This window comes from Miscanthus floridulus, chromosome 16, assembly GCF_019320115.1.
Source record: "Miscanthus floridulus cultivar M001 chromosome 16, ASM1932011v1, whole genome shotgun sequence".
NCBI classification, from domain to species: Eukaryota; Viridiplantae; Streptophyta; class Magnoliopsida; order Poales; family Poaceae; genus Miscanthus; species Miscanthus floridulus.
This window is the reverse complement of record NC_089595.1, coordinates 95,043,743-95,115,631: the sequence shown is the minus strand read 5'-3', so window position 1 is coordinate 95,115,631 and position 71,889 is coordinate 95,043,743. Positions and strand designations below refer to the sequence as shown.

Genomic DNA, 71,889 nt, shown 5'->3' with positions numbered 1-71,889 from the left:
CTTTGCCGAGCGCCAAACTCTCGGCAAAATCTATACACTCGGCATAGGCTGCCCGTGAAACGGCGCCGTGCCACGTCCTTCTTTGCCGAGCGCCTGCGGTTAGGCACTCGGCAAAGATTTTTTTTTAATTTCTTTGCCGAGTGCCCCAGATCTGGCGCTCGGCAAAGATTTTTTTTTATTTTTTTAAAATTCTTTGCCGAGCGTCTCAGATCTGGCGCTCGGCAAAGAAAAAATTTTTATTTTTAAAATACTTTGCCGAGTGCTCCCTGGACGGCACTCGGCAAAGATTTAAAATTTTTTTTTAATTATTTCTTTGCCGAGTGCTCCTGTGTATGCACTCGGCAAAGAGGAAAATTTAAAAAAAAATTAAAACATTCTTTGCCGAGTGCCTGAGGGCTAGCACTCGGCAAAGACACCCTTTGCCGAGTGCCATGCCCCGGCACTCGGCAAAGTTTTTTTGTTTTTTTTGTTTTTAGCCTCCAATTTTTTTGTGCAGACTTTTTAAAGCACCAGGAACTCCTAGTTACAATTTGAAGATTTTTTTGTGGCTTTTTGTTATATTTAGTTACTTTATTTCGTTTACTTGAATTTTTCTGGAAATTAGAAATTTGAACTGCACGTGGTACGAATAATGGAGTTTAATGATTCGAAAATTGATAGTCATGTTAGTGTGTGTTATGAGAGGCCGTATCCAGGAACAGACCCGAAATTTCGGATATCTCGTTCACGAAACATGTCCGCGAAATTGCGTGTGAAGTGTTTATAAATTCTACAAAATGCAAACGAAGTCCAAAAATCATGAAACTTGTTGAGATGTCGTGATATCATATGTGGAGGCTATGATAAAAATTTCAGAAGATTTCGTGCACGTTGTCACGTACGATGCTTACAAACCAGGACATCTCCACATGTGATATCTGGAGATGTCCTGGTTTGTAAGCATCGTACGTGACAACGTGCACGAAATCTTCTGAAATTTTTATCATAGCCTCCACATATGATATCACGACATCTCAACAAGTTTCATGATTTTTGGACTTCGTTTGCATTTTGTAGAATTTATAAACACTTCACACGCAATTTCGCGGACATGTTTCGTGAACGAGATATCCGAAATTTCGGGTCTGTTCCTGGATACGGCCTCTCATAACACACACTAACATGACTATCAATTTTCGAATCATTAAACTCCATTATTCGTACCACGTGCAGTTCAAATTTCTAATTTCCAGAAAAATTCAAGTAAACGAAATAAAGTAACTAAATATAACAAAAAGCCACAAAAAAATCTTCAAATTGTTACTAGGAGTTCCTGGTGCTTTAAAAAGGCTGCACAAAAAAGTTGGAGGCCAAAAACAAAAAAAACAAAAAAACTTTGCCGAGTGCCGGGGCATGGCACTCGGCAAAGGGTGTCTTTGCCGAGTGCCAGCCCTCAGGCACTCGGCAAAGAATGTTTTAATTTTTTTTTAAATTTTCCTCTTTGCCGAGTGCGTACACAGGAGCACTCGGCAAATAAATAATTAAAAAAAAATTTTAAATCTTTGCCGAGTGCCGTCCAGGGAGCACTCGGCAAAGTATTTTAAAAATAAAAAATTTTTCTTTGCCGAGCGCCAGATCTGAGACGCTCGGCAAAGAATTTAAAAAAAATAAAAAAAAATCTTTGCCGAGTGCCAGATCTGGGGCACTCGGCAAAGAAATTAAAAACAAAAAAAAAATCTTTGCCGAGTGCCTCCCTGATCCGGCACTCGGCAAAGCCGCGGACACCCGGTTTTTGACCGGCCGGGCAGTCACTGCCAGGCAAACCGCGCCAACGCCAGCCCGCCCCGCTCGCCCGCGCCGCCACCGGCCGCCCGCGCGGCCCCGCGCCGCCCGTACGCCTTGCTGCCGCCCCCGCCCGCGCGCCTCCTCGCGCGTCCCGAGCACGGCTCCTCTTCCCCGCGGCCTCCCCCCTCCCCCCCCCGCCGCTCCCCGCGCGCCCGCCCCTCCTCTCCCCCCCGCCCGGCTTTTTCCCCTGTTCCTCTTTCCGCCCGCGTTCGCCGTCCCTCTGTCTCCCGCACGCCCGAGCCCGGCCGCAAGGCGCCTTGCCCTCGCTGCCACGCTCCCTTCCCGCGACTCGCGCCGTGCCCTCGGCCTTCCTCCCTGCCCTCTTCCAGCGCCCCCCGCTGCCTTCGCGCCCTGCCGCCGGCCGCGCCGTTGCCCCGGCCGGCCCTTCCCCAGCCGCGCCGCCCTGACCCCGGCCGGCCCTGCGCCCCGGCCGCGCCTTTTTTCCGGCCTTGCCCTGCCCCCGGCCGCGCCCCGTGGACCACCCGCCCCGACGCCATCCGTGCTCGACCCCATCCCTGACTCCGCCCGATCCCGACGCCGCCCGCCCCTACCCCGTCGCCCGTCAGGTATGCCTTCTCACTTATTATTGTGGAGGTAGTGGTAGTTGTAGTAGTATTAGTTGTACTAGTGGCAGTATTAGTACAACTAGTGGTAGTATTAGTAGTAGAATTAGTGGTAGTAGTAGTAGTAGAAGTAGTGGTAGTAGTAGTACAAGTAGAGGTACTACTTGGATATATTCTTCTACATGGATTGATATCCAAACTACATGGCTTCTGTTGAGCCATATGTGCTTGTCGGCCATCGTGCCGTTGTTTTTTGCAGGTTTTGGAAACCTCACCGTGCAGGGGAGGTTCTGCCGATTTTTTTTGTAAATAACAGTATTTTGTTCCATTTTTGTAGAGAAGAGCCCGTCAGAGTTGAGTCGGAGTTCTCGCCACCGTGTCGGTCTGCCTGCACCGCGTCGTCTCGCCACTGCACCGACCCGCCACGGCCCCGCTAGCCTGACTCCATCGCCACCCTAGGTATAACCCCTCTTTTTATATCATTATCGTAGATCGCGTAACCCAGTTAGGCGTCTCCCGTTCGAAAGAGATACGGTTGGAGGTATGCAGATCTTTGCATATCTATGACCGTATCTATTTCGGATTGTCCACGCTTTTTGGACAGCCCGCGGATGCGTAGATGGGTTAGTTTCCATGTTCTGCTCTAGTCCGAGACAGACTTTCGGCATCACCTCCCTGTTGTTCTCCGGATACACACTCTTCTTTGGTAGGACGTGTATCTGGAGAACAGCGGGGAGGTGCTGCCGAAATTCTGTCTCGGATAGGAGTAGAGCATGGAAACTAACCTCATCTACACATCTGCGGGTGGGATTAGGACCTATCCTCACCTATTAGACAGTAGGAACACCATGTACATGCAATTAATGGTTACATTACTCGCCGATACATATGTTAGAGGATGGATGACCGTCAGTGGATGTACACGGGCTGGAGAAGTCAGAGTGATTACACCACGGAATGGATGAACAAGACCGATGCTTTCTTGAACAGTGCATTTGGCAACGCTGCTAAAGGACATTGCCTAGTTTTGTGTCCCTGCAGCAAATGTGGAAACAGGAGAAGGGTAAACAAGGTGGAAATGGGTAAACATCTTGTGAAGAATGGATTTACGCCGGACTACACCCGGTGGGTCCACCATGGTGAAGCCCATCGTATGAGAGAGGAGGTGGTGAGACCACGGGTGGAGGCTTTTGATGCTGATGCCGGGGTAGCAGACATGTTAGATGACTTTCACCAAGGACAGTTCGATGAGGGACGTGAGAAGGAGGAGATGGAAGCAGCCACACAGGCATTCTACGATATGATGGACTCGGCACAGAAACCCCTTCACGATCGGTCAACGGTGTCTCAACTGGATGCCATTGGACGCTTAATGGGGTTGAAGTCCGAGTTAAACTTAAGTCGACCTGGCTTCGATAAGATGTTGGCCGTGATTGGCACCTTGCTTCCGGAGGGCCACATTCTGCCGAAGAGCATGTACGAGTCACAGAAACTCCTTCGAGCACTTAAGATGCCGTATGAGCAGATACATGCTTGTCCGAAAGGGTGTCTCCTATTTAGGAAAGAACACGAGCATGCAAAGTTCTGTCCAAAGTGTAAATCCTCCAGGTACCTGGAGGTAGACTCTGATGATGGCCAGAAGAGGCAACTTACGATCCCCATGAAAATCCTACGGTACCTTCCGTTCCTACCGAGGATTCAACGGCTATACATGACCGAGGAATCCACGAAACAGATGACATGGCACAAAAATGGCAAACGGTACAATCCTGACAAGATGGTACATCCATCCGATGGTGAAGCTTGGATCCGCTTTAATGACAAACATCGTGACAAAGCAGATGAGGCTCGTAATGTACGTGTCGCGTTGGCAACAGATGGGTTCAATCCTTATGGAATGATGGCTGCCCCATACACATGTTGGCCCGTCTTTGTTATCCCCCTTAATCTTCCCCCCGGTGTCTCCTTTCAACGACATAACGTATTCTTGTCGTTGATAATTCCTGGACACCCAGGGAGTAATATGGGTGTGTTCATGGAGCCCGTATTTGATGAATTGGTCCGTGCTTGGGACGAAGGGGTATGGACATACGATCGAGCTACAAAGACAACCTTCAAAATGCACGTTTGGTACCACTACTCCCTGCATGACTTCCTGGCGTATGGGATATTCTGCGCCTGGTGTGTTCACGGGAAGTTCCCATGCCCAATATGCAAGGAAGGTGTGAGGTTTATTTGGTTGCAGAAGGGTGGCAAGTATTCGTCGTTTGATAGACATCGTCAATTCCTACCTCTTGACCATCCATTCAGACAAGACATCAAGAACTTTACGAAAGGCGTCAAAGTGACAAACCCTGCACCGCGGATGATGAATGGTGCCGAGGTTCATGCTCAGATAGGTGCTCTCGTGCCCAATGAAGAAGGTGGTTTTGTGGGATATGGTGAGCAGCATATGTGGACTCATATCTCGGGCATGATGAGGCTCCCCTATTTCGATGACCTTCTTCTACCACATAACATTGATGTAATGCACACTGAAAAGAATGTCGCCGAGGCACTTTGGGCAACACTCATGGACACTGAAAAGTCTAAGGACAACCCAAAGGCTAGAGTAGACCTGGCAACGTTGTGCGATAGACCAAATCAAGAGATGCAACCTCCTAGTCGTGGCAAGACTTGGAGAAGGCCTAAGGCTGATTTTGTCTTGAAAAAGGACCAAAGGAGGGAAGTACTTGAATGGATCAAGAAGCTAATGTTCCCTGATGGGTATGCAGCGAATCTAAAGAGGGGAGTTAACTTAGGCACTCTGCGAGTCAACGGGATGAAGAGTCATGACTACCACATATGGATTGAGCGGCTTCTTCCGGCGATGGTTCGAGGCTATGTCCCGGAGCATGTCTGGCAAGTGCTGGCAGAGTTGAGCTACTTATTCCGCCAGCTTTGTGCCAAGGAGCTCTCTCGGACCGTCATTGATGACTTGGAAAAAGCGGCACCCGTGTTGCTCTATAAGTTAGAGAAGATCTTTCCACCCGCCTGCTTCTTGTCGATGCAGCATTTGATTGTGCACCTCCCGTATGAGGCACGGATGGGGGGGCCCGTGCAGAACCGTTGGTGCTATCCAATCGAGAGATGTCTGAAGACTCTTCGTAAAAAATGTAGAAATAAAGCCAGAATTGAGGCTTCCATTGCAGAGGCATACATTCTAGAGGAGGTGTCGAACTTCACAGAGAAATACTACACTGAGAAACTTCCTAACGTTCATAATCCACCCCCTCGTTACAATGCTGGAGAAAATGAATCGAACCTCAGCCTTTTCCAAGGGCAACTTGGAAGCGCAAGTGCATCGACCATTAAGCAATTGAAAAATGAAGAGTGGCGCAGTATCATGCTGTATGTGTTGACCAACCTTGTCGAGGTGCAACCGTTCATTCGGTAAGTTCTAAACGAACTTGTTTCATTTCGCTGTATGTCCTTGTTTCATCGTCCAACCCCCTTGTTTCTCGTTGGTACAGGGAATTTCTTCATCAATCCTGGCATGGATCAAGGCAACCTACACCGCAAGAAAATGATACCCTTCTTTCACGGGGTGCGGGACTAGGGAGCCCCGATTTCATTTGTTGGTTCAAACAGAAAGCCCAAACTGATGCGCCTATAAGTGATGAGTTAAGACAGGTTGCAAATGGCTGTGCCGTTAGGGTCAAGTCATTTACCGGTTATGACGTGAATGGATATCGTTTTCACACAGCAAGCTATGAGCAGAGTCGGCCCAATCGACAAACCACAAACAGCGGAGTTGTTACGCCCGGCACTGATGGACTCGACTATTATGGAAGAATTGAAGAAATCTACGAAATATCATTTTATGGTTCCAAACCTCTTACTCCAGTCATATTCAAATGCCACTGGTTTCATCCTGGTGTAACGAGACGGAGCCCTAAGCTCGGGCTAGTCGAGATTCGACAGGATTCCGTCTATCTAGGAAAAGATGTCTACATTGTGGCTCAACAGGCCGTCCAGGTTTATTATACGTCATACGCGTGCAAAGACGCCGAGCATCTTAAGGGTTGGTCTATTGTGCACAATGTATCGCCACACGGTAAACTACCTGTCCCAAACGATGAAGATTATAACTTCAACCCAAACACATATGATGGAGAGTTCTATCAAGAAGAGGGGCTACAAGGGAGGTTTGACATAGACTTAACCGAAGAGATAGGAATGGAAGTAGATAATGAAAGGGATGATGACGAGGACGCTGGAGACGAGGTGCGAAATCTGAAGGATATACAAATGCTTGAGCGATTACATTTCGGCAATGACAATGAAGACAACATTCCTCCTTCGGATAGTGTTGATGAGTTGGACAATGTTGATAGTGATGACGAGACCTATGATCCATCTAATTTCAATCATGAAGATTATTTCTAATACATGTAATACTATATTTTTTGTAATTATGTTTTGTTCATTTTTGCATATATTTCTAATACATGTAATACTATATTTTTTGTAATTATGTTTTGTTTATTTTTGCACCTATTTCTAATTATGTCTTGTTTTTCTTTTTTATTGCAGGTGATTGAACAAAGATGGCGGGCGACCGTCATAGGTCTGTGAACTCGATTTACCAAAGACAACGCCGGTCGCAGGAGGGGGCGGAGGGGGCAGCAGAGGGATCGAACAGGAGGAGGAGGACCGCTAGCCGCAGGAGGGGGCCGTCTCCTCCCACGCCACGTGAGGAGGACCGCCAGCCGCAGGAGGAGGTGGCGCCCGTGGACGAGTCAGACGAGGAGTTGGTTCGGCAGACGGAGGAGGAGGAGGAGGAGGAGGAGGAGGAGGGGGAGGCGGCAGGCACGGGTTCTGCTTCCTCCAACTCCTCTTCGAGTGTCTACTTGCGAGGTCCCGCGAGTCTCCCACAGGTTCCGCTTCGTCACCAATGCCCACTGATTCGCCCCGAAGGACAAAAGTAAGTAACTGTATATGTTATCACCACTACTTCATATGATATGATGAAAAAAACTAATAATTTTTCTTAATTACTCGTGCAGGAACTGGGTGGTTGTGTCGGGTGGTAGCGCACGGCTAGTCAACGGCATCCTGGGTCTTCTGTGCAGGCAGCACTTCCCCGGCATTGTCACGTACGCATCGAAGACGGAGCCGGCCTACTCGTTTGACCACTACGTCGTCGCCTCCGATGCGGAGTACCCCAACAAGGCGGCGCGGGTGAAGGCAGAGTTTTGGGTAAGTCTCCCTTGCACAACATTGCTCAATACATCGCATTCATTAGACTTTTCTTGAAATAATGAATCGATACATCGCTTTTGTATGCAGACTTATTACAGATGCGAGGAGGGATTTGAGGCCAGGGCGGAGCAGGCGACTACCAAAGCCTGTAAAAAACTCGTCACCGACATGCATCACGAGGCGCGCATCCAGGCCATCGTAACCTACTACGGGTCGAAGCTTGGAGAGAGGAAAACCAAGAAAGACGCAAGAGAGATGCAGCTGACCCGGGAGCAGTACCTTGAGGTAAATGAAGAACATCAACATTGATTCAATTTGAGATTAAGTTGGTTTAATTTGATCTTCTTATATGTCCAATACTTGATGACGTGTAGGTGATTCCCTGGTGGTGCCAAGCGTATCCCGAGTGTTGGGCGATGATGGTGGACAGGTGGTTCACGGAGGAGTACCTCAAGATGCACAGGGATGCCCGGGACCGTCGTTTACTGATGCAAGGTCCAGCACACCATCAAGGCAGCCGCAACCTCGCCGGATACAAACAAGCATGGGTACGCGAATTGATTTATCTATTGTCACGCTCAGTTCTGTCTGATTTCTAATCATCGTGCTGTCTTTCTCGCAGTCGGCGTCACATAGTGGCCAGGCTTGCTCGGACTTCCAGGCATGGTGTATGGCCCACAAGGGTAAGGCGACGTCCGACGTCTCCTTCAACCTGGAGGACCCGCCCGAGGCATACACGAACCCGAGCGTCCACTCTCGCATCAGTGAGTACACTGAGGTGGCGAGGTCGCTCCATGGGGCAGACCACGATCCGAGCACCCAGGACTTCGATGGAGAGGCCGTCATGAGGGCGGGGCAAGGCAAGAAGCATGGACGGTTCTGGCTTGGCGACGGCGTCATCGACACGGCCTCTACTCCCTCTCTCTCCCAGATCCGAGCACGGAGCACGAGCGAGAGCCCGGCCATTCGCACACGGCCGACCGCTGCACAGCACCGGGTCGACGCACTCGAGGTTATTCCTGTTTTACTCGTCATACATTGATCTTTACACACCTTAATTAGCTTTGCATTACTGAAACATTGGAGTGAAATATTGCAGGCCCGGCTAGAACAAGAAATGAAGGAACGTCAGGAGCTGGGGGCCCAGTTGGAGGCCGAGCGGGCCGAGCGGCAGGCCCAGGCGCAGAGGCTGATGGACATTACGGATTTCCTACAAGGGCTTGGGCAACGTATGGGCTTGTCTCTGCCACCTGGGCTGTTGGTTCCACCTCCGCCTCCGCGTCCTGCAGCTGCAGCTACTCCTATGAGTATCAAAGTTTTTTACTTTCACTTGTGCTTTGCTTGTATGGCCTCTATCGTCCTAGATTAGCTATCAAAATAATTTTGTCTCACATGCAATCTTTTCTCCTTTGTGCAGTCTCCATCTGACGGTGGTTCGAATAATCCACCTCATGCACCTACGAATGATGCACCTGGGCCTTCACCACAGTCGCAGTGGCCGAGATGAGTGCATGTTGTATTTTTTACATTTGTTGTTCACTTGGTGATGGACTTGTGATGCACTTGTGGACTTTGATGAACTTGTAAACTTATTTGGATGGACTTGAGCACTTATTATTACATATTGTGATGGATGTGTCATGGGCGGATGGATGTGTGGATGGATGAGATATATATGTGATGGATGAGATATATATGCGATGGATGAGATATATATGTGATGGATAAGATATATATGTGATATATGTTTGTATGAATGTATTTGTCATGATGGAACGCAAAAAAAAAAATTATTTGCCGTTTTGGGTCACTTTGCCGAGTGTTGCACTCGGCAAAGGACCCCTTTGCCGAGCGCAATGGTCAAAACACTCGGCAAAGCTGGCAAAATGGGCGACCAGAAAACAGATTTTCCAGCTTTGCCGAGTGCTATGACTATAACACTCGGCAAAGAAATTTAAAAAAAAAAAATTTTAAACTTTGCCGAGTGCCTGGAGTGGTGGCACTCGGCAAAGAAAATTTCCAAAAAAAATAAAAGCTCTTTGCCGAGTGTCTGCCGGGTTGACGCTCGGCAAATAATTTTTAAAAAAAAAATAAAAAATCTTTGCCGAGTGCCTGGAGGCTTGGCACTCGGCAAAGAAAATTTCCAAAAAAAATAAAAGCTCTTTGCCGAGTGTCTGCCGGGTTGACGCTCGGCAAATAATTTTTTTAAAAAAAAAAATCTTTGCCGAGTGCCTGGAGGCTTGGCACTCGGCAAAGAAAATTTCCAAAAAAAATAAAAGCTCTTTGCCGAGTGTCTGCCGGGTTGACGCTCGGCAAATAATTTAAAAAAAAAATAAAAAATCTTTGCCGAGTGCCTGGAGGCTTGGCACTCGGCAAAGAAAATTTTCAAAAAAAAAAAATAAAAGCTCTTTGCCGAGTGCCTTCCGGGTTGGCGCTCGGCAAAGAATTTTTTAAAAAAAAGGCTTTGCCGAGTGCATGGAGGTTTGGCACTCGGCAAAGAAAATTCTCAAAAAAAAAAAATAGAAGCTCTTTGCCGAGTGCCTCACGTGTTGGCACTCGGTAAAGAAAGTTTTAAAAAAAAATTTAAAAAAATCTTTGCCGAGTGCCGGCAGGGTTGACACTCGGCAAAGTGACCGTCAACGGAACCGGCGCCGTGACGGTCGCTTTTCTTTGCCGAGTGTTTCCGGGGCACTCGGCAAAGCCTTTGCCGAGTGCCCGATAAAATACACTCGGCAAAGAGTGCTTTGCCGATCAATTTTTTGCCGTGTGTGCTTTGCCGAGTGCCACACTCGGCAAAGGCTTTGCCGAGTGCAATATAGCCTTTGCCGAGTGCCTCAGGCACTCGGCAAAGAACCTGAATCCAGTAGTGGTGTCTGTGTGCATCAGTTTGCTACGCAAGCGTACGTATAAAGTACAAAGTGGTGGCGTAAATTGTAATGATATCCGAGTCGTCCCAGGCGGTGTGAAACCATGTGACGCTGCATGCGTATGTGTTCCCTGCAAACTCAGCAGATTAACACATATCGTCCACACGGCTTCGTTCTTCACTTGATCATAACGTCGATCACCTAGTGATGACTAGAATAATAGCCAAAGCATCAACTTCCTCATCAAAAAAAAAAGGGAAAATAACCAACGCATCAAACGCAACTTGCACTCATCAATCAAAATGTAAATAAAATGACCAAAGCATAATCCAAGGCGGAATAGTCTTCCACATATTTCTCCCATTCCAAGACGGACAGATCACCGACCGGCATGAGATTCTAACAATTCCTTTTTAAGAGAAAAACAATGAAGGATTGATTATATTGTATAGTACAGCAGTAGCTACTTACGTCACGGCGCTGACGCTACCCACGATGACGCAGAGTAGTGACGCACATGGGCGCACGCACCACGCAGTGGCTAACAACGTTAACGTGCGTGGTGGTAGCGATCGTCGTCATTAGCATGGATTATGAGTTATCATTATGACTACTCGCTCAACAACTTCTGCATCAGTCCTAGTAATAATGTTTAAATAGACAAAAAAGAAAAAGACTCTTGCATCGATCGCGCTGGAAACCACGTGAAACACCACAGGGAGTTTGAAAAAAAAACACCTGCTTACTTCAACTAGCTAGATCTCCAAAGTGATTTTACCATTCTTGTTGACAGCAAGTCAGCAGCGTTCAGGAATCAGATCTCAGAAATTTTTTAAGAATTTCGAAGGCAACTACAGGGATCTTTCTTCATAGAAGTTGTTATACATTTGGACAGTGAGGAGCAGGTTTATCTTTGACGTTGTGCACCCAACTATTTTTCCTATCAAACAGATTTCCATTTTAGTTAACATCTTAGTTTTTCATAGGGAGCTTTTCATTTCTGGGTTTTGCTCTCCCTTCTTCCAAAGTAGAACTAAAGGGGAGGGGAGAGGACGTGTGAGTCACCTCGGCACAGGCGACGTGGCAGTTCAACTAAAATGGCGCACTGGAAGGAGGACAATAGAAGTCAAGCTAGTATATATTAGCAATGTCACTGTGATGCAAGTTATCGCACCATCACCTTCCAAAAACACAGACGCCAGTGGGGAATGGGTGAGGGCTGGCCATTCATAGTGCCAGCTACCTAGCCGTCAGCCAGAGGGCGCAGGCGACACCAGTGGCCGAGCTCACAAACTCTAGATGAGTAGGTAGTGAGGGCATGCGAACAAGTGGGTGGAACTACTCCTTACTTTTTCACATTTTGGCCATTTTTTTAAAAAAGAATCCCATGTGTACCTTTGAACGACCTTATTCTGAATATAGATATCAGGGTAGGCGCCATGACATTTGGCGTCGAGGTTGAACGTCTCGGTGCCAACGGATTTGGCACCGACCTTTGCGCGCGGTCAGATTACAACATGGTCCCTATGTGGCATAGATCGGCGCCACGAGGCTTAGCGCGAAGGTCAGGAAAGTTATCTAGAAACTAGAAGCTCTAGTTCTAGTTCTTGGCTAATGTGAGCACCGTGTGAAGAAGCCTCACACTAGAGTCTAAGGTATGACCATGGTGGAGATATTATGATACATTTTTTATTAGAGAAAGTTGATCATGTTCATGAGTTGATTAAAAATTTATATGCTTCTAATTATGTTTTCATCTATTATGATTGTTCTAATCCCTAGACTAATCTTAAGTTCATGTTAGATCGTTTTTAGCATGTTCTTGTCATAGGGCGGACCTTCTGGTATGGCTGAGGTGTGACGCTCACTATACCTTAATTTTGTCAAAAAAAATCCCCACAAATCGCTGGCCGTCCGTTTGCCATGTCTAACTTGTTTGGTTTGCCGTCGACGAACCCAGCCGGCTGGCGCACAGCGGGCGAGCTGCGCCGCCATTAGCCGATTAGCGCGCCATGCCGGCGTGGACGCGGAGGCGGGTAGCCATGCCAGTGCATGCGCTGAAGGCTGAGTAGCATCTGCCGGTCCGATGCGTCCAATTCCATTTTCACGAACGTTCATTCGTTCCCGGTCTGGCGAACGATCCTACGTGCGTCAGCCATATGTAGGCTTTCCGGTCTACGGTTTTCCCTTGCCTGGTTCAGTTACGTAGAGTTGGCACGTTTCGAGTCGGACACGCGCTAGCATGTAACTGTAGATGCGTCTATCTTTCTCCTTTTTATTTTTTACTTTTTCTTCTACCTTTTTATTTTTTATATAAGTTATTTCGTACACAGTTTCATATTTCTACTAATACATTATGATGTTAATTTATATATCTAAGTTATTGAATATAACTTATAAGTCCAACTTTACATCTGAGTCGTTAATTAAGTTATATATCTTTATACATCTAAGTTATTGAATATAACTTATATGTCTAACTTTACATCTGAATTATTCATTAAGTTATATATCTAAGTTATATAACTTTTATGCATAACTTATTGTCACAACTTATATATCACAACTTTTACAATATAACATTTTGTAGAGCAGAACTTATTAGCACAACTTTTTATCAGAACTTATTGGGTAGCGTTGACAAGTTGTATAGAATAACTTACCTACATAAATTATAGAATAACTTATGAACATAAGTTGTGTTTTATAGCTTTAGTACATAAGTTATGTTTTCATAGCTTTTGTGTTTTCAAGTTTTTGCATAAGTTATAAGTTAATTCATTTCTTTGTGTTTCCAAGTTTTTAGCACAAGTTATAAGTTAATTCGTTCATTTTGTTTCATAACTTTTATATATAAGTTAGGTTTCATAACTTTTATGTATAAGTTATATATTATAAGTTAATATACATAAATTGCTACTAGAAAAAATTCTTTGAAACATATGTAAGCGGAATCTAGTTTTATTCGTCTCGTCACGTAGAACACACCGCTGCAGATGAAATTAAAAATTGATACACCGTTCAGAAGTTATAGCATTTTCAAATAAATGTTTTATTTTTTTAGGGTTACGTCATATGGCATCAGTAGCCCAAAGAGAAAAAGAGTGTTCTGCTCGAGACCAGCACACATCCGGCCGCGTGCAAACAGACGGAAACCGACCGAATGCTGCATGCCAAAAGGGTAAATAAATGGATCTAATTTTTTTCTTGAAATAAAATCCAGTCGGAGCTGTCCAATCGTTCGCCATACAAAAATCTGGTGAATGTCCGCCGAATAGCGGAGCCGTCTGATGCGCCGCCGCGCCGGCATAAGAGAGGTATGTTTGGCACATTGCTGTTGCCGACGGGAGGCTTCGCTCCCATCCAGCGAACCCCGAGGTTGCAGCCGAGGAAACAGGAAGAAGACGACAGAGGGGTGGGGCTTGGTCGTGTACTGACTACTGACTACTAAGGCCATAGATAACAGGTAAACAAAAATGCAGAAGATTTCTAACTTCACTTTGCTTCCATGTTCCATAGTTAGATTTGTCGACTGCAATGGAATCTATGGTTTTAGTTCTTCTTATAGACAAATTTCAGCTCTGATGTCTAAAGATGTTGACCATTGTATCTCGTTTCCATTAGCCTTTGTTGGAATGTTAGCATGGCTCCAAGCTCCTGTGAAATTAAGAACTCTTATTACCTTTTATGAATTCCTACCTCCTTGGCCTCTTCGTCCGAGCTAGAAGTATATGCATCATCACAATTACAGTGTAAACGCTGCTGAACTTGTACTTAAATTATTTGCTTGCTGAGTCTTGCTTTGCATATATTACTACATCACACAAAGCCTCAGAAGCTTTTCATCGAGCACAAAAGCTTATTTTAACCATACATGAGGTAACCCTTGCCTTCATAAAGGACTAGGTGCTCTATGAGCATATCTAGTGTGACCTTCCTATGATAGCTTGAAGAAATCTTGGCATTGGTGGTATATCAATTTCCAACAAACCATCAAGAATTTGTACTACTTCACCCATGGTTGGCCGATCTGACTCCTCTTCCTGGATACACCAGCAAGCCTCCTTGCAGACTCTCTCAGCCTCATCCAAGTTAGCACGATCAGATAACTGGACATCCAACAAACTCCCAATATCTCCATTCAGGAGTTTACTTGCAACCTCCACTGGGAAACAAGCAACATGGACATCATCACTTTTTATTTTCTTTACATGTGTTTCTCTTTCTCCTTCCTGATATAATGTCAATCAGCAACATCCCATAGCTATAGACATCCACTTTTGATGTAATTGCCACTCCATTGATCCAATCAAGTGCGAGATACCCTACAGTTCCTCTCATAGTAGTTATAACCCTGCTGAATTCCCTTCCTAAAAATTTTGACATCCCAAAGTCTACTATTTTAGGTATGAATGATGCATCAAGAAGTATGTTCTCTGGCTTAATATCACAGTGTATGATGCAATCCCTGCTACTCTCATGCAAATAGGCCGACCCTCTTGCTACTCCAAGAGCAATCTGGTGACGGGTACTCCAATTTAGGACCATTGTATGGCTATCAAAAATATGTGCATCAAGGGAGCAATTTGGCATGTGCTCATACACAAGCAGCCTCCTATACCTTTCACAACAGAAGCCAATTAGCTTGATCAAATTGATGTGTTGGATGATTCCTATGAAACTCACTTCAGCTCTAAATTGCTTCTCTCCTTGTCGGACACCATCAAGCAAGTCTCTTCACTGCAACAGCTGTCGAGTCAGTTAAAAGCCCTTTGAACACAGATCCAAAACCACCACTCCCTATTCTCTTAGAGAAATTTTTAGTTGCATTTTGAAGATTAATGTACCTAAAAGCAATAATTCCATTTCCACCTTGAACATCATTCAATATGCGAAAAGATCATTCCCTCAAAGTCATCCACATGAAAAAAGCAGATAACATGCTCAGAACTACAACACTTGCAGCGATGATAGCCCCAATGATCTTTCTTTTTGATCTCTTACTATTTCTCCAATTATATGCATCTTTGGCAGCAATGCAAAGGTACAGAATTCCCCCATCATCGGTGGTTCCATTGGTATAGCTTCTTATGTTTAACAAATCGTCATACCATAGGGAGCATCTTTCACCACTAGAATTGGCATATGCAGAGCAAGAGTAGTTATCCAGGCATGCTTGTTCGCATTGTTCTATGCTCCCAATAGAACCAATAATGTCACCTTATGTAGTCAGTGTTGCATAAGTCAATGGGTAGAACTTATCTGTCGTTTTAGCTCCACTATGGTTTCTGGTGCTGCAATCCAATGGTGTATTTCTTGTGCAACCACCGGTATGATCCTCTTGCTCCTAGTCCTCAAGTGACCTTACTGAGAATCCCCTCTTGCAATCGCATGGAGAAGGTGCATTGTTGTTGCAAATAGTGAATGGTCCACAAGTAGCATATATATCACATAAATCTTTAGGTTGGGTGTATATTGTTGTCCATTCTTGCTTGTCCTCAAGCCATATGAGCGTCTTGTTCTGACTAGATATGTCCAAAATACTAATAGATATTAAGTCTTTCTCTAGCAATATGGATTGGAAGTACTCCGCTTTGTCGTTGTTGATAAACCTGTAGTCAAACAGAGTGCGCCCTGACATTTCAGGCATTGCGTTGAAGTATTGGCCGTTCCATTCCCCAGTAGACCAATACACTATGGACGTGTTACATAGTTTGAACACAAATTGGGGAGCACCAGTAGGATCTAATTCCTGACAATAGCGGCCGGGAGATGGGTCAATCATGCTCCTCTTGGAAACAACACGCCGGTTCAGACTGGTGGTCTTGTTTATGCCAAACTTTGCACCAGGGGGCATGATATCTGTAGGGTAGTCAAAGCTCTGCCATAAGATGTTGGAGGGGTTGGCTGTGTCCCTTAAGACAAGGTTTCCATTGTCCAGGAGCACGGCCGTAGAGTTCTTGACTGTTATACTTGCATGGGTCGACCAAACAACCGATTTGGTGGCTTGGTTGAAGATGGCAAGGTTGTCGTCCTCAAAGATAGCGAGCTTTGTCATTCTGTGATGACCTATAACTGGGCTCTCCCTATTTGCTACCCATATTGGAGTTAACTGGGAGACTTTGTCGAACCATATTCCTAGGTACCAGTGCTTGGGAGCGTGCCGAATAGAGGATTTACTTCCTGGATGGAAGAAGCCAAGCGCATACCTACCATTGCTGGAGACAAGCTTGGCGCCCCCAATGAGCGCTTCACCGGCTAAAATGGAATCTGTTGTTGTAGAACAGGTAGGAGCATGCACAGAGTAGAGGAGGTACACAAGAAGGAAGAAGGCAGAATGCATGACTGACAGAGAAAAAACAAAGGGAGATGGAGGTAGTGAATACTGAGTAGTACTAGAACCATAGTAATATACTAGTAAGTATCCCACGCTTTGCCGTAGGTAGTTGGTTAGGCCCAAGTACCTAAATGATAGGCCAGAAGGGAGATCCAATCTCCAATCGAAAGGCCTGGCTGAGGAAGAACGGCACTCACTTCCGACTCCGGCCCACCTCTCCGATCGGAGCACTCGCTTCGGTCTCCAGCCCACCTCCGGATGAACTCTCTGACCAGAAGGCCTGGCCAAACACCGCTTCTGACTCCGACCCGTGTCTCCCACTGGGGATACGCCGAACCCCTGCTTACAAGCTCCTTTCCAACTGGCGCAGTCAGTGCCGACTGGGGCCAACTGACCGGGGACACCCGCTCGGTAAGGACCAGGAAATGGATGGAGAAAGTAAGGCAGGGTGCACAAGTCAAACCGTAATACCAAGGACCATACCCTGTGCACCTGCTAGGTAGTACCCTACGGCCCACCTGGCACGACAGAACTCAAGCAGTGTTGTAGGCGTCGACATTTTTCCTACAGTGTTGTGGGCACCATTAACTCCCATACCAGACAAATACGGTAAGGCTCCTCCCACATGCCTCTAGGCATCGACAATGTTGTGGGCGCCGGCATTTACCGTACCAGGCGAACATGGTAAAACCCCTTGCATGCCTTCGGGTATCAACAGTGTGGCAGGCGCCGACGTCTGCCATACAAGAAGAAGACAACACAACCTCCCACGTGCATCTGACATTCAACAGTATTGTGGGCGCCTACCATCATCCTGTACCCACCGGCATGGGCAACAAGACTTAGTAGCATACGTACTCTCTCCCTCTCACTTGTAAGGCCATCCCCTTCATCTATAAAAGGGGATGTGCTCTCTCCCAATAGATAAGTTGATTCAGATCGATCAGTTTACTAGTACACAACAACAGAACCACCAGGTTCAAACCTCGAGCACACGATCGAACACTTAGCACATAGCGGAGCTTCCGTCACTCTCGGTCCCTCTGACCAGAGTCCGATCAGACCTTTTATACCCTCCATCTTTCTCCTTCTCGTTTGTAACCCCACTGCAAACTTCGAGCACCTGGGCTCAGGAATAAAGTCAACGACTGACTCAAACTGGACATAGGGCACGTTGCCTGAACTAGTATAAACCTTGTGTCATTGAGTGCTAGGCCACCTCTGATCACAACGTACGGCAAAACTACAAATATTTATGTGTTGGTCACTTTCTGCACTAACAGTTGGCGCCGTCCGTGGGGAAGACGTTATACGTTCAACACTTTTTGTTCATCGGATGGCCCACTTTTCCGCCACCTTCGCCGTGGTGGGCTCAAGCGATACGACTCACTTCGGCTCACTGGAGTTTCTCGCACTCCCACCTGTTGGGATGCGGGTCCCACCCATCTTTGAGCCATCCTAGGGCTTCCTCTTTGGAAGCCTGGACTTCGTCGCCGACCGGCTCGGCATACTACACCTCCCGCAAGGAGGCACTTTTTCCAGCGCCCGTCGGAGGGGCCCCCTTCATCGGCTCCGGGACGCACGACAACTTCAACGACGAGGCACCTACGCTTCATTCTGAGCAAACTCTCTGCTCAAACCCTATTATGAGTAATGTACATACTATTATTTACTCTCTATTTACTATCTCATGTTGATTATCCGGAGGGACCGTATTGTCCGTACCATAAACACCATACGAACAGTTCCCCTGTGGCCTCACGTCCCCCACGGACGCATTCGCTCAGGGGCTCCGAGGGATGCTGGCGCCACCCCTCTCACATCCGAATTCGTGGGAATGGTGAGCTATGCTCCCGCCACCTTCCATGAACTCCTGGATAACAAGGTCGAGAGCGATGGCTCTAGCATTGGCGACGTGGCTCCTAGCCACCATCCATCCTAGAAGTGTGCTATGGCGGATGCTCTAGGATGGCCACTGGTGGTTGTGGAGTCTGCACAAACTCACACCCCTCTGGACCTGTGTGCGGGGGCCCTCACGCTCGCACAAGGGCACGCTGAGGAGCTACGACAACAGTGGTAGAACCAGCCGCCGCCTACGCCGACGCGCTCGGTACAGCACGTTGCGCCCCATGCGCATGACCTGGTGGGCAGCGCCCGGGGTCGCGCCCGCTAGATCCAGCGCGACATCATGAACAAGGGGAACGACCCCCCACAGTTTGCTCGGGCTAGCCAGAACATCGCCGCTGCGGCAATGCTTCTGCATGGCGTCCCCAAGCCTGTCGACACCTAGGAGCGGGTGGTCTATCGGAACCTCCGAGCGCTGGTAGAAGCCACCACCGTTCAATGGGCGGAAAGCTCCGCATCGTGACTCCAACACGTGCCCTCTCTCTCCACTGGGGGAGTGGGGACGCACCAGACGGATCGCTCCATCTGCTCACCGCTATAGCCGTCAAGCGTGGCTCGGGAGGCAGCGGGCGCGCCGCGGTCTGACCTGGCGCCTGCTCTACACCAACCGCTGGTACGCGAATAGCCCAGTCCGCACCAAGACGCTCATAGCGTCATCAGCAACTGGCATCAGGCTCGGCATGATGATGACATCCACCGGGCGGCAATGAGGACAGGCGACATGGATCCCAGCCAAACCATATAGGGGAGCGGTGAAACACGCCCCAAGCATGGTCACCGGCCAGACAATTGGAGACCACGGGCCTTTGGCCGGCATATCCGGAGAGCGTCGTTCCCACAGAGCTTCCGACCGCCCACCAACATCGCCAAGTACACCGGGGAGACGAACCCCGGCATTTGGCTCAAAGATGTTTGGCTCGCCTACCGAGCCAGAGGGGTGGATGATGACCTTTTCATCATTCAATATCTCTCCATCTGCATGGGGGAACATGTTCAGGCGTGGCTCGAATTCCTCCCGCACGATAGCATCCGTGATTGGGCGGACCTCAAGAGGGTATTCGTCAGAAATTTCCAGGGGACGTGAGGTAGACTAGGCCCGATCTTCCAAATGGTATGATAGCATCAATTGGTGGAGACTCGACGTTCATGATCTAGGCTTCAAACCAAGACTAATTTGGACCCCCGCAACCGTTACACCACTGCTCCATTGGTTATCAACCACGCGAATGCGATTGACCTCGCCGAGAAGGCTTTCCTGCAAGCGAATCGAGAACACAAGCAAGAACAGGATGAACGCAATCTAAAATTGCAAATAAATATGAGGCTTATGATAATGAGAAGGATTTCAAGTCTTTATTCGAAAGAACTAATCGCCACAGGTGAACAAGATCAAGAACTGGGGCCCTGGTTCACAGCAAGCGGCCTTGGCGGCGATAGTTACAGCAAAACGACGTCTGTTTCATGAGGAAATCAAGAACTAAACAAAATCCAAACCCTAAGGAGAGCGATGACTACTATTTATATAGTCTTGGGCGTCACTCCCCCTGGACGCGCCCCTTAATGGGCCCAAACACGATATACGGTCCAATGGACCAAAAGACGGTGTCGCAGCACCCTGGCAGATTCTAGACACAATCTTTGCTAATACTATCCTGCAAAAGATTAGTACTAACAAGAAACATATGCTCCCTTTCTTTGGATTCCACTTGTGTTCGAAAAGCAAAACTAGAGGAATATGGCATAACAACAGTGTTGATTTTACTATCCTCTAGTTGATCATTACTTTTCACAACAAAGGGAGAATTCAGATTTGTACAAATATAAACTCGTTGTATCAAATATTGCCCTTGGTTGTTATATTTACCAAAAACATGATATGTATGTCTAGAGAACCATGGTAAATCAGCATATGCATAAAGTTTCTCCTCTAAAAAACTAAGATTACACGGAACATCAAATTCAATGTAACCCAAAGTATTTAAAGAAGACAACAATTTCGGCTCGTCAATTTCACTAGCATTATGAATAACAAGTCTATTTTCAGCACAAGTGCTCGATTTCAGCACACATATAGCATGATCATTCTTCAATGATTGCATGGGTATAACATAAATATCATCATGCAAGTCATCTTCATCACAAAAAACATCAATCAAATCATCTTGTGACAAAGGTAAATCAAGCGAAGGCTCCACTAAAATTTGCTCTATCATAGCATGATTGGTGGAAAAATTCAGCACATCAAGAGAACTCTCACCTTTCGTGAGTTTAGCATCGTGGGCTTTACCTTTGCTCTCATGTTCAACAGGAGTAATAGTTGATGGTTCTGAATTGTCACATGAGACTGTGAGCATCTCATTTTCTGTCACATCATCCTCACTCTTTTGTACATTGTCCTGCAAAAGGTTAGGCATAGCAGGAGGAATAACAAGAGATTGATCTAGTTGATGCACCTCATCATTTAAATTAATTACAAGAGATGGATTAACAAAATTTTCTCTCATAAGATCTTTCATATCATTCTAAGTTTGAGGTTTATCAGAAGGATCTAAAGACTCCCACCAAGATAAAGCAGAATATCGCAAAACACTAGATGCATTTTTTACCTTCCTCCTTGGACACATAAAGCGAGTAGCAAATATGTTATCTATGGCACTTTCCCATTCCATGTACTCATCAGCACCTATACCATCATAAGTCGGTGGATATGAAAAACCTGTCATTGTTAGAATCAAACAAGAAAACACACAAGTATGTATTTTCCTATGAACTACTATAGGATGTGGTCAAGGAGTAAAGTCACACACTCTCAAGCGTCTTACCACGGTCTTACAAGTGTTCTTACTAAAGCAACAGGCGGTGCAATCGGTCGGTGACTGTGATACCGTTGTAGCTTGAGTGTAACAGTTGCAAGGTGAACCTGTACTTGGTTAGAAGAAAGTAGAGCTTGGAAATGCACAATATAGTAGCAAGGAATAGCAAAATTCGCAACTAAATGGAAAAGTTGAATAAGTATCCCAAATACTTAGTTGCTGGCCTACTCACGTTCCAAGTACCAGATGTATTAAGTGATGTGAACAGCAAGAATATGATTAGGAACAAGGTAGAAATCAGCACACGCAAACACAGCTTAGATGGCGCTCTCTATGTGCTCCTCTAGATATTGTTCCTCTTTTGCTTCTCTTTTTTCTATTTTTTGGCTATCGTTGTTTTTTTTGAGAAATTTTGACTTTTTATTTTTATTTTTTTGATATTTTTTTCACTTAGGAGCACAAAAGAAATAACCACAAAAAATATGAGCTTAAACAAGTGAAAGATGTGGCCTGTGAAATTTTCAGAAGACGTGCTCGAAATCGACAAAAACCTTGTGACCACGAAAAGAGGATCTTGTGACCACTTTTTGACCAAAATAAAAATCTCCAACCCTAACAATGCGGGGATGGACGGATCCAAAAAAAATTCTGATCGATTTTGATATATGGAACATCGAAATCCGAGTTCGTAAGCGAAAACTAGACCAGTTTTATGTACGCACTCCGAATTAGAGGACAAAATGGGAACAATACGCGTAAAATTAGTCATGGCAGCAAGGATTTGATGGAAACAGTGAAGACAAGTGTAGGAAATTAGATGGCATGGACTAGGGTTTGATGGATACAAAGGAAACTCAACAAGACTTGGAGATGTTCACAGATTATGATGAAAAACAAAGAGGAAAACACAAACTGGACTAAAAAACGATCTAAAACCAGCAACCAGAACTTGACCTAGGGCACAAACTCAACAACGCGAAATGGAGACGAAATTGCATGACACAATGAGGCTATAGGACAAAAAATATGTGACGGTGTATATTTTTTTGGCTTTTTGTGGACTATAGGTAATGCAAAAATAGTAACAATCTAAAGGGGAAAACAAAGTTATACCTAACGGGCAACAAGTGCTCTGATACCACTTAATATAGACTAGGTCCGATCTTCTGAAAGGTATGATAGCGTCGATTGGTGGAGACTCAACGTTCACGATCTAGGCTTCGAACCAAGACTGATTCAAACCCCCACAACCATTACACTACTGCTCCGTTGGTTATCAACCACGCGAACGCGATTGACCTCGCCGAGAAGGCTTTTCTGCAAGCGAATCGAGAACACAAGCAAGAACGGGATGAACACAATCTGAAATTGCAAATAAATATGAGGCTTATGATAACGACAAGGAGTTCAAGTCTTTATTCGAAAGGACTAATCGCCATAGGCGAACAAGATCAAGAACTGGGGCCCTGGTTCACAGCAAGCGGCCTTGGCGGCGACAGTTGCAGCAAAACGACGTCCATTTCATGAGGAAATCAAGAACTAAACAAAACTCAAACCCTAAAGAGGGTGATGGCTACTATTTATAGTCTTGGGCATCACCCCCCTTACGCGCCCCTTAATGGGCCCAAACACGATACACGGTCCAACGGACCAAAAGACGGTGTCGCAGCACCCTGGCAGATTCTGGACACTGATTGTTTCAACAATTTCCGTTGATTTCGAATGTATTTTAATGTGAAACCACTTGTATTTGATTCCATAGCAAATTAGCTTTCCAACCATATGTGGATCGTCGAAAATGGAGTCCGGATGCGTCCTGGGTGACTAGTTTAAGGCAGACTGGTCCTGGAGCCCGAGCCGGACTCGAACTTGATTTGGGTCTCCACCTTGGGGACTCGAACCGGATGAGCTTCGGGCCTCCTTCTCAGTTAGGACACCCTCGCTGATCTCCTTGGTCTCCATATGGTTCTCCAAGCATGGTCATATATATGGAGGTCATGTCCTCATCTGGACGTATGTCCACCCTGGTAACTCCTGGGACCTCAAGAGCTACCAGTAGGAGCCTAGCGAGTCCCTGCGAGATTACATCTACAGGTTCTCCCAACAATACAACTCCCTCCCTGATGTCGTCAACACTGACGTCACTAGCGCATTCCTCTTCGGGACGACCTGTGAGTCCCTGATCCACAAACTTGGCTACCTGAAGCCCCATACCACCCGTGACCTGCTCGATGTCGCCACTAACCATGCCTCCAGCAAGGAGGCGGTCGGAGCGGTCTTCAATGAAGGCTAGGACAAAGGCAAGGCCAAGCGCGTGGACTAAGATGAGGGCCCCTCCACGCAGAGGGGCAAGAAGAACAAAAAGGATCGGCACCGATTGGACAACACCGTGTTGGTCGCCGTAGCTGATCGCACGGGCAAGCAACCCCAACAAGGCCTACCCGACCACTTCAACAAGCTCATGGATAGCACATGCACCAACCATGCCTATCCTATCAAACACCTCTACAAAGACTATGAGCTCCTCAAATATTTCCTCTGATAGGCTAGCGTGCTGAAAGAGGGAGACGGCTAAGAGGCGGTAGCCAAGAAAGGGGGCACAACGGGCAACGACGGAGATAGCTTCCCCGACCTTGAGGAATGCATCATGATTTTTGGTGGCTCTGACACCATCTAGTCCAAATGCCAGCACAAGGTGCGCTATAGGGAGGCATGCACCGCTGAGACGGCCGTCCTCTCCTTCCTCAGCTGGTCGAAATCTTCGATCACCTTCGATCAAAAAGACCATCCCTCCCACGTCGTGAGACTGGGATGCTACCCGCTCGTCGTCGACCCCATCGTCCACAGGAAGCACCTCACAAAGGTGTTGATTGACAGAGGCAGTGTCCTCAACATCCTCTACATTGACACCGTAGACGCCATGCGCATCCCCTGGTTGGAACTCCGCATAGCGGGCTCTCCCTTCCACGGGCTGATCCTAGGAGCGTAGGCTTACCCACTCGGGCAGATTGACCTGCCCGTCACATTTGGCAATCGAGCCAACTTCTGCTTAGAGGTCCTCACCTTCGAAGTGGTGGACTCCCCAGGGTCCTACCACGCCATCTTGGGGCGGCCAAGCTACGCCAAATTCATGGCAATCCCCAACTACACCTACCTCAAGCTAAAGATGCCAAGACCGAACGGCGTCATCACCATGAGCAGAGCCTTCTCGTATGCCTTCACATGTGACCACGAGCATTTTGAGCTCGCCACCACGGTCATCAACTCATCCAAGCTCATGCGGCTCAGGGAGTTGTCGACCCTAGCAGTCCCAGACTGCAACAAACCAACCTCCTCGATGGCCTTCCGCCCGCTCGAGGAAACCAAGGCTGTGGGAATCGATCCCACCGACCCAACTAAGATGGTGCGGATCGGGACCCAGCTCTCGGCCAAATAGGAATGCGAGCTCATCGACTTCCTACATGCCAATCGTGATGTCTTCGCATGGAAGCCATCTGACATGCTAGGCATACCACGGGACATCGCCGAGCATGCACTATGCCTCATTCCAGGCTCAAAGCCCACTAAGCAGCACCTGCGCGGCTTCGATGATGAGAGGGGCAGGGCCATAGGCAAAGAGATCGCCAAACTCCTAGCAGCTGGATTCATCAGAGAGGTATTCCACTCTGAATGGCTTGCCAATCCCGCTCTTGTTAAAAAGAAGACCGGGAAATGGAGAATGTGCGTTGATTATACTGGCCTAAACAAGGCATGTCCAAAGGATCATTTTCCTTTCCCACACATAGACCAGATAGTCGACTCCACCTTAGGTTGCGAGATCCTCTCCTTTCTGGATGCCTACTCAGGCTATCACCAGATCATGATGAAAGAGTCCGATCAGCTCGTGACCTCGTTCATCACCCCATATGGTTCGTACTGCTACGTAACCATGCCCTTCGGTCTGAAGAACCCTGGCGCCACCTACCAAAGGTGCATGCAGCAATGCTTCACCAACCAAATCGACCCGCTCGATGAGCCTGATCAAGCCGAGTGGCTGAAACCAACAATCGTCGTCTATGTTGATGACATAGTGGTCAAAACAGCTCAAGCCTACGACCTAATCGCAAACTTGGCCTCAACGTTCATGAACCTCCAAAGTTCAACATCAGATTGAATCCCGAGAAATGTGTTTTCGAGGTTCCAAAGGGGAAGCTGCTAGGATACATTATGTCCGAGTGCGGCATCGAGGCCAACCCTAAAAAGATCATGACCATTTCCAACATGGGCCCCATATGCAACGTCAAGGGCGTGCAAAGGCTCACCGGCTGTCTGGCCGCCCTGAGCTGGTTCATCTCTCGGCTCGGCGAATGGGGGATGCCACTCTACAAGCTCCTCAAAAAGACAGATGCCTTTGTCTGGACTGAGGAAGCTCAGCAGGCTCTGGAAAGCCTCAAAGCATCCCTAACGTCGGCCCCAATCCTCATGCTTCCCAAATGGGGAGAACCCCTCCTCCTCTACGTTGCGGCCAGCAACCATGTGGTAAGCGTCACCCTGGTCATCAAAAGGGACAAACCAGGACACCACCTTAAGGTCCAACGGCCCATATACTTCATCGGGGAGGTACTCACCGACCCCAAGGTCCAGTACCCCTAGGTGCAGAAACTCCTATATGCCATACTGATGGTGACCCGGAAGCTCCTGCACTACTTCACCGACCACGAAGTTGCGGTCGTCGCTTCGTACCCACTCGGGGACATCATCCGCAACCGTGACGCTGTGGGATGGATCTCCAAGTGGGCACTCGAACTCATGGGCCACAACATCAGGTATATCCCCCGTACCGCTATTAAATCTTAGGCTCTCGTGGATTTTGTCACCGAATGGATGGAGGTGCAACTACCGACCCCGAACATCACCCATGAGTACTGGACAATGTACTTTGACGGATCCGTAATGGTGCCTGGCTCAGGGGCTGGAGTGGTTCTGATCTCCCTGGACGGGAGTAGGCTCCGCTATGCCATCCGCCTCCATTTCTCAGCCTCAAACAACGCCATAGAATATGAGGCCCTCATCAACGGGCTATGTATTGCCATCGAGCTCGGCGCAACGCGACTCTACGTCCGCAACGACTCAGAGTTGGTTGTTGACCAGGTCATGAAGGAGTCCTCCTACAAAAGCCCCCTCATGGTAGCATACTACCAAGAGGACAAATTCTAGGGGATCGAGCTGCATCACATCCCTCGAAAGGACAATGATGCCGCTGATTTTCTTGCAAAATTGGCCGCCAGGCGAGATCCGTCTTTGAGCAGGATCTTCATCAACGATCTCCATGAGCCGTCCGCTAGTGTCCTAGAAGGTCCAATCTAGACACACCCCGACACCAAGCTGGCGCCCGGGGGCTCTGACCCCGACGCCAAGCCGGCACTTGGGGGCTCCGACCCCAGTGCCTCTATGACGACGTCACCCACTGACGCCGCCGTATTGACACTCGATCAAACCGATTGGCAAGCGCCGCTACTTCCCTACCTCCTCGAGGAGGTTCTCCCACTAGAAAGGACTAAAGCCCAATGGATCGCTCGACACGCCAAGACCTTCGTCGCGCTTGGTGACGAACTCTACAAACGGAGTCCATCGGGGGTGCTCATGAAGTGCATCCCCACCAACTAGGGGAAGTAGCTCCTCCTTGAGGTCCATGCTAGGATCTGCGGACATCACACAGGCCTGAGGTCGCTGGTCAAAAAAGCCTTTCGCTAAGGTTTTTACTCGCCCACAGCACTACAAGATGCAGAGGAGGTCATCCGCAGGTGTGAGGGATGCCAATTCTATGCTCGGCAAACTTATTTGCCAGCATAGGAGCTTCAAACCATCCCCATCACCTAGCCATTCGCAGTCTAGGGCCTCGACATGGTAGGACCCCTCAAAAAGGGCCCGAGCGGCTTCACTCACCTACTTGTAGCAGTCGACAAGTTTACCAAGCGGATAGAGGCCAAGCCCATCACCAACATCCGTTCAGAAGAGGCGGTCAAATTCTTCCTCGACATCATCTACCGGTTCGGCGTTCCCAACTGCATCATCACTAACCACGGGAGTAACTTCACTAGGAAGAAGTTCCTAGACTTCAGTGATGGATATGGCATCAGAATTGACTGGGCCTCGGTCGAACACCCACGTACTAACGGTCAGGTCGAGCATGCCAATGGTATGGTCCTCCAAGGACTTAAGCCATGCATCTTCAATCGACTCAACAAGTACGTCGGGCGATGGGTTGTAGAGGTCCCAGCAATCCTCTAGAGCCTGAGAACAACCCCAAACCGATCCACAGGGTTCACACCCTTCTTCCTGACCTATGGAGCTGAAGTAGTGCTTCCCCCCGACCTCGACCATGGCGCCCCAAGAGTGAAGCTTTTGACCACGACCGAGCCACGGAGGCTTAGCAAGACACAGTCGACCTGCTCGAGGAGGCCCGCGAGACGACCGTCATCCGCTCTGCTCGCTACCAACAAACTCTCCGCAGGTACCACAAAAGGAAGATTAGGGGAAGGATCCTCGAAGTCGGTGATCTTGTGCTCCTAAGGACCCAATCAATGAAGGAAAAATACAAACTCTCTCCACTATGGGAAGGACCCTATACGGTAACCGAAGTGATCCGACCGGGCACCTACCGACTAGAGGACGACAACAGCAATGTTCTCACCAACACTTGGAACATTGAACAGCTACGTCGTTTTTCTCTTAAATTTGGTCTTACCGCTTTTAGTCAACACTTGCTCTTGTAAAGCACCCCAGCCCGAAGATTTTCAACTCGGGTCGCTTGGGGGCTCCATGAGGGTACAATACTAAATACTATCTCTCTTTTTTACTATCGCATGGTAAAAACTTTTTACCCGAACAAAAGGGCAATCCATTCCTTTGATTACCCTACGTGACTTTGTTCTTACTCCCAACCGAACGCACCCCGCCACGACCTACGGTTATGAGCAGTCGAGCCCCGCAGGCCATGCCTAGGTTCTTAAAAGTTGCAGCCTACGGAACAAATGGGTAGGTGCGAAAAACAAAGGATAAAAACAAAGCAATGCTAGGATAAAAAATAAGGAACAAATAGTGATTCCATCACAAAAACAGAACTGATGTATTCATTGATACAAAAACTGTTCACATGGGGGCTCCCCCACAAACTTAACGATTACATTTCCTGACTACTTCTACTCCAAATACTACTGTGGCCGCTCAGCGGCATCAGCTGACGCCAAAGGAGAAGCCACAGGCCCCGCCCCGTTCCGCTCCCTTGACTTCAGCGAGCACAACGGGTACCTCAAGGACCCCACCCGGTTCCGCTCCCTCGACTTCAGCGAGTGCAACGAGTACCTCAAGGACCCCATCCAGTTCTGCTCCCTCGACTTCGGCGAGCGAAACAGGTACCTCAAGGGCGTCGCACCCATAGATGCTCAGTAGAAGAGCATGGAGCCCATGACCTTCTCATGCAGTCAAGGCAGCTCCTAGGTAGGGATGCTGCCCACTGAGGTATGGCGACCGTGGCTGGAAGATATCTCATCAAACTTTATGAACTGGCCAACCTGAGCAGCTGTAGGCATGGAACCCTCCACCAGCACGATCCTAGGCAACTTCCCCTCTGACAAGGCTCACCCAGTGAAGATCCACTGGAAAGAGTCCACACACGGCTCCATCCTAAAAAAAAGGCCTCGCAGATGAATCCAGCGCGCCACCACCTTCGGTGGAAGCCGCCCCTTCTCAGGCAAAGACGGTCAGCACCGCCTCGGGTAGCCTCTAGCTCGACATTGCACTCTAGATTCACGAAGAGATCTGTGAGTTCTCCCCCTCGCTTACCCTCTCTCTCACTTAGGAACCGCCGTGGCTTACAGGCACTCTTGGTGAGAAGGAAGGAGGAGTAACAATAGTTGGAGAATAGGCAAAGGACTATGACGAGAAGCCCTCTCCCTTCCCCTATTTAAGGAGGAAATGCGGTAGCTGAAGAAGGGCAAAGGATCAGAGCAAAAAACTCTCTCCCTTCTCCATTTAATACAGATGGGATATGATGGGACGCACCCTAATCGATGAGACGCAACCTGCCCGACGGAACAACGCTTGATCAGATGGGACATGGCCTAGGTATGGCCCACCACTACCACATAACCGGGCATGAAAAACAAAGTGCCACTACACATAGGTGGCTCTCTGCCTTCCCAGGTAGGACTTGTAAAGACCCAAACAAAGGGATCTCCGCCAGGAGAGACCAACGGGCTTCCTGAGTCTGATCTAACGGCTTGGACGAACGCTGAGAGATAGGTAAGGAGCAAAGGGATGCCCACCATGCTGACTCCATCACGAACGACGAGCACAAATCCCGGTCGGACATTTCCAATTGAAGCTCCTTAAACCCCATCACTTGAGTCATCAAGGTAACATTATAGACCCCCACTCTTTCTTTATATAAATTATTCATACATCCATACATGCATTCATTCCATACGCCCGCGCCCCCTGAACGATTCTACCCTGAATCGCTCGGGGGCTTGGGAACTAAAGGCATCGCACATGCGGCTAAATGCATCATAACGCTCCGTGTTGCATCATGAAGTGGCAGTTGCCTCATTCAACATGAGCAACGACTGATCGAGGTTCGAAGGCTGGCCCATGAAGGGCTCGAGGCCACCTCGCGTCAAACAAAGCTAGGGGAGAAAACATAGATGAGCCCCATGCGGCCCTCACCCAGTCTACCCCAAACCAGATAGGGTCATCTCAACCTTCTCGTTCGATCCTAAACCTCTGCCAAACCCACAGAATCTCCATCAAAGGGGAGGCCAGCGAGCCACCCGGGTCGGTCTCCGGAACGACCCAGGCATCTGTCGGGTTGCAGGTAAAGGAGCAGTGGAATGTCACAAGAGGGCTATGCCGACCCCGTCATGAACGACGGACCCAGATTCCACTTGATCATACCCGTTAGCGAGCTCACCGAGCACATCACTCGATCCCGAGCGATCGAGGCAAGCGACAAAGCTCAGCCCCTCCGGTTGTGAGAAACTGAGGATGGGGTAACGCACAAAACTCAAACCGACCTCTATCGAGCCCAACGGGGCTCAGGGGCTCAAGACACATAAAACTAACTGCCTCGGCTATGCGGGCTGCACCGGTGCTAGGATCCATGAGTCCCATCTCGCTTGATCCCTAACTAACTGCCTCGGCTATGCCGGCTGCACCGACGCTAGGATCTGCGAGCTCCATCTCGCCTAATCCCTAACTAACTGCGTCGGCTGCGCGGGCTGCACCGATGCCAGGATCCATGAGCTCTGACTCGCTCGATCCCTAACTAACTGCCTTGGCTGCGCGGGCTGCACCAACACCAGGATCCACAAGCTCCACCTCGCCCGATCCCTAAACTAACAGCCTCGCCCACGCGGGCTGCACCGATGCCAGGATTCCCGAGCTCCGCCTTGCCCAATCCCTAACTAACTGCCTCGGCTGCGCGGGCTACACCAACGCCAGGATCCGCGAGCTCCACCTCACCTGATCCCTAACTAACCGCCTCGGCCGCGCAACGATGCCTTGGTTAACAACTCCGTCTCGCCCGATCCCTAAACTAACTGCCTCGGCCACGCAACGACGCCTTGGTTGACAACTCCGTCTCAACTAAAAAATACGCACACACGCCCACTGACAAAACCCCCAAGGCGATCCTACCTGAATCGCTCGGGGGCTCAGGGGCTACAACCGCGGGTGCACTCGCGCGCACTCGCTGACGAAACAAAACCTCTCCCGCTGGTGACACGAAAACCCCCCAGAAGATTTTGACCGAATCGCCCGAGGGCTCGAGGGCTACACCCGCGGGTGCGCTCGCACGCACCCGCCATCAAGACAAAAATCCCCCAGGTGATTCTATTCGAATTGCCCGGGGGCTCGGGGGCTCGAGGGCTCCTGTCGGGTTCATAAACCCAGGGTCCCTCATGGACCGGCTATCCAACAAAGGCTCGGCCCACCAGACAATGTTGCAAGCAACGCGCAACTCTTAGGCTGGCCCAAGTACTTAAACGACAGGCCAGAAGGGTGATCCAATCTCCAATTGAAAGGCCTGGCCGAGGAGGAACGTTGCCCGCTTCTGACTCTGGCCCGCCTCTCCGACCAGAGCACTCGCTTTGGTCTGCAGCCACCTCCGGATGGACTCTCCGATCGGAAGGCCTGGCCAAACACCGCTTCTGACTCCGACCCACATCTCCCACCAGGGATACGCCGAACCCTTGCTTACAAGCTCTTTTCCAACTGGCGCAGTCAGTGCCAACTGGGGCCAACCGACCGGGGACGCCCGCTCGGTAAGGGCCTGGAAACGGATGGAGAAAGTAAGGTAGGGCACACAAGTCAAACCACAATACTAGGGACCATACCCTATGCACCTGCCAGGTAGTACCCTGCGACCCTCTTGGCACGACAGAACTCAAGCAGTGTTGTAGGTGCCGATATTTTCCCCTATAGTGTTGTGGGCGCCATTAACTCCCATACCAGACAAATACGGTAAGGCTCCCTCCATATACCTCCGACTATCAACAGTGTGGCAGGCGCTGACGTCTGCCATACCCAAAGAAGACAATACAACCTCCCACGTGCATCTGACATTCAACAGTATTGTGGGCGCCTACCATCATCCTGTACCCATTGGCGTGGGCAACAAGACTTAGTAGCCTATGTACTCTCTCCCTCTCACTTGTAAGGCCATCCCCTTCATCTATAAAAGGGGATGCGCCCTCTCCCAACAGATAAGTTGATTCAGATCGATTAGTTTACTAGTACACAACAATAGAATCACCAAGTTCAAACCACGAGCACACGCTCAAACACTTAGCACATAGCGGAGCTTCCGTCACTCTCGGTCCCTCTGACTAGAGTCTGACTAGACCTCTTGTACCCTCCATCTTTCTCCTTCTTGTTTGTAACCCCACTGCAAACTTCTAGCACCTGGGCTCAGGAATAAAGTCACCGACTGACTCAAACTGGACGTAGGACACATTGCCTGAACCAGTATAAACCCTGTGTCATGAGTGCTAGGCCACCTCCGATCACAACGTACGGCAAAACTACAAATATTTACGTGTTGGTCACTTTCTACACCGACACTTGAACTCTTCAATAATCATTCCCTTGGATCAGTGCGCCACTTTGTAGCCGGCTATCCACAACACAATGTTGAATTTGTGCCTTACAAATGCCAAGTTCGCTAGGCATACAAGGATCCTCATAGAGGATGTTGAACGAATCCATAAACCCTCTTGCCCAATATATGTTTGTTGTGTTGGATTTAATTTGAGCTTGGCCCAATTTTAACTCAATTAAGTCAAATAAATCCTTAGGCACATATTAAATGCTAAGGTGCAATTATATAGTTTTAGTTATGTATGGAATTTTGACTAAACGTTGACTTAACTTAAATAGGTGGACTATGTGTGCTCCTATTGAGAAGTTGAGAGAGACTAAGGATGTGCCACATGCATCCGCCGCCTCCGAGGTGTAGTGAGCATGAGCATGTGACATGCACGAGCTTGTGCCGCCCCACTCGTGCCGCACCGCTCCACAGCATGATGCGGTGCGAGTCAGGCCTTGGTTTTTCCACTTGAGCTTGGTTGATGGAGTCATCAACTCAGCAGTTACCTAGTCTCCATATTCTCCAAGATTACTCCTTCCTTCTGTTTCCGGTAACTTTGTCACTATCCATATGTATCCTCTCAATGTGCCAGTGTGCTTCTTCGTCATCCGTCTGTTTTCGGTAACTTTGTTGTCGTCCATGTGCATATCCTTCCGATGCTCCGGCTTCCTCCATGATTACTCGATCTGTCCTTCGTGATTACTTCGTCCGTCTATTTCTGGTAACTTTGTGGTTGTCCATGTGCACATCCTTTCGATGCTCCAGCTTCCTCCTTGATTACTCCCAACGCTCCGGCTTCCTCAGTGATTACTCAGTGCACAATAGTTTGTCTATAACCGGTAACTTCGCCGCCATCCATATGCATCCTCTCGACGCTCTGGCTTCCTCCGTAATTACTCGGTCCATCCATTTCCAGTAACTTTGCCTCCTTCCATTTGACAATTACGGGAGTAGTCGATGTGCGAGAGTTTTTATTGTAATTCTTTGTGATTACTCTGTCCGTCTGTTTTTGGTAACTTCACCATCATCCATGTGCATCCACTCGATGCTCTGGCTTCCTCCATGATTGCTCTGTGCATCCATTTCTAGTAACATCGCCGCCATCCATGTTCATCCTCCTGACGCTTTGGCGTCCTCTGCTCGGGCATAAGTATGAGAGGTAACTAGAAGCCTTGCGCTCCGTCTGTTCTCACTAATTTCGCTACTGTCCTGGTGCATCCTCTTGACGCTCCGGCTTCCTTCGCTCGGGCATAAGTACGAGAGATAACCAGAATCCTTGCACCAGACACAGAAACCACACCCTCTCTTCTCTGTCGAGTTGCTCCGAGTTTTCCCCAATCTAGTCTTCTGCACAAACAGTAATTGGATGGCAGGCCTCTAGAACCGACGCCCACCTACGACACTTGCTTGGGTGTGCGGGAGAATTAGGTTTTTAGGGAGCACAATGACCTTGTGTGATTGCTTCTCTTCTGCCATGTCTTCTTCCCAACAACTAATACCTTCTATTAGCTATACATCGTCTTCCTAGTGGACATTTGTGGAACTGTACTGCGAGCATCTACCTGCATCACCTGTGGTCCACTACTTTAAGCAACGCACTATGTCGACTAGTGCGAATGGCATCGCAGTGCCTCTGGCACTACCGCAGGGTATATTTCTATTCTTACTATGTTTGTATTCATGTAAGGTTTTTGCTTTGATAAGTATGTTGTTTTCCTTGTATGCCACCGTTACTTCTATTGCGAGTAGTAGTAATTACACATGTACATATATGTCATCAAAAATATTTGTTACTGTTTTTTCTGGATTAAATTAAATATGAAAATACCTATTATCTAACATATTGAACGCCCCCTTTGCCAACCCTAAATTTATGCTTTATGATAATCTGGCCAGTGTTCTTTTTTTTTTTTTTGCGATTACATAGCACAATGCAGACACTCACAATGCACACACTCACCCCTATGAATCTGGTCAGTGTTCTGCGCTAGCTAGGATTGACAGACTTGAACATTTTGTTTTGATGCATGGATTACCACGCCTGATAGGCTAATACAAATAATATATAATATGGTGGCAACTGGCAAGTGTTTTTGATGCAAGTATGCATGGTTAGTTGTATATATTCTCAGGGACACTAGAATCGGAGACATACACGGTTGTAACGTACACTTGCACCTAAACACGCAATTAATACTCTTAAATCGACGGATATGATTTGTTTAATCAATAGCCAGAATTAAAATAACAAGTCCGCAGTCCGGCCCGTACATACTCTTATTAGTTGTTGCGCTATCTGCCTATCTCTATGGTCAATGGTTGAGCCCTTGCTTTCCTCTAATTAAGGTTACATTACACACAACAAGCTCCTGTCCAAACTTCTGACCCCGCCGGCTCCCAGTCCCAGCCCGGAGCTTTCACATTTTTCCTTCTTCACCTTTTGAAGAGTGTCCCCCCTTTGTCGACGCGCTCCAACTCCATGACGCTGTCGCCACCACAGCCGCCGCCCTCCTCCAGCCCGAGGCACGCAGCGATCCAGGAGCTCAGGAGGGGTACCCAGCTGGCGGAGCTGCTCAGGCAGCAGGTAGAGCTCATCCCGGAGCCTAACCGCCGTCACGCTGCAGTGGTCAACGTGGGCCAAATATCCATGGCTATGGAGTCGTCGCTCTCCATTCTCCAGTCTGAGATGGAGCACCCCTTCGTCTCCGAGGTCATGGCTGCGCCCACAGCCTACTCCGACGGAGGCACCAGCAGGCGGGACAGAAACGGTCCCGTGCCCCGTACAAGAAGGGTGAGGCACCGCCACTACTGGAAACGCGTACTTTGCCGAGGGCCAAATATCGGGCACTCGACAAAGAGACTTTTTGCCGAGGGTCAGACACAGGAGCCCTCGGCAAAGAACGGCCCTCGGCAAAGAGGCCTTTGCCGAGGGTACGGCCCTCGGCAAAGACAGGCCCACGGCAAATCAAATCTTTGCCGAGGGCCTCGGCCCTCGGCAAAGTAGGCCCGTTGGGTCACGGCGGCCATTTCCCGTCAAACTTTGCCGAGGGCCACGCAAAGGTTCGGCAAATTTTTTTTTAAGTCTTTGCTGAGGGCCCCAGACCAGGTCCTCGGCAAAGATTTTTTAAAAACCAGTTTCGGCCAAATTTTTTTTTTATAAATCGGCTTTGCCGAGGGCTCGAGGCTAGGCCCTCGGCAAAGAAGACCTTTGCCGAGGGCCAGGATAGGCCCTCGGCAAAGATTTTTTATTTTTATTTTTAAAATTCTTTGCCGAGGGCCACAGGGTCAGGCCCTCGGCAATTTTTTTTTTGTTTTTTTAGCCCAGTTTTTTTGTGGTGCTACAATACATTGTTTTGAACCCAATTTTTAGCCCTCGGCAATTTTGATTAATGTATTGTAGCACCACAAAAAAACTGGGCTAAAAAAACCAAAAAAAATTGCCGAGGGCCTGACCCGTGGCCCTCGGCAAAGAATTTTAAAAATAAAAATAAAAAATCTTTGCCGAGGGCCGTGGATCTGGGCCCTCGGCAAAGGACCAAACCCTAAAAAAAAAATTGCTGAGGGCTCTTTGCCGAGGGCCTTCCCCGTGGCCCTCGGCAAAGAATTTTAAAAATAAAAAATAAAAAATCTTTGCCGAGGGCCGTGCATCTGGGCCCTCGGCAAAGAATTTTAAAAATAAAAAATAAAAAATCTTTGCCGAGGTGCCGTGCATCGTGGGCCCTCGGCAAGGACCGAACCCTAAATCGGGACCAGCCAAATTCCCGATCGGAAATTTAAAAAAAAAAACAATCGACTCTCCCTCCCCACGCGCCACGGTCGCGGGCGGCCCCCGCCGTCCACCACCGCCGCGCACCCCCGCCGCGCGCGCAGGCACGCCGCCGTGCCGCCGAGCTGCTGCGCGGCCCGCTGCCCGAGCCCGGCCGCCCCGCTGCGCGCCACGGGTGCCCGCGCCCTCCACCACCGCCGCCGAAGCCCGCCGCACGCGCGGCCGCCGCTGCGCCCGCCGCACGCACAGCCAGGCAGCCCGCGGACCCACCGCCGCGCATGCACGCGGGTCGCCACCGCGCCTCCACACCGCGCCGCCGCGCGCGCTGCCGCAACGCGCGCCGTCGCCCGCCCTCGGCCCGCACCAGCGCGCCCCGCCGCCCCACCACGCCCAGTGGCGGCCGAGGTCGCCCCTGCCTCCGTTTCCCCGTCTCCGTCGAGCAAGGGGAGGTCGACCGCCCCAGCCGGCCCTCCGGTGGCTCCCCCTCACCGGCCTTCCCGCCCCGACCCCAGCCCCCAGGCCGCCCCCGTCGCCGGCTGCTGTTGGAGGGGAGGAGGCAGAGGGTGAAGTTGGAGGAAGAAGAGAAGGAGAAGAGGAGAAGGAGGAAGGGGAAGAAAAGGAGAAGAAGAGGAGAAGGAGGAAGGGGAAGAGAAGGAGAAGAAGGGGAAAAGGAGAGAAGAAAGGGAAGAGGGGGAGAGGAGTACTCCAACGCCGCTCGACCTCGCCGGAGAAGAAAGTGACCTCCGCACCACGACGCCCGACTCCACCGCAACCCTAGGTAAAACTCTCGTTGTCGGCCTTCGTGCCGTATGTGGTTGTGTGGGCCTTCGTGCCGTAAGTTGTTATGAGGGCCTTCGTGCCGTTGTGGTTGTCTGCCTTCGTGCCGTTGTGGTTGTCGGCCTTCGTGCCGTTGTGAATGTCAGCCATCGTGTCGTTTTTTTGCAGGTTTTGGAAATCTCCCCGTGCAGGGGAGGTGCTACCGAAATTTTGAACAAAAAATAACCTATTGTCTTTTTATGCAGGAGAAGAGTACGTCGGAGGGGACCCGGAGGACCCCGATCGTCTTCGTCGACGTCGCGGTTCTGCCGTCACTGCGTCGCCTCGCCACTGCGTCGATTCGCCACTGCCCCGCTAGCCTTACTTCACCGACACCCTAGGTATAAATAACCTCTTTTTGCGCATGTCTGTCGTAGCCCGCGCGTAACCCAGTTAGGCGTCTCCCGTCCGAAAGAGATACGGTCGTAGGTATGCGGATCTTTGCGTATCTGCGACCGTATCTGTTTCGGATTGTCCATATTTTTTGGACAGCCCGTGGATGCGTTGATGGGTTAGTTTCCATGGTCCGCTCCGGTCCGGGAAGGAGTTTCGGCAACACCTCCCTGTTGTTCTCCGGATACACACTCTCCCTTGCAGGACGTGTATCGGGAGAACAGCGGGGAGGTGCTGCCGAAATTCTGTCTCGGAGAGGAGCGGAGCATGGAAACTGACCTCATCTACGCATCCACGGGTGGGATTAGGACCTATCCTCACCTATTAGACAGTAGGAACACCGCGTAGATGCAATTGATGGTCACGATACTCTATGCTGTAAATGTTAAAGGATGGAGGACCGTTAGTGGATGTACTAATTAGTCTTGTTCATTCTTTGTGATTGCAGGTGATTGGACAAAGATGGCGAGCAGACGTCCACGCCGTGACACGCCCTCGGTTTACGGGAGAGACCGCCCTCTCCTTCGAGGTGAGGGGTCGTCATCCGGGGTAGCGTCCGCAGGAGGTGACGAGAGGAGGACCAGGGGCAGCCGCCGCAGGAGGCAGCGGTCTCCTCCCACGACACATGACGAGGTGCTAGAGGAGGAGCACGTGACGGCCACGGCCTCGTCCTCGTCGGAGGACGAGAGGGGTCAGCAGACGGGTGAGGGAGACGAGGCGCTCGAGGGCAAGGGAGGCGAGGGGCTCGAGGTCGAGGGAGGCGAGGCGCTCGAGGGCGAGGGAGAGGGTACCGCTACCCAGACTCTCTACGAGCGAGGTCCCGCGAGCCTCCCTCCGGTTCCGCTTCCTCACAACCGCTCAGTGATACGGCCTGACAAAGAGGTAAGTAACTATGGATGTTATCACAACTACTTCATAAGATATGTTGGAAATCTTAAGAGAAACTGATAAATTTTCTTAATCACTTGTGTAGGGCCTGGTTGGTTTTGTCGGGTACTCCAGCACGCACCCCCGCGAGCATCCTTGGTGTTTTGTGCAGGAAATGGTACCCCGGCATTGTGCAACTGTCCGAAGAGCCGGTGGTGCAGGAGCCGGCCTCCAACTGGGACAGGTACGCGCTGGTCATGGATGACACTTACCGCAACAAGCAGGAGCGAGTATTGGTGGAGTTTTGGGTAAGTCTCTCTCGCACAACATTGGTTTTGTATGCAGAAATATTTCAAGGCCGAAGAAGGACTTGAGGCCCAGGCGGATCGGGCGGCTGCCGCAGCTTGTAGGAAGTACGTCACCGAGATGCACCACCATGGGCGCGTCCAGGCCCACATAGACTACTACAGCTCGGTACTTAGGCAGTTCCTCCCCAAGCCTCAAGCAAGACGGATTACGCTGACCCAGGACCAGTACCTTGAGGTAGGCGAATAACATTCATAATGATTCGTTCTGATATTAAGTAGGTTCAATTTCTTCTTATATGTCAAATACTCGATGACTTGTAGGTGATTCCCTGGTGGTGCCGATCGTATCCTGAGTGCTGGGCCATGATCGTGGACAAGTGGTTATCACAGGACTTTGTTGACACGCACGAGAGGCAGCGGGAACAGCGTCTGATGAGGCAAGGTCCAACTCACCATCAAGGCAGTCGTAGCCTCCCCGGATACAAACAAGCATACGTAAGTGATTTCTTTCATTTATTTTGACGCTCAATTCTATTTGATTTCTCACCATCTTCCCGTCTTTCTCGCAGGAGGCTGCGCACCCGGGTGAGGAGATCTCGGAGTTCTCTGCGTGGGCTATGTCTCACATGGGCAGGGCGTCATCCTCTGTCTCCTTCGACCCGGCTGCCCCGCCCCAGGTGTACTCCGACCCGAACGTGTACACTAAAGTCCAAGGGTATACGTCAATGGTAAGGGGGGATCTATGGGGAAGATTACAATGTGCGCGCTGAGCCCATTGATGCAGAGACGATCATGAGGCTCGGAGGAGGCAAGAAGCATGGGCGGCTGTGGATTGCAGACGGCGCCATCGACTCCACCACTGTTCCCTCCCTCGACGCTATCCGAGCACGGAGCACGAGCTCCAGCCAGCCCATACGTCCACGGCCGTCTCCAGCACTGCAGCAGGTCCAAGCACCCCAGGTAATTCCTGTTTTACTCATCGTACGTACATATTTAAACACCTAAATTAGATTTGCATTACTGATACATTGGAGTGAAATATTGCAGGCCGAGCTGCAAGAAACAAAAAGGCAAAGTCAAGAGCATAACGCGGAGCTGACCGCACAGCTGCAGGCCCAGAAGGTCGCGTTCGAGGCCGCGCAGAAGCAGATGGCGGAGATGATGGTGATCATGCAAAGTCTTGGGCAAGCATCGGGTGTACCTGTGCAGTTTTCAGCTCCTCCACCTCCTACTCCTGCAGCTACTCCTGTAAGTATGAAAGTTCACTTTTCGCTTGTGCTTTGCATGTATGTCGGCCTTCGTGCCGTTGTGGATGTCGGCGTTCGTGCCGTTGTGGATGTCGGCGTTCGTGCCGTCGTTTCTTGCAGGTTTTGGAAACCTCCCCGTGCAGGGGAGGTGCTGCCGAAATTTTCAATTGAGTCTAATCTTTTTGTATTCCTACAATACTAGATGCAATCTCTAAGTTTCAAAACTGTTTTCCCGGATTACTCACACATGCAATCTCTACTCCTTTGTGCAGCTTCAGTCCGTGGGTTCTAATCAACCCGCTAGTGCGTCACCGGGTGATCCTGCTTTTCCTTCACCATCGTCTCATAGGCTAGCTTGATGAGGACTCGTGCTAGGTGATGTGGTTGGACTTTAGCGTGATTTGTGATTTATGGTTGTGACTTGTGCTTGGATTTTATTAACTTGTCGTAATAAACATGTGAATGATGATGAACATGTGACTTGTCGTTGTAATATATTGTGATTTGTGGTTCACAATTATGGTTGTGATATATTGTGAGAAAATGGGTTCTGTGTGATATATATATGTATATATATGAAATGCTTGTGTCGATGGAATGCAAAAAACAAAAAAAAATTTAAATTTCTGCCTCTTTGCCGAGGGCAATGACCAAGGCCGTCGGCAAAGAAGTGTCCTTTGCCGATGGCCCAAGCAATAGCCCTCGGCAAAGATTTTTTGGAAAAAATCCTACCAATTTCTTTGCCGAGGGCCAGGGAGTAGGCCCTCGGCAAAGGGTTAAAAAAAATTCAAAAAAACCATTTCTTTGCCGAGGGCCGGCCCTCGGCAAAGAATTTTTAAAAAATCCTGCCAATTTCTTTGCCGAGGGCCAGGGAGTAGGCCCTCGGCAAAGGGTTAAAAAAATTCAAAAAAAAACCATTTCTTTGCCGAGGGCCGGCCCTCGGCAAAGAATTTTTAAAAAATCCTGAAAATTTCTTTGCCGAGGGCCATAAAGGAGGCCCTCGGCAAAGATTTTTAAAAAAAATAAAAACTTTTATTTGCCGAGGGTCGGCCCTCGGCAAACAAATTCAAAAAAAACCATTTCTTTGCCGAGGGTCGGCCCTCGGCAAAGAAACCGCCAACAGCGCCGGCATCTGACGGCGTCTTTTCTTTGCCGAGGGCCATCCTGGCCCTCGGCCAAGGCTTTGCCGAGTGCCCGATAAAGAGCCCTCGGCAAAGACCCCTTCGCCGTCTAAAAATTCCCCGAGGGGTCTTTGCCGAGGGCAGCCCTCGGCAAAGCCTTTGTCGAGGGTTTCTAGTCCTTTGCCGAGGGCCGCATGCGCCTCCAGTAGTGCGCCGAGGCAGAGCTGGAGCTGGAACTGGAGCTGAACTCCCGATGTGAGTACTACAAACCTATGATTTTTACTGCGTCTTGCATGCTACAAGCCTACAAGCTACAGTAAGTGGTGTTATTAAGACATATAACTTGCATAGTTGCATATAACTTTATGTGGATCTGCATATGGGAAAATGAGTTAATTTGCAGATCTGTTATAAACTTATTTGGGCTTAAGGGAACTAATTCACGTCACAGTTTACTACTGTTTACTTCCTTGCTCCATTAGTTAATTAATAACTCTCTTTTGAGAGCGACGTGTTAAGAAAAATGGAACGTACTTAATAGTTTAGGCCTAGAGAATTCCAGATCTACATTACAATTTACAAAAAGGAATAATATATTAGTTAGGTGTCTCTGGATCTTATTCTGTCCAAGTTCACATCTATACCATACATGTGCGCTTAATGCTCAATTAGGCGAGGATCAATATTTCATGGTTATATAGGTAGGAAAGTTTGTAAAAAGTCATGCAGTGAAATTACATTCTCTTTCTCCTCCATCCATGTTATTCAGCAAGGAGATACTGACTGAGGCACCAGAAAACGATCGTTTCCACTGGAGGAAATATGGTGAGAAGAATATCCTCTATGCTGAATATCCAAGGTATGTATCTTTGATGGAACTTCATAATGCATCACCAACGTAGTACTCTAGCTAAGTCACCATTTTAGCAGATTAATTCGTCGTGAAAGATTATGATCATTCATCCGTTTTCTAATCCATCATGACACCTTTTACAAAGTACAAATACTATAGCTCGGTCAGCTTCCTTCTGCTTACACGTTTTTTATGGGGTCTTTGCTTCTCTAAAAAAGCAACTTTTCAGATAAGCATATCTTTGGTACATTGGATTTTAGCTTCTATCCTTGCACGAGTTTATTTTTTTAATTCAGACCCAACAATTACTTATTCTATTTGTCCGGGGAGCTAGCTAGCTTCTGCTCCCTTAATAAGGATATAACTCATCTTGTGTGGACTATGGAGTAGTAGGAGCTTATTATGGTTCCAATATTATAGCTGGACTTGGGCAATAGCTAAACTAAGGCCTTGTTAAATTTGTTTCAACTTGTAGATTGTAGATTGCAGCTTGTATACTTCTGTAACATCATTGCAAGCTGTGTGCACAATGTTTCCATCAAGTAGTGTACATTTATTTATACTGTTTCCAATTATCTGTTGTGAGTCATGCATGTTTAGATTTCTGCGAATATATTATTGTAGTTATCTTCTAGTAAAAAAAGTTTAGAAATTAAAGGAGTATGGTATATATATTCTCTCCGTTCTTGAAACTAGACGGACATTTATTTTTTGTGAGTGGACCTATCTTGTTTGATGCAGTACTGTTCAAGATGTGTTATCCTTAAGGTCTTGTTTGAATGTTATAGTATTCACCTCAATCCTTAGGGTGGATTTGAGGTGGAATTTAGTTCAAGTTCCTCTCCAATCAACTCCAACACATATGGACCGATACGAATCCGAGACTACATATCCAAGCAAGGCCTAAAGAAAGGCAGAAGTTAGCCTAATGTAATAGGTTATCCTCTCGAGGAATCACAAGCTGGATTATCCTTTGAGAAAGCATATTTAATTGCATAGCATTATGAAGTTTATTTTAAACATGGTATAGATGCATGCATTCACATATATACATGCATGCATGCGCACAATGCACACACAAATATAGTTCATCTCTATGAGCATTTCTAAAAGACAATATGCTGGCTAGGGATGGAATGTGGAAATGGTCAGATACGCATTGAATCGAATAGAAATGTCACTATTTACTATAATTTTTTTGTTGAGGATGAATATGAAGGGAATACAACTGATCAGGTAGCTCATCTTTGTCATATAATTGAAATTAACATAATTAATCATATTAAACTACAGACATTAGTTATATAGATTTAATTAAATTCTCTTTATATATTGTTATTAATATTGTTAGCCATTACTTTTAAATAGTCTCAATTGGTACATATTAATAATATAATAAAATGAATATAAATATATAGTCATTAGTCACATGAATAACTTTTAGATAGTTTCACCTGTATCGGAAATCCATCCATTCTTTTCATTATGTATCTAGAATTGCATGGAGAAAAATGATATAACATATATATATAGATTTATACACATCCATTTAGCATCTATAGTAGAAATAAATATGAATATAGATGTTCATATTATAAGTTTTAGCGAATATAGATTCAAATAATTAGGATTTCATTCATTTCCATCTGCCCGTAGATGTTGAGATTTAACAAACTCACCTAGGTGCCTTTACTATTGAGAGCATGACACCTCCGCTGAAAGAATAAATAGTCGTAAATACGTGCACCCGTTCGGATTCGGAGAGTTGACATGTACATAAAATGTCGTTATCAGCCTGTCAACAATCTCTACTTCTAACTTATTATTGGCATGCTTTAATTTTCTCACTCGGAAAAAAGAAGTTTATTTCAAGATTTATATATGTTCATACTGTCGATCGGTTGCTAATTTGCAGGTTATACTACAAGTGCGGTTACAGCGATGACCACAAGTGCCCAGCAAAGAAATACGTGCAGCAGCAAAGCAACAGCTACCCTCCACTTTTTTTGGTCACCCTGATCAACGAGCATACGTGCGACACCTTGTTCCGGGATAATGAGCCCAGCTCAAGCAGCAGTGGTTCGCAGGTTCTCGACTTCACAAAGGCATCGCTTTCTCCTCCATTGATGGCCGCTGCCTCAGAGTTGAAGAAAGATGAAGAAGACAGTATTTCTGTGTCTATGCACAGATATTCGTAATCGTATAGCTAGTCGTCTTCGTTGCCCACGATGTCGGCAGATGCATTCCAGATCATCAGGTAGATTTATCCTTGGGACCCGGGTGGTACGGTAGCGCATTCAGGGATTATTATCATATAGTGCATACCGACTTTCCAAGCAGGCAAGCAGATTCACGCGGCAAGAGTTAGTAGCTTGGCATATGCACTTGACGTTTGATTAAGGATTTCAAAGTACCGACCAGATCCAATCCCACGCATTTAATTATTTTCTCATTTCAGGGATCAATCACACGCTGGTCTCGGTGGGTGGGGTTTGATGGAGGGCCAGGCCGGTCATTTTCTCTCTCTTAATCTGTCCTAAGAAACTACAGAAATAAATCGATCTCCTTATATTTGATTTGTGGACGACGGAGAGAGTATGAATGTGATCAGACACTATTGTAAAAAACAGTCGCTGGTAAGTAAAGTAGAGACGGCTATAATAGTTATAGAGGCGGCTGTGTGCTCTGGCCACCTCTACTTTTCCATCTTCCGAGAATCCATCTTTAAGAACGGGCTGAACCAAGCCACACACCCCCTAGAGACCCCACCTCTACTTTTCCATCTTCCGAGAATCCATCTTTAAGAACGGGCTGAACCAAGCCACACACCCCCTAGAGACCGATTACTAGAGGCGAGTCAAAATTTAGCCACCTCTAGAAATTATTTTACATAATATGTAAATCAGGCAAAAGAATAGCAAAACAATACTCCTATGTCCTAAAATAGAAGTCGTGTGGACAAAAGGCATACACAATGAGTTTGAAACAACCATTAAGAGAGTTAGAAGTGACAATGGTAGTGAGTTCAAGAATATTAGAATTGATGACTTGTGTGATGAATTTAGAATAAGACATCAATTCTCGGCCAAATACACTCCACAATCAAATGACCTTGTTGAGAGGAAGAATAGAATACTTATTGATATGGCAAGGTCTATGCTTAGTGAGTACAATGTGAGTCAATCTTTTTGGGCCGAAGCTATCAACACGGTTTGCTATTGTAGCAACCACCTCTATTGTCACCCATTGAAAGAGAAGACACCATATGAGCTCTTGAATGGTAGAAAGCCCAACATTACATATTTTCGGGTCTTTGGTTGCAAATGTTATATCTTAAAGAAAGGCACTAGATTGGGCAAGTTTAACAAGAAATGTGATGAATGATTCCTACTTGGTTATTCCACTATAAGCAAAGCATATAGAGTTTAGAATTTAGATAGTGGTACTCTTGAGGAAGTTCATGATGTTGAATTTGATGAAACCAAGGGTTCACAGGTATAGAATGAGAACTTGAAAGATGTTAGAGGCATTCCACTTTCAAATGCTATGAAGAACATGGATATTAGTGAATTGAGGTCTAGGCAAGTGAATGATGATGAAGATGATCAAGTGCAAGTGCTCTCTAACTCAAATGTGCAAGATGATACAAATCAAATTAATGCAAGTGGATCTCATGATAATGAACAAGATCAAGTGGCTAGTACATCATCTCAACCCAATGATCAAGCAAGTGCAAGCAATCAAGTTCCAATCCTCCAACCAACCAATGTTGAAAGGGATCATCCATTGGACACTATCATTGGTGATATTTCAAGAGGTGTGCAAACTAGATCAAGATTGGCTTTATTTTATGAGCATTTCTCATTTGTGTCATCCATTGAACCAAAGAAGATAGATGAAGCATTGAAGGATGTTGATTGGGTAAATGATATGCATGAAGAATTGAATAACTTTACAAGAAATCAAGTATGAGAGTTGGTAGAAAGACCAAAGGGACACAATGTGATTGGAACCAAATTGGTCTTTAGAAACAAGCAAGATCAAGATGGGATAGTAGTAAGGAACAAAGCAAGATTGGTAGCACAAGGATATACACAAGTTGAAGGTCTTGACTTTGGAGAAACATATGCCCCGGTTGCTAGATTGGAAGCAATTAGAATCTTGCTAGCCTTTGCTTGTGCCCACAACATCAAGCTCTATCAAATGGATGTTAAGAGTGTATTTCTAAATGGCTACATCAATAAAGAAGTATATGTTGAGCAACCTCCTGGTTTTGAAGATGACAAGAAGCCCAACCATGTATACAAGTTGAAGAAGGCTTTGTATGGATTGAAACAAGCACCTAGAGCATGGTATGAGAGATTGAAGGATTTCCTACTCTCTAAAGGGTTCACACTGGGCAAGGTTGACACTACTCTTTTCATCAAGAAAATTGAAAAAGACTTGTTTGTGTTGCAAATCTATGTTGATGATATTATATTTGGATCAACCAATCAAGATTTTTATGATGAGTTTGGAAAAATCCCGTCAGGAAAATCTACCAGACTGGTTTGCAAATCAACCAATCAAGAAGATTTTTGTGATGAGTTTGCAAATCTACCAGACTGGTTTTCTCCCGTCGGTAGGTACCTTCCCCTTCGACTCTGCGTCTTCCGTCAGGGGCTCATGACCATCCCTCACGTGCACTGAAATCCCATCAGGAAAAGTCCCTCTCGTCGGTTGGCGCTGTCACGGGGAGTTTGACCATCAATTGTGGCTTTGTTCGCGCGCTGCAAGCAGGCATCTAGCCCACACAACAGAGGAAGTGTGCTGCGCGTAGCTATGGAAAGAAAGCGCATGGGAGGGGTTCAATGATTCACGGTCGCGCTCATGACTTTACTCTCACCAAATTCTTCATCTTTGTCTGCCGCCCCATCCGCACTCTCCACCTCGCTTGTGTCCTGTCCCTCACCCTCACCATGCCGCAGCCATCTAGATGTAACACCTCAGGTGTTACGAGCTGACTTAGCACCTAAGTTAACGTCTTGGAGAAATCAAGCTGAACAGGTTTTCAAATTTTTAACAAGTTAGAACACGTATGAAACAGGAAAGCGATCTCGGTAAACAAAAACAAGATATAACTTGTGTATAGTGTTTGTGTAAAATGACGAGCGAATAGGGTAGATAAGAATGCAACTGTAATTTTCGGAAGTGAATATTGTAACTAGGGTTTTTGGGAGCTCAAACATCGAATCCGTGATTTAACGGGAACTTTCGTTGAATCGGCAAGAATTTGGATTGTGTTTAAAATATCATTTTTGATGAATTAAATTGAGTAAAATAGTTAAAAGGTGCTCAAATGTTTTGCTCCTATGGGTTAGTAGGAAGTATGGGCTATTGCAGGGAGTACGGGTTGGTCGAGGTTAATAGGTGAAAGCTCTAGTTTGGTTTTAGTGAATTGATGAAACCCTAAGTGCTAACCTAGTTTATCAAGTGGTCATGAGATAGGTAGCACATTCCAAGTGGTGAAGCAAATGAAGATCATAGCATGATGATGATGATGCCATGACGATGATCAAGTGCTTGGACTTGGAAAGAAGAAAGAGAAAAACAAAAAGCTCAAGGCAAAGGTATAAATGGTAGGAGTTATTTTGTTTTGATGATCAAGACACTTAGAGAGTGTGATCACATTTAGGTTTGATAGCCGTACTATTAAGAGGGGTGAAACTCGTATCGAAATGCGGTGATCAAAGTGCCACTAGATGCTCTAACTCATTGCATATGCATTTAGGATCTAGTGGAGTGCTAACACCCTTGAAAATGTTTGTGAAAATATGCTAACACATGTGCACAAGGTGATACACTTGGTGGTTGGCACATTTGAGCAAGGGTTAGGAACTTCACCAGTGGACAGTCCGACGGTGCCACCAGCGCCCTAGATAGAAAAGACGGAGGTCACTGTAAGTGACCGGACGCTGGTCTCGGTTGGACCGGCGCGTCCGGTTAGTGGCAGCAGAGGGTGTGCGTTTCGGTCTCATGACCGGACGCTGGGTCGCTCAGCGACCGGACACTGGAGACAGGGTCCGGTCCTGTTGTCGGGCAGCGCACAGAGGCTAGGGTCTCTGACCGGACGCTGGTAGGGTCCGGTCGTGCATGACCGGACGTGTCCGGTGGGCAAAATGCGTTTCTGGAACCTTACTGCAAACGACCGGACGTTGGTGGCTCAGCGTCCAGTCAGTTATAGCGCAGTGTCCGGTCAACTCAAGTGACCGTTGAGATCAGGACACGTGGCTGTCGTTGGATGATCGGACACTGAGGTCCAGCGTCCAGTCAACATGACCGGAGCGTCCGGTCAGCCCGTGTTGTGCCCAGTGAAGGGGTACAACGGCTCTATTTCGTGGGGGCTTCTATTTAAGCCCCATGGTCGGTTCAAGCTCACCCTCTTGGCCATTTGCATTGACATAGCAACCTTATGAGCTTAGCCAAAGCCCTCCCACTCATCTCCATCATTGATTCATCACCTTTGTGAGATTGGAAGAGAATCCAAGTGCATTACTTGAGTGATTGCATCTAGAGACACTTGGTGTTCGTGTTTCGCTGCGGGATTCACTTGTTACTCTTGGTGGTTGCCGCCACCTAGACGGCTTGGAGCAGCGAGGATCGTCGAGCGGAGGGTGGTGATTGTCTTCGGCTCCGATCGTGGTGATTGTGAGGGGTTCTTGACCTTTCCCCGGTGGAGAGCCAATAGGTACTCTGGTGGATTGCACATGGCTTATGTGATCCTCATCTTGTGTCGGTTGTGCGGCACCCTATTGAGGGTTTGGCGTGTGAAGCCAATTAGCGCGTGAACCTCCAAGTGAGTGAATCACCACAACGAGGACTAGCTTGCCGGCAAGCAAGTGAACCTCGGTAAAAAATCATTGTGTTCATCATTGATTCCGAGGTGATTGATCTTTATTGTTATTCATCCTTGTGATTGATTGGTTCCTTCATCTACACGGCGGTATAACCTTCTTGATCACTCTCTTTACATTACCGCAAACTAGTTGTCAAGCTCTTTAGTGTAGCTAGTTGTGAGAGCTTGCTTGCTTGGTTAGTGTGGCTCTTTAGTTAGCCTTTGAGAGCACACTAACATAGGGTAGTGTCATAGTTATTGTTTGAATAGATACTATCTAAACTAGAATTGTGATAGGTGGCTTGTATTTTGAGTAGGCTAGCGCAACACTTGCTTCGCCTCATAATTGTCTAACCATTTTGTTAAGTGTTGTTGTAGAAATTTTTATTAGGCTATTCACCCCCCCTCTAGCCATTAGGACCTTTCAATAGGGTTAGGCCTTTTAGAAATTAGGGCAAAAGTGTTAAAAGTTGCTTAGCTCCAATCGAAGCTTTCGACTTTTTGAAGTCGGAAAAAGGAAATAGACAATGCCGTTTTGACATACAAATTCTAACAAAAATTGTTAGGCGCCAACTTCACGTTCTTGTACTGTTGGTTGTCCTTGAGTGTGCACTTGAGCATGGCTTAGGTTGTAGTGGTGTTGGGTGTTACGATACCCTCGTAAATTTGCTCTAACTTCGTTAAAACGTGTCTGAATAGTGTTGTTGGCGCTCTGTTCATGAACGGACGTTCAGAGCGATGAGCCCATGTTGGCATACATCTATCTTCTCCTCTAGTTGCTCCCTGCTCTTGGTGATTGCTTCACCAGATAGTTGGCACTGCTGGCTGTAGGATAGGGAAATTAGTTGAACTTCATCCGGGATCGTTAGCAGTTTTTGGCTCGCTTTAAAAACCATGCTTAGCACCGTTGGTCTCGTGGGAGCGGTCACCATCCGAGCACGAGCGTTGCCACTACCGAGTTCCAACTATGGCCGGGCCACTACCTCTGGCTAGCTTACGGCTGGCTGACGCCGCGCGGCCTTGCCCTGGGCGACAGCCATTCCTAGCTAGCTGTGGTTGGTCCTGCTGCTGCATGCGCACTGCGCTCGCACGGCTGGCTGCTGGGTCGCGCCATGGTTGTAGCTGCATCACGCGATCGGCGTGGTGCTCGCCCCATCCCTCGTCCTACCTATCCCGCCTAGTCCTTAAGCTAGAACCTTGCCATCGTGATGAGTCAAGGGCCAAACGCAGCGGCGATGGGACGCTTCCCTGCCCTTTTTTGCCCGCTAGCCGACACATGCGATCTTGCTTGGGTCCTGCAGCTTGTTGCTATGAACGTCATGCCAAGCCGCCTGGTCTCGTCACCTGTGTGCACGAGCTCACTCTGCCACCGCCGATCGGAGCCCCGCTTTAACACGCCCTACCGCTCGAGCTCATCCGCATGCTTTTCCCCACGAAGTGGCCTCAGCCTGGGCACTGCACCCCGCCTTTCAAATTCGCCTAGCTCATCTCCTCATGTTAGTAAGTAGCAGGGAGAGCTAGCTAGCCACCTCAACCGCATCTAGCCACGGTAAAGTCCGACCCCGTGACAATTCGGTGATTAGCTCATCGTGGGTCATGTTCGCCGCCGTGACCTTGGACTGGGGAGAGAGGTAGAATTGGAGCGGTAATAGTTCAATTGCTTGTGGCTCTGAACTCGCCTTGACTCATGCCCTTTGGTGCTCGCGCAGTTTTGGCCAGGAAGCTCCCCATCGGTGCAATGACGCGTCGGTGCCGCACTCGGAATGCCGCTGCATGGATCGGCTGCACGTGGCTAGGCCATCTCGGCACCCCTATGCCTCAGCCACCACCATAGCTCGAATCCCGGTGAGCTATTGGTGCTTATTTGCTAACCCCTTCCCTCCGATGGCGCCATAGGTCGTCAGGACGGACATGCCACCGTCGCGATTAGCCGACTACTGCTCTCGACAGTGCACCACCGAGCCTCTAACCGCCGCCTACCCCTGAGGGTTTAGCCATAGGTAGTGGTCGGTTCGTGGTTGCTGTCGCAGTAAGTCTAGCGTGACCGGTGCAGCCGCCGTTGCCGCCGGTGCGCCGCACCGCCACGCACGGGCACGCCAGGAACCGCCCCATTGCGAAGGCAGCTCTTTTTGAGGTGTTTTGTGCAAAGACCTAGTCTAGATAAACAGTACCTCAATGCGTCGTTTGATTTCCAAAGAGCACAGGCCCTCCTTTGCAAAAACGATCGCGCGCGCGGGCTCTCCCGCCTTGGGCCAGCTGTTGCACGTGGCCATGCCTCGCGTTGGGCTGCTGGGCCAAGTAAGTGGCCGCCGGCCCTTTTCTTTTCTAAAGCGTTTCCTAATTTAATTGCTAAAAGCAAACTTGTAAATTCAATAGAAAATTTTGTAGTTAACCAAAAAATATGAAACCAATTTTGTTAAGTTCATAAAATTATGATCCACCTGCTAGTATATTTTGTTCACCTAGTTTCATAATACTTTCAAAAGTAACCTAATTAATTTGAATACTTAATATTACGAAAACTCAAACTTGTAGGAATTGCTATGGCAAATTGGTAGCAGTGTTGACTCTGGAATTTTAACACCAAAATCCTAACATTTTTAGTATATATATATATATATATATATATATATATATATATATATATATATATATATATATATATAACAAAGTAAAGAAATACTTTGAAATGGTATAACTAAAATACTATGGTAAAATAGCGCGTTGTTGACAATATGAGTACGTAGCTCAGTACGTTAGTCATTAAAGCCAGCTCGTTGGCTTAGCAATGTAATCATATTTTAGAGTGGCGATTGTCGTGATTATTTATGTTTCCGCGCTACATCCACGAATGTCATAATAGGAACCATGATGGATCGTGGAGTCGACTGGAGTAGTAGAAAAGATGGCGTCTGGATGATCGTGTCGCCACAATGGAATGCTAACTGTTGGTTATATCCTACCCAGGCTAGCTCTGGTGCATAACCCCTATTATTCTGCACTTTAATTTATGCTTGTGCATTAAGTTTTAAGAAGTTGAATGAAAACCACTTGCATATATATATATATATATATATATATATCCTTATCCTATGAGTCCTACTAGTATGTCAGAATCATGTAGATGGCAATGCTATAGGATTTGGTAGAAGTCGAGTGATTACCTGTCACTCGCGAGAGATAAGAAAGATATTATTGTTGTTATTATATTACTATCACATGGAATATATATATATATATATATATATATATGGATGATAATTGGAGACCAGGAGGAAAGTTACTTTGGATCTTGACTTGGTTAGGCATTCGAGCGAGGCTCGGATTATATTTGTTCCGTCTGTGCCGATTGAGGACCGTCCGTTGCTGTGGACGGTAGTCAGATCACAGACTTATTATCCTGAGCACATACTTGCTTATGGGAGCAGGAAGGCTCGTTATGCTCTTGTCATGGGTTTTGGCTCTTTCCGGACCGACTGACTAAAGGAGGGAAAAGGTGGAGGTCTAAGCACCATACTGAGACCGGGTCTCAAGTGTGGGGGCTTGGAGTCCAAGTTTGGACGGGGACCTGGATTCTGTGACAGGAGTGGAATTGGTTGGTCTTGTTTATGCCTGGGGTACAAACGAGGCGTTTATTTTGGGGTACCCAGCTGAGATACATTGATTTGCGAATCGACGTTTCTGTGAGATGGTACCGACTTGGCTATGGTCTAGCACCGTAGTAAGAACTGGAATATAAAAGATGGTAAAATGGTTCTGATTGCTCACCACCTACTTGAAAGTAGCATAGGAGCTTACATAGAATGGATAGTTAATGAACTAATGATGATTGCTAATAAAATTTAATATAAGGACGCACATTTAGTAACGCTGCTGCAGATGCAGTAACCTATAAGCCAAATAAGCCTTGCATATCCTTGTAGTTTTTTATTTTCCTCCTGTCGGGTAAGTCTTGCTGAGTACAATCGAGTACTCAGGGTTTTATTCCCCCTGTTACAGGTGATTGGAGGATACATAGAGCTGACTCTTATGTGTGGAAACCTCTTGGTGGGCTCAGAGATGATTCCTTTCACGCTACGATCATAGTGTTTATTTATAACCCTCACTAAAGGTTTTTATAAGAAAAGATGTAAAATATGCTAGCATCTCTCGTATATAAATGTCCACTATGTTAATACTCCACCATGTCATTAAATTAATCTTTATTTCCTCTGTAACTCTGATAACATTGTTATATTCCGCTGTTATAATCAATTGAAGTAATATTCTATTACTGTAATAAAGTGATGTAAGAAATGGCTTAAGAATGTTGTAAGCTTTATTCTCTCATTTATGATCCTGATGAAAAAATGTGGGTTCTCGAGTTCTCCCTTGGGGTGTGCTCGACGGAACAGCACGATTTAGTGCACCCTCTTAGATACTTAGTGTCTAATGGAAAACAAGTACTCTTGGGAGGGCATTAGATTAGACGGTTAGCTGCCTAGGCACCCCTCCCTGCCCCTCACCGTGCCGTAGACAACTGCCGTCCCTAGCCTCTCTCCTGCTCCTCACCGCGCCTTATCCACCAGCCGTCGCGCCGGAGTCATTTGGTGCCGCCACTGTCATCTATCGCCACCACCCAACCACTACACCTGCGCCACAACTAGCTCACTTACGCAATGGAAGCTATGAGCTGGAGATGAAGCAAATGTCAAGCTGTATTTTTTTCATAGATAAAGGAACTGAATCCGGCTTCATCCCTTAACTAAGGAATCAGGCCACTTATTACATAAAATTAAACTAACATAAAACATATCGAATTCAAAACTCAATCCTAGCATATTATTTGGCCATCCAAAGAAAGCAAAGAAATGCATAGTCACTACTTCTCTGGCTCCTTGGTGAATATGATCTTTGTTGTCATCACATAGTTGTAGTTACGTCCAATGTTCTGACTAGTGTGTTTCTCTGAACAAGATAAAAAGAGTTTTAGATTGACATTTGTTAAAAAACAACTTTGTTTCTTGTAAGCCATGTTGACCAGCAAATGATTGCACTTCATAACAACAAAGAATTGCTTATTCCACGTCCTCGTTTGTACCGTCTATGAAAAAGGTCAATAACATCCAAAGGTAGTCTTAACCCTAAACTATATATGTGTACCGCATGCCAAAATTTTTTTGCATAAATGCAAACTATATAACCTTTTTTTTTCTTGTTTAATCCTTTAACAATCCGTTTGATGCGAGAATCTTGAAAAAAAACACTTCTTGATAATTTTAAGCTATGTGAAACAGAGCCTAATTATCGATCTAGATTCGTGGTTGCCTCTTAAGTCACATGGTTGACAAGCACCGTTGTGAGTCGGTGAGCCTGTGACATGGCCGGGCAGTAGCAAAACGTAAGCAAGCTCCTGGAGGCTGGAGCTAGCTTGTGTGACTTTTTTTTTTTTGAGCCTGGATTCCTAGTGTACAAGTTGTAGTATCTGTACTCAACGAAACACACTCACACCACCACACACGCACACCCCTAGAAACTACAACCTATACACCTTATACGTTCTTCTGAAAATCACCGAAGCCCCCACAAGCCTCGTAGCTAGCTTGTGTGACTTGACTTTGAGAACGTGCGCAGCTAGCGATCTTGATTGGTGACATACACCATTGACTGTAAATATCCTCCTCCTATATACAAATCTGGATTGAGCTATAATTTTATATATAGAATTAAAACCATTAATTATTGCTGCTCGATCATCTTCCATGTGTCTGTGTGCATCAGTTTGCTACGCAAGCGTACGTATAAAGTACAAAGTGGTGGCGTAAATTGTAATGATATCCGAGTCGTCCCAGGCGGTGTGAAACCATGTGACGCTGCATGCGTATGTGTTCCCTGCAAACTCAGCAGATTAACACATATCGTCCACACGGCTTCGTTCTTCACTTGATCATAACGTCGATCACCTAGTGATGACTAGAATAATAGCCAAAGCATCAACTTCCTCATAAAAAAAAAGGGAAAATAACCGACGCATCAAACGCAACTTGCACTCATCAATCAAAATGTAAATAAAATGACCAAAGCATAATCCAAGGCGGAATAGTCTTCCACATATTTCTCCCATTCCAAGACGGACAGATCACCGACCGGCATGAGATTCTAACAATTCCTTTTTAGGCCATGTTTAGATTGCAAAAAATTTCAACCCGATGAATAGTAGCACTTTCGTCTTATTTGGTAAATATTGTCCAATCGTGGACCAACTAAGCTCAAAAGATTCATCTCGTGATTTCCAACTAAACTGTGCAATTAGTTATTTTTTTTACCTACATTTAATGCTCCATGCAAACGGCTAAAAATTGATGTGATGGAGAGAGAGTGAAAAAACTTAGAATTTGGAGGTGATCTAAACAAGGCCTTAAGAGAAAAACAATGAAGGATTGATTATATTGTATAGTACAGCAGTAGCTACTTACGTCACGGCGCTGACGCTACCCACGATGACGCAGAGTAGTGACGCACATGGGCGCACGCACCACGCAGTGGCTAACAACGTTAACGTGCGTGGTGGTAGCGATCGTCGTCATTAGCATGGATTATGAGTTATCATTATGACTACTCGCTCAACAACTTCTGCATCAGTCCAAGTAGTAATGTTTAAATAGACAAAAAAAAAGAAAAAGACTCTTGCATCGATCGCGCTGGAAACCACGTGAAACACCACAGGGAGTTTGAAAAAAAACACCTGCTTACTTCAACTAGCTAGATCTCCAAAGTGATTTTACCATTCTTGTTGACAGCAAGTCAGCAGCGTTCAGGAATCAGATCTCAGCAATTTTTTAAGAATTTCGAAGGCAACTACAGGGATCTTTCTTCATAGAAGTTAACCCATACAAGCCTGGCCTGCTCCTCCGACAGAACCACCGTCCACGTCGTCCCGAAATTTTGTGGCCGTCCGATTTCCCATCCTGTGGCCTAAAATCGTTGAATTTGCTTTCATGCGAAGCTGGTCCTCCTGCTTCTCCTTACCTTAGCTGGCTTTTACTTAGCTTCTCTTTACCTGCTCCGGCTTCCCATCCAAATCCACTCAATCAAATATATACTCCAGCTTCAGCTTCTCCTTCTCAACCCATCTGGAAAAATCTCGTCTCTTCCCGTCGCTCTCCTCTCTCTCCCCGTCGCCCTCTCTCTCCCCAGCGCTCTATCCCTCTCCCTACATTTGGACAGTGAGGAGCAGGTTTATCTTTGACGTTGTGCACCCAACTATTTTTCCTATCAAACAGATTTCCATTTTAGTTAACATCTTAGTTTTTCATAGGGAGCTTTTCATTTCTGGGTTTTGCTCTCCCTTCTTCCAAAGTAGAACTAAAGGGGAGGGGAGAGGACGTGTGAGTCACCTCGGCACAGGCGACGTGGCAGTTCAACTAAAATGGCGCGCTGGAAGGAGGACAATAGAAGTCAAGCTAGTATATATTAGCAATGTCATTGTGATGCAAGTTATCGCACCATCACCTTCCAAGAACACAGACGCCAGTGGGGAATGGGTGAGGGCTGGCCTTTCATAGCGCCAGCTACCTAGCCGTCAGCCAGAGGGCGCAGGCGACACCAGTGGTCGAGCTCACAAACTCTAGATGAGTAGGTAGTGAGGGCATGCGAACAAGTGGGTGGAACTACTCCTTACTTTTTCACATTTTGGCCATTTTTTTAAAAAAAACCCATGTGTACCTTTGAACGACCTTATTCTGAATATAGATATCAGGGTAGACGCCATGACATTTGGCGTCGAGGTTGAACATCTCGGTGCCAACGGATTTGGCGCCGACCTTTGCGCGCGGTCAGATTACAACGTGGTCCCTATGTGGCATAGATCGGCGCCGTGAGGCTTAGCGCCAAGGTCAGGAAAGTTATCTAGAAACTAGAAGCTCTAGTTCTAGTTCTTGGCTAATGTGAGCACTGTGTGAAGAAGCCTCACACTAGAGTCTAAGGTATGACCATGGTGGAGATATTATGATACATTTTTTATTAGAGAAAGTTGATCATGTTCATGAGTTGATTAAAAATTTATATGCTTCTAATTATGTTTTCATCTATTATGATTGTTCTAATCCCTAGACTAATCTTAAGTTCATGTTAGATCGTTTTTAGCATGTTCTTGTCATAGGGCGGACCTTCTGGTATGGCTGAGTTGTGACGCTCACTATACCTTAATTTTGTCAAAAAAATCCCCACAAATCGCTGGCCGTCCGTTTGCCATGTCTAACTTGTTTGGTTTGCCGTCGACGAACCCAGCCGGCTGGCGCACAGCGGGCGAGCTGCGCCGCCATTAGCCGATTAGCGCGCCATGCCGGCGTGGACGCGGAGGCGGGTAGCCATGCCAGTGCATGCGCTGAAGGCTGAGTAGCGTTTGCCGGTCCGATGCGTCCAATTCCATTTTCACGAACGTTCATTCGTTCCCGGTCTGGCGAACGATCCTACGTGCGTCAGCCATATGTAGGCTTTCCGGTCTACGGTTTTCCCTTGCCTGGTTCAGTTACGTAGAGTTGGCACGTTTCGAGTCGGACACGCGCTAGCATGTAACTGTAGATGCGTCTATCTTTCTCCTTTTTATTTTTTTACTTTTTCTTCTACCTTTTTATTTTTTATATAAGTTATTTCGTACACAGTTTCATATTTCTACTAATACATTATGATGTTAATTTATATATCTAAGTTATTGAATATAACTTATAAGTCCAACTTTACATCTGAGTCGTTAATTAAGTTATATATCTTTATACATCTAAGTTATTGAATATAACTTATATGTCTAACTTTACATCTGAATTATTCATTAAGTTATATATCTAAGTTATATAACTTTTATGCATAACTTATTGTCACAACTTATATATCACAACTTTTACAATATAACATTTTGTAGAGCAGAACTTATTAGCACAACTTTTTATCAGAACTTATTGGGTAGCGTTGACAAGTTGTATAGAATAACTTACCTACATAAATTGTAGAATAACTTATGAACATAAGTTGTGTTTTATAGCTTTAGTACATAAGTTATGTTTTCATAGCTTTTGTGTTTTCAAGTTTTCGCATAAGTTATAAGTTAATTCATTTCTTTGTGTTTCCAAGTTTTTAGCACAAGTTATAAGTTAATTCGTTCATTTTGTTTCATAACTTTTATATATAAGTTAGGTTTCATAACTTTTATGTATAAGTTATATATTATAAGTTAATATACATAAATTGCTACTAGAAAAAATTCTTTGAAACATATGTAAGCGGAATCTAGTTTTATTCGTCTCGTCACGTAGAACACACCGCTGCAGATGAAATTAAAAATTGATACACCGTTCAGAAGTTATAGCATTTTCAAATAAATGTTTTATTTTTTTAGGGTTACGTCATATGGCATCAGTAGCCCAAAGAGAAAAAGAGTGTTCTGCTCGAGACCAGCACACATCCGGCCGCGTGCAAACAGACGGAAACCGACCGAATGCTGCATGCCAAAAGGGTAAATAAATGGATCTAATTTTTTTCTTGAAATAAAATCCAGTCGGAGCTGTCCAATCGTTCGCCATACAAAAATCTGGTGAATGTCCGCCGAATAGCGGAGCCGTCTGATGCGCCGCCGCGCCGGCATAAGAGAGGTATGTTTGGCACATTGCTGTTGCCGACGGGAGGCTTCGCTCCCATCCAGCGAACCCCGAGGTTGCAGCCGAGGAAACAGGAAGAAGACGACAGAGGGGTGGGGCTTGGTCATGTACTGACTACTGACTACTAAGGCCACAGATAACAGGTAAACAAAAATGCAGAAGATTTCTAACTTCACTTTGCTTCCATGTTCCATAGTTAGATTTGTCGACTGCAATGGAATCTATGGTTTTAGTTCTTCTTATAGACAAATTTCAGCTCTGATGTCTAAAGATGTTGACCATTGTATCTCGTTTCCATTAGCCTTTGTTGGAATGTTAGCATGGCTCCAAGCTCCTGTGAAATTAAGAACTCTTATTACCTTTTATGAATTCCTACCTCCTTGACCTCTTCGTCCGAGCTAGAAGTATATGCATCATCACAATTACAGTGTAAACGCTGCTGAACTTGTACTTAAATTATTTGCTTGCTGAGTCTTGCTTTGCATATATTACTACATCACACAAAGCCTCAGAAGCTTTTCATCGAGCACAAAAGCTTATTTTAACCATACATGAGGTAACCCTTGCCTTCATAAAGGACTAGGTGCTCTATGAGCATATCTAGTGTGACCTTCCTATGATAGCTTGAAGAAATCTTGGCATTGGTGGTATATCAATTTCCAACAAACCATCAAGAATTTGTACTACTTCACCCATGGTTGGCCGATCTGACTCCTCTTCCTGGATACACCAGCAAGCCTCCTTGCAGACTCTCTCAGCCTCATCCAAGTTAGCACGATCAGATAACTGGACATCCAACAAACTCCCAATATCTCCATTCAGGAGTTTACTTGCAACCTCCACTGGGAAACATGCAACATGGACATCATCACTTTTTATTTTCTTTACATGTGTTTCTCTTTCTCCTTCCTGATATAATGTCAATCAGCAACATCCCATAGCTATAGACATCCACTTTTGATGTAATTGCCACTCCACTGATCCAATCAAGTGCGAGATACCCTACAGTTCCTCTCATAGTAGTTATAACCCTGCTGAATTCCCTTCCTAAAAATTTTGACATCCCAAAGTCTACTATTTTAGGTATGAATGATGCATCAAGAAGTATGTTCTCTGGCTTAATATCACAGTGTATGATGCAATCCCTGCTACTCTCATGCAAATAGGCCGACCCTCTTGCTACTCCAAGAGCAATCTGGTGACGGGTACTCCAATTTAGGACCGTTGTATGGCTATCAAAAATATGTGCATCAACGGAGCAATTTGGCATGTGCTCATACACAAGCAGCCTCCTATCCCTTTCACAACAGAAGCCAATTAGCTTGATCAAATTGATGTGTTGGATGATTCCTATGAAACTCACTTCAGCTCTAAATTGCTTCTCTCCTTGTCGGACACCATCAAGCAAGCCTCTTCACTGCAACAGCTGTCGAGTCAGTTAAAAGCCCTTTGAACACAGATCCAAAACCACCACTCCCTATTCTCTTAGAGAAATTTTTAGTTGCATTTTGAAGATTAATGTACCTAAAAGCAATAATTCCATTTCCACCTTGAACATCATTCAATATGTGAAAAGATCATTCCCTCAAAGTCATCCACATGAAAAAAGCAGATAACATGCTCAGAACTACAACACTTGCAGCGATGATAGCCCCAATGATCTTTCTTTTTGATCTCTTACTATTTCTCCAATTATATGCATCTTTGGCAGCAATGCAAAGGTACAGAATTCCCCCATCATCGGTGGTTCCATTGGTATAACTTCTTATGTTTAACAAATCGTCATACCATAGGGAGCATCTTTCACCACTAGAATTGGCATATGCAGAGCAAGAGTAGTTATCCAGGCATGCTTGTTCGCATTGTTCTATGCTCCCAATAGAACCAATAATGTCACCTTATGTAGTCAGTGTTGCATAAGTCAATGGGTAGAACTTATCTGTCGTTTTAGCTCCACTATGGTTTCTGGTGCTGCAATCCAATGGTGTATTTCTTGTGCAACCACCGGTATGATCCTCTTGCTCCCAGTCCTCAGGTGACCTTACTGAGAATCCCCTCTTGCAATCGCATGGAGAAGGTGCATTGTTGTTGCAAATAGTGAATGGTCCACAAGTAGCATATATATCACATAAATCTTTAGGTTGGGTGTATATTGTTATCCATTCTTGCTTGTCCTCAAGCCATATGAGCGTCTTGTTCTGACTAGATATGTCCAAAATACTAATAGATATTAAGTCTTTCTCTAGCAATATGGATTGGAAGTACTCCGCTTTGTCGTTGTTGATAAACCTGTAGTCAAACAGAGTGCGCCCTGACATTTTAGGCATTGCGTTGAAGTATTGGCCGTTCCATTCCCCAGTAGACCAATACACTATGGACGTGTTACATAGTTTGAAGACAAATTGGGGAGCACCAGTAGGATCTAATTCCTGACAATAGCGGCCGGGAGATGGGTCAATCATGCTCCTCTTGGAAACAACACGCCGGTTCAGACCGGTGGTCTTGTCTATGCCAAACTTTGCACCAGGGGGCATGATATCTGTAGGGTAGTCAAAGCTCTGCCATAAGATGTTGGAGGGGTTGGCTGTGTCCCTTAAGACAAGGTTTCCATTGTCCAGGAGCACGGCCGTAGAGTTCTTGACTGTTATACTTGCATGGGTCGACCAAACAACCGATTTGGTGGCTTGGTTGAAGATGGCAAGGTTGTCGTCCTCAAAGATAGCGAGCTTTGTCATTCTGTGATGACCTATAACTGGGCTCTCCCTATTTGCTACCCATATTGGAGTTAACTGGGAGACTTTGTTGAACCATATTCCTAGGTACCAGTGCTTGGGAGCGTGCCGAATAGAGGATTTACTTCCTGGATGGAAGAAGCCAAGCGCATACCTGCCATTGCTGGAGACAAGCTTGGCGCCCCCAATGAGCGCTTCACCGGCTAAAATGGAATCTGTTGTTGTAGAACAGGTAGGAGCATGCACAGAGTAGAGGAGGTACACAAGAAGGAAGAAGGCAGAATGCATGACTGACAGAGAAAAAACAAAGGGAGATGGAGGTAGTGAATACTGAGTAGTACTAGAACCATAGTAATATACTAGTAAGTATCCCACGCTTTGCCGCAGGTAGTTGGTTAGGCCCAAGTACCTAAATGATAGGCCAGAAGGGAGATCCAATCTCCAATCGAAAGGCCTGGCCAAGGAAGAACGGCGCTCACTTCCGACTCCGACCCACCTCTCCGATCGGAGCACTCGCTTCGGTCTCCAGCCCACCTCTGGATGAACTCTCTGACCAGAAGGCCTGGCCAAACACCGCTTCTGACTCCGACCCGTGTCTCCCACTGGGGATACGCCGAACCCCTGCTTACAAGCTCCTTTCCAACTGGCGCAGTCAGTGCCGACTGGGGCCAACTGACCAGGGACACCCGCTCGGTAAGGACCAGGAAATGGATGGAGAAAGTAAGGCAGGGTGCACAAGTTAAACCGCAATACCAAGGACCATACCCTGTGCACCTGCTAGGTAGTACCCTGCGGCCCACCTAGCATGACAGAACTCAAGCAGTGTTGTAGGCGTCGACATTTTTCCTACAGTGTTGTGGGCGCCATTAACTCCCATACCAGACAAATACGGTAAGGCTCCTCCCACATGCCTCTGGGCATCGACAATGTTGTGGGCGCCGGCATTTACCGTACCAGGCGAACATGGTAAAACCCCTTGCATGCCTCCGGGTATCAACAGTGTGGCAGGCGCCGACGTCTGCCATACCTGAAGAAGACAACACAACCTCCCACATGCATCTGACATTCAACAGTATTGTGGGCGCCTACCATCATCCTGTACCCACCGGCATGGGCAACAAGACTTAGTAGCATACGTACTCTCTCCCTCTCACTTGTAAGGCCATCCCCTTCATCTATAAAAGGGGATGTGCTCTCTCCCAATAGATAAGTTGATTCAGATCAATCAGTTTACTAGTACACAACAACAGAACCACCAGGTTCAAACCTCGAGCACACGATCGAACACTTAGCACATAGCAAAGCTTCCGTCACTCTCGGTCCCTCTGACCAGAGTCCGATCAGACCTTTTATACCCTCTATCTTTCTCCTTCTCGTTTGTAACCCCACTGCAAACTTCGAGCACCTGGGCTCAGGAATAAAGTCAACGACTGACTCAAACTGGATGTAGGGCACGTTGCCTGAACTAGTATAACCCTGTGTCATTGAGTGCTAGGCCACCTCTGATCACAACGTACGGCAAAACTACAAATATTTACGTGTTGGTCACTTTCTGCACTAACAGTTGGTGCCGTCCGTGGGGAAGACGTTATACGTTCAACACTTTTTGGTCATCGGATGGCCCACTTTTCCGCCACCTTCGCCGTGGCGGGCTCAAGCGATAGACTCGCTTCGGCTCACTGGAGTTTCTCGCACTCCCACCTATTGGGATGCGGGTCCCACCCGTCTTTGAGCCATCCCAGGGCTTCCTCTTTGGAAGCCTGGACTTCGTCGCCGACCGGCTCGGCATACTACACCTCCCGCAAGGAGGCACTTTTTCCAGCGCCCGTCGGAGGGGCCCCCTTCATCGGCTCCGGGACGCACGACAACTTCAACGACGAGGCACCTACGCTTCATTCCAAGCAAACTCTCTGCTCAAACCCTATTATGAGTAATGTACATACTATTATTTACTCTCTATTTACTATCACATGTTGATTATCCGGAGGGACCGTATTGTCCGTACCATAAACACCATACGAACAGTTCCCCTGTGGCCTCGCGTCCCCCACAGACGCATTCGCTCAGGGGCTCCGAGGGATGCTGGCGCCACCCCTCTCACATCCGAATTCGTGGGAATGGCGAGCTATGCTCCTGCCACCTTCCATGAACTCCTGGATAACAAGGTCGAGAGCGATGGCTCTAGCATTGGTGACGTGGCTCCTAGCCACCATCCATCCTAGAAGTGTGCTATGGCAGATGCTCTAGGACGGCCACCGGTGGTTGTGGAGTCTACACAAACTCACACCCCTCCAGACCTATGTGCGGGGGCCCTCACGCTCGCACAAGGGCACGCTGAGGAGCTACGACAACGGCGGTAGAACCAGCCACCGCCTGCGTCGGCGCGCTCAGTACAGCACGTTGTGCCCCATGCGCATGACCTGGTGGGCAGCGCCCGGGGTCACGCCCACTAGATCTAGCGCGACATCATGAACGAGGGGAACGACCCCCCACAGTTTGCTTGGGCTAGCCAGAACATCGCCGCTGCGGCAATGCTTCTGCACGGTGTCCCCAAGCCCGTCGACACCTAGGAGCGGGTGGTCTATCGGAACCTCCGGGCGCTGGTAGAAGCCACCGCCGTTCAATAGGTGGAAAGCTCCGCATCGTGACTCCAACACGTGCCTTCTCTCCCCACTGGGGGAGTGGGGACACACCAGACGGATCGCTCCATCTGCTCACCGCTATAGCCGTCAAGCGTGGCTCGGGAGGCAGCGGGCGCGCCGCGGTCTGACCTGGCGCCTGCTCTACACCAACCGCTGGTACGCGAATAGCCCAGTCCGCACCAAGACGCTCATAGCGTCATCAGCAACCGACATCAGGCTCGGCATGATGATGACATCCACTGGGCGGCAATGAGGATAGGCGACATGGATCCCGGCCGAACCATATAGGGGAGCGGTGAAACATACCCCAGGCATGGTCACTGGCCAGACAATTGGAGACCACGGGCCTTTGGCCGGCATATCCAGAGAGCGTCGTTCCCATAGAGCTTCTGACCGCCCACCAACATCGCCAAGTACACCAGGGAGACGAACCCCGACATTTGGCTCAAAGATGTTTGGCTCGCCTACCGAGCCAGAGGGGTGGATGATGACCTTTTCATCATTCAATATCTCTCCATCTGCATGGGGGAACATGTTCAGGCATGGCTTGAATTCCTCCCGCACGATAGCATCCGTGATTGGGCGGATCTCAAGAGGGTATTCGTCGGAAATTTCCAAGGGACGTGAGGTAGACTAGGCCCGATCTTCCAAATGGTATGATAGCATCAATTGGTGGAGACTCGACATTCATGATCTAGGCTTCAAACCAAGACTAATTTGGACCCCCGCAACCGTTACACCACTGCTCCATTGGTTATCAACCACGCGAACGCGATTGACCTCGCCGAGAAGGCTTTCCTGCAAGCGAATCGAGAACACAAGCAAGAACGGGATGAACGCAATCTAAAATTGCAAATAAATATGAGGCTTATGATAATGAGAAGGATTTCAAGTCTTTATTTGAAAGGACTAATCGCCACAGGTGAACAAGATCAAGAACTAGGGCCCTGGTTCACAGCAAGCGGCCTTGGCGGCGATAGTTGCAGCAAAACGACGTCTGTTTCATGAGAAAATCAAGAACTAAACAAAATCCAAACCCTAAGGAGAGCGATGACTACTATTTATATAGTCTTGGGCGTCACTCCCCCTGGACGCGCCCCTTAATGGGCCCAAACACGATACACGCTCCAATGGACCAAAAGACGGTGTCGCAGCACCCTGGCAGATTCTAGACACTTACTTGTTTTGACGATTCCCATTGATTCCGAAGGTCTTTTAATGTGAAACCACTTGGATTGGCTTCCTTATCAAATTAGCTTTCCAACCATATGTGGATCGTTGAAAACGGAGTCTAGATGCGTCCTAGGTGACCAGTTTAAGGCAGACTGGTCCTGGAGCCTGAGCCGGACTCGAACTTGATTTGGGTCTCCACCTTGGGGACTCGAACCGGATGAGCTTCAGGCCTCCTTCTCGGTTAGGACACCCTCGCTGATCTCCTTGGTCTCCATATGGTTCTCCAAGCATGGTCATATGTATGGAGGTCATGTCCTTATCATCCTCCCTTTCTTGATGAAAAGCCGTCTTCGGCGTCGATTTTGTTTGAAGTCGATCCTACACAACATGAGAACAATCGAGGTTTCCAAAATAATGAAAATGGACAATGTTGTGAGAAAGAATATGACCATATGTCTAGGTTTGTATCATGTCTTGTCCTACAGACATGTAGTCTGCTCGATTGAAATACACACAATCTTTGCCAATACTATCCTGCAAAAGATTAGTACTAACAAGAAACATATGCTCCCTTTCTTTGGATTCCACTTGTGTTCGAAAAGCAAAACTAGAGGAATATGGCATAACAACAGTGTTGATTTTACTACCCTCTAGTTGATCATTACTTTTCACAACAAAGGGAGAATTCAGATTTGTACAAATATAAACTCGTTGTATCAAATATTGCCCTTAGTTGTTATATTTACCAAAAACATGATATGTATGTCTAGAGAACCATGGTAAATCAGCATATGCATAAAGTTTCTCCTCTAAAAAACTAAGATTACACGGAACATCAAATTCAATGTAACCCAAAGTATTTAAAGAAGACAACAATTTCGGCTCGTCAATTTCACTAGCATTATGAATAACAAGTCTATTTTCAGCACAAGTGCTCGATTTCAGCACACATATAGCATGATCATTCTTCAATGATTGCATGGGTATAACATAAATATCATCATGCAAGTCATCTTTATCACAAAAAACATCAATCAAATCATCTTGTGACAAAGGTAAATCAAGCGAAGGCTCCACTAAAATTTGCTCTATCATAGCATGATTGGTGGAAAAATTCAGCACATCAAGAGAACTCTCACCTTTCGTGAGTTTAGCATCGTGGGCTTTACCTTTGCTCTCATGTTCAACAAGAGTAATAGTTGATGGTTCTGAATTGTCACATGAGACTGTGAGCATCTCATTTTCTGTCACGTCATCCTCGCTCTTTTGTACATTGTCCTACAAAAGGTTAGGCATAGCAGGAGGAATAACAAGAGATTGATCTAGTTGATGCACCTCATCATTTGAATTAATTACAAGAGATGGATTAACAAAATTTTCTCTCATAAGATCTTTCATATCATTCTAAGTTTGAGGTTTATCAGAAGGATCTAAAGACTCCCACCAAGATAAAGCAGAATATCGCAAAACACTAGATGCATTTTTTACCTTCCTCCTTGGACACATAAAGCGAGTAGCAAATATGTTATCTATAGCACTTTCCCATTCCATGTACTCATCAGCACCTATACCATCATAAGTCGGTGGATATGAAAAACCTGTCATTGTTAGAATCAAACAAGAAAACACACAAGTATGTATTTTCCTATGAACTACTATAGGATGTGGTCAAGGAGTAAAGTCACACACTCTCAAGCGTCTTACCACGGTCTTACAAGTATTCTTACCAAAGCAACAGGCGGTGCAATCGGTCGGTGACTGTGATACCATTGTAGCTTGAGTGTAACAGTTGCAAGGTGAACCTGTACTTGGTTAGAAGAAAGTAGAGCTTAGAAAGGCACAATATAGTAGCAAGGAATAGCAAAATTCGTAACTAAATGGCAAAGTTGAATAAGTATCCCAAATACTTAGTTGCTGGCCTACTCACGTTCCAAGTACCAGATGTATTAAGTGATGTGAACAGCAAGAATATGATTAGGAACAAGGTAGAAATCAGCACACGCAAACACAGCTTAGATGGCGCTCTCTATGTGCTCCTCTAGATATTGTTCCTCTTTTGCTCCTCTTTTTTCTATTTTTTGGCTGTCGTTGTTTTTTTGAGAAATTTTGACTTTTTATTTTTATTTTTTTGATATTTTTTTCACTTAGGAGCACAAAAGAAGTAACCACAAAAAATATGAGCTTAAACAAGTGAAAGATGTGGCCTGTGAAATTTTCAGAAGACGTGCTCGAAATCGATAAAAACCTTGTGACCACGAAAAGAGGATCTTGTGACCACTTTTTAACCAAAATAAAAATCTCCAACCCTGACAATGTGGGGATGGACGGATCCAAAAAAAATTTCTGATCAATTTTGATATATGGAACATCGAAATCCGAGTTCGTAAGCGAAAACTAGACCAGTTTTATGAACGCACTCTGAATTAGAGGACAAAATGGGAACAATGTGCGTAAAATTAGTCATGGCAGCAAGGATTTGATGGAAACAGTGAAGACAAGTTTAGGAAATTAGATGGCATGGACTAGGGTTTGATGGATACAAAGGAAACTCAACAAGACTTAGAGATGTTCATGGATTATGATGAAAAACAAAGAGGAAAACACAAACTGGACTAAAAAACGATCTAAAACTAGCAACCAGAACTTGACCTAGGGCACAAACTCAACAACGCGAAATGGAGACAAAATTGCACAACACAATGAGGCTATAGGACAAAAAATATGTGATGATGTATATTTTTTTGGCTTTTTGTGGACTATAGGTAATGCAAAAACAGTAACAATCTAAAGAGGAAAACAAAGTTATACCTAACGGGCAACAAGTGCTCTGATACCACTTAATATAGACTAGGTCCGATCTTCTGAAAGGTATGATAGCGTCGATTGGTGGAGACTCAACGTTCACGATCTAGGCTTTGAACCAAGACTAATTCAGACCCCCACAACCATTACACCACTGCTCCGTTGGTTATCAACCATGCACGCGAACGCGATTGACATCGCCGAGAAGGCTTTTCTACAAGCGAATCGAGAACACAAGCAAGAACAGGATGAACGCAATCTAAAATTGCAAATAAATATGAGGCTTATGATAACGAGAAGGAGTTCAAGTCTTTATTCGAAAGGACTAATCGCCATAGGCGAACAAGATCAAGAACTGGGGCCCTAGTTCACAGCAAGCGGCCTTGGCAGCGACAGTTGCAGCAAAACGACGTCCGTTTCATGAGGAAATCAAGAACTAAACAAAACCCAAACCCTAAAGAGAGCGATGGCTACTATTTATAGAGTCTTGGGCATCACCCCCCCTTACGCGCCCCTTAATGGGCCCAAACACGATACACGGTCCAACGGACCAAAAGACGGTGTCGCAGCACCCTGGCAGATTCTGGACACTGATTGTTTCAACAATTTCTATTGATTTCGAATGTATTTTAATGTGAAACCACTTGTATTTGATTCCATAGCAAATTAGCTTTCCAACCATATGTGGATCGTCGAAAACGGAGTCCGGATGTGTCCTGGGTGACCAGTTTAAGGCAGACTGGTCCTGGAGCCCGAGCCGGACTCGAACTTGATTTGGGTCTCCACCTTGGGGACTCGAACCGGATGAGCTTCAGGCCTCCTTCTCAGTTAGGACACCCTCACTGATCTCCTTGGTCTCCATATGGTTCTCCAAGCATGGTCATATGTATGGAGGTCATGTCCTCATCAGGACGTATGTCCACCCTGGTAACTCCTGGGACCTCAAGAGCTACCAGCAGGAGCCTAGCGAGTCCCTACGAGATTACATCTATAGGTTCTCCCAACAATACAACTCCCTCCCTGATGTCGTCAACACTGATGTCATTAGCGCATTCCTCTTCGGGACGACCTGTGAGTCCCTGATCCACAAACTTGGCTACCTGAAGCCCCGTACCACCCGTGACCTGCTCGATGTCGCCACTAACCATGCCTCCGGCAAGGAGGCGGTCGAAGCGGTCTTCAATGAAGGCCAGGACAAAGGCAAGGCCAAGTGCGTGGACTAAGATGAGGGCCCCTCCACACAGAGGGGCAAGAAGAACAAAAAGGATAGGCACTGATTGGACAACACCGTGTTGGTCGCCGTAGCTGATCGCACGGGCAAGCAACCCCAACAAGGCCTACCCGACCACTTCAACAAGCTCATGGATAGCACATGCACCAACCATGCCTACCCTATCAAACACCTCTACAAAGACTATGAGCTCCTCAAATATTTCCTCCGATAGGCTAGCGTGCTGAAAGAGGGAGACGGCTAAGAGGCGGCAGCCAAGAAAGGGGGCACAACGGGCAACGACGGAGACAGCTTCCTCGACCTTGAGGAATGCATCATGATTTTTGGTGGCTCTGACACCATCTAGTCCAAATGCCAGCACAAGGTGCGCTATAGGGAGGCATGCGCCGCTGAGACGGCCGTCCTCTCCTTCCTCATCTGGTCGGAATCTTCGATCACCTTCGATCAAAAAGACCATCCCTCCCACGTCGTGAGACTAGGATGCTACCCGCTCATCGTCGACCCCATCGTCCGCAGGAAGCACCTCACAAAGGTGTTGATTGAAAGAGGCAGCGTCCTCAACATCCTCTACATTGACACCATCGACGCCATGCGCATCCCCTGGTTGGAACTTCGCATAGTGGGCTCTCCCTTCCACGGGCTGATCCTGGGAGCGTAGGCTTACCCACTCGGGCAGATTGACCTGCCCGTCACATTTGGCAACCGAGCCAACTTCTGCTTAGAGGTCCTCACCTTCAAAGTGGTGGACTCTCCAGGGTCCTACCACGCCATCTTGGGGCGGCCAAGCTATGCCAAATTCATGGCAATCCCCAACTACACCTACCTCAAGCTGAAGATGCCGAGACCGAACAGCATCATCACCGTGAGAAGAGCCTTCTCGTACGCCTTCACGTGTGACCACGAGCATTTTGAGCTCGCCACCACGGTCATCAACTCATCCAAGCTCATGTGGCTCGGGGAGTCGTCGACCCTAGCAGTCCCAGACTGCAACAAACCAACCTCCTCGATGGCCTTCCGCCCGCTCGAGGAAACCAAGGCTGTGGGAATCGATCCCACCGACCCAACTAAGATGGTGCGGATCGGGACCCAGCTCTCGGCCAAATAGGAATGCGAGCTCATCGACTTCCTACATGCCAATCATGATGTCTTCGCATGGAAGCCATCTGACATGCTAGGCATACCACCGGACATCGTCGAGCATGCACTATGCCTCATTCCGGGCTCAAAGCCCACTAAGCAGCACCTGCGCGGCTTCGATGATGAGAGGGGCAGGGCCATAGGCAAAGAGATCGCCAAACTCCTAGTAGCCAGATTCATCAGAGAGGTATTCCACTCTGACTGGCTTGCCAATCCCGCTCTTGTTAAAAAGAAGACCGGGAAATGGAGAATGTGCGTTGATTATACTGGCCTAAACAAGGCATGTCCAAAGGATCATTTTCCTTTCCCACACATAGACCAGATAGTCGACTCCACCTTAGGTTGCGAGATCCTCTCCTTTCTGGATGCCTACTCGGGCTATCACCAGATCATGATGAAAGAGTCCGATCAGCTCGTGACCTCGTTCATCACCCCATATGGTTCGTACTGCTACGTAACCATGCCCTTCGGTCTAAAGAACCCTGGCACCACCTACCAAAGGTGCATGCAGCAATGCTTCACCAACCAAATCGACCCGCTCGATGAGCCTGATCAAGCCGAGTGGCTGAAACCAACAATCGTCGTCTATGTTGATGACATAGTGGTCAAAACAGCTCAAGCCTACGACCTAATCGCAAACTTGGCCTCAACGTTCATGAACCTCCGAAGTTCAACATCAGATTGAATCCCGAGAAATGTGTTTTCGAGGTTCCAAAGGGGAAGCTGCTAGGATACATTATGTCCGAGTGTGGCATTGAGGCCAACCCCAAAAAGATCATGACCATTTCCAACATGGGCCCCATATGCAACGTCAAGGGCGTGCAAAGGCTCACCGGCTGTCTGGCTGCCCTGAGCTGGTTCATCTCTCGGCTCGATGAATGGGGGATGCCACTCTACAAGCTCCTCAAAAAGACAGATGCCTTTGTCTGGACTGAGGAAGCTCAGCAGGCTCTGGAAAGCCTCAAAGCATCCCTAACATCGGCCCCAATCCTCATGCTTCCCAAATGGGGAGAACCCCTCCTCCTCTACGTTGTGGCCAGCAACCATGTGGTAAGCGTCGCCCTGGTCATCAAAAGGGACAAACCAGGACACCACCTTAAGGTCCAACGGCCCATATACTTCGTCGAGGAGGTACTCACCAACCCCAAGGTCCAGTACCCCCAGGTGCAGAAACTCCTATACGCCATACTGATGGTGACCCGGAAGCTCCTGCACTACTTCACCGACCACGAAGTTGCGGTCGTCGCTTCGTACCCACTCGGGGACATCATCCGCAACCGTGACGCTGTGGGATGGATCTCCAAGTGGGCACTCGAACTCATGGGCCACAACATCAGGTATATCCCCTGTACCGCTATTAAATCTTAGGCTCTCGTGGATTTTGTCACCGAATAGATGGAGGTGCAGCTACCGACCCCGAACATCACCCATGAGTACTGGACAATGTACTTTGACGAATTCGTAATGGTGCCTGGCTCAGGGGCTAGAGTGGTTCTGATCTCCTCGGACGGGAGTAGGCTCCGCTACGCCATCCGCCTCCATTTCTCAGCCTCAAACAACGCCATAGAATATGAGGCCTTCATCAACGGGCTGTGTATTGCCATCGAGCTCGGCGCA

At 47.2% G+C, this 71,889-nt stretch overlaps 3 protein-coding genes, 3 long non-coding RNA genes and 2 pseudogenes across 6 annotated transcripts; 6 read left to right on the top strand and 2 right to left on the bottom strand.

The window, feature by feature from the left end:
• Positions 1–2,273: 2,273 nt before the first annotated feature.
• On the top strand, positions 2,274–7,060 carry LOC136511492 (uncharacterized). Its single transcript, XR_010772735.1, has 3 exons — positions 2,274–2,390; positions 2,725–2,846; positions 6,963–7,060. It is a non-coding gene; the product is annotated as an uncharacterized lncRNA (long non-coding RNA).
• A 7,361-nt stretch (positions 7,061–14,421) lies between these two features.
• Positions 14,422–16,841, bottom strand: LOC136511050 (G-type lectin S-receptor-like serine/threonine-protein kinase At2g19130; annotated as a pseudogene).
• A 7,842-nt stretch (positions 16,842–24,683) lies between these two features.
• On the top strand, positions 24,684–24,989 carry LOC136511049 (uncharacterized). The gene has a single exon (XM_066505282.1). It carries the CDS (start codon positions 24,684–24,686, stop codon positions 24,987–24,989), a length of 306 nt encoding a protein of 101 aa, XP_066361379.1.
• Positions 24,990–35,157: 10,168 nt separating this feature from the next.
• Positions 35,158–44,247, top strand: LOC136511048 (WRKY transcription factor 55-like). Its single transcript, XM_066505281.1, has 4 exons — positions 35,158–35,479; positions 41,406–41,451; positions 41,966–42,055; positions 43,965–44,247. Exons 1-4 carry the CDS (start codon positions 35,158–35,160, stop codon positions 44,245–44,247), a joined length of 741 nt encoding a protein of 246 aa, XP_066361378.1.
• On the top strand, positions 37,142–38,229 carry LOC136514332 (uncharacterized). Its single transcript, XR_010773616.1, has 3 exons — positions 37,142–37,222; positions 37,467–37,601; positions 38,102–38,229. It is a non-coding gene; the product is annotated as an uncharacterized lncRNA (long non-coding RNA).
• Positions 38,879–39,526, top strand: LOC136514331 (uncharacterized). The gene is made up of 3 exons (XR_010773615.1): positions 38,879–39,063; positions 39,150–39,323; positions 39,398–39,526. It is a non-coding gene; the product is annotated as an uncharacterized lncRNA (long non-coding RNA).
• A 14,908-nt stretch (positions 44,248–59,155) lies between the features above and the next one.
• LOC136511047 (G-type lectin S-receptor-like serine/threonine-protein kinase At2g19130) lies at positions 59,156–61,575 on the bottom strand (annotated as a pseudogene).
• An 8,359-nt stretch (positions 61,576–69,934) lies between these two features.
• LOC136511045 (uncharacterized) lies at positions 69,935–70,240 on the top strand. The gene has a single exon (XM_066505280.1). It carries the CDS (start codon positions 69,935–69,937, stop codon positions 70,238–70,240), a length of 306 nt encoding a protein of 101 aa, XP_066361377.1.
• Positions 70,241–71,889: the final 1,649 nt, after the last annotated feature.

Coding starts and splice junctions, on each gene's coding strand:
- LOC136511045 (XM_066505280.1), top strand. CDS start 69,935: ATGGCAATCCCCAACTACACCTACCTCAAGCTGAAGATGCCGAGACCG.
- LOC136511049 (XM_066505282.1), top strand. CDS start 24,684: ATGGCAATCCCCAACTACACCTACCTCAAGCTAAAGATGCCAAGACCG.
- LOC136511048 (XM_066505281.1), top strand. CDS start 35,158: ATGACGCTGTCGCCACCACAGCCGCCGCCCTCCTCCAGCCCGAGGCAC. Junction 41,452..41,965: donor ACTGGAGCTGAACTCCCGAT/GTGAGTACTACA, acceptor CATGTTATTCAG/CAAGGAGATACTGACTGAGG. Junction 42,056..43,964: donor CTCTATGCTGAATATCCAAG/GTATGTATCTTT, acceptor GCTAATTTGCAG/GTTATACTACAAGTGCGGTT.